Source organism: Glycine soja, chromosome 14, assembly GCF_004193775.1.
Source record: "Glycine soja cultivar W05 chromosome 14, ASM419377v2, whole genome shotgun sequence".
NCBI lineage: Eukaryota > Viridiplantae > Streptophyta > Magnoliopsida > Fabales > Fabaceae > Glycine > Glycine soja.
In genome coordinates this window covers 4,779,846-4,851,776 of record NC_041015.1, presented here as the reverse complement: position 1 = coordinate 4,851,776, position 71,931 = coordinate 4,779,846, and the positions used below count along the sequence as shown (strand labels likewise).

The window sequence follows — 71,931 nt, the reverse complement described above, 5'->3', positions numbered from 1 at the left end:
ATTGAAGAGGAGGTAAAATAATTTTTAAAACGTGATTTAAATATGAAAATTATAAAGATCTTAGGATTTTATGATTTTGTTGTAAAATCCTATTATTTGATTTACAATTTTATCTCGTTCCTCGTTTAAGATAAAATCTCAATTTTAACTACCTTGATTTTTTTTATCATTTCCAATTATTTACAAATGCAATCAATTAAGTTATTTAAGAAAAACATGTCAATATGATGTGTTATAATTGATAGATAACCTTATCTTTTAAGCATGTGATTATATGTTTAATTCATGGTGTGTATGAAAAAACATCTTTTAAAAAATGTCAACCACTTATATGAATCTCAATATCTAAGAGAATTAGTCCTTAACTTTTAACAAAAAATACCTCATAAGTATTATCAAAATAAGAAAGATTAAAGACCTCAAACAAAAAAAAATTCATTAAATCTCATGGTGGGTGTCACAATGTCCCAAATGATATATGGAGATCTTTAAATTAAGATCAACTCCAAAGACCTAAAGTGTCCCATTCATTTGAGCTTTTTAGCTTCGTTTCTTTCCTATGGTATATATGCATATATACAAGTACAGTATGAAGATTATATTTTGAAGTTTGTGGATACCCTTCAAGCTCCAAGTTCTCTTTCCGAGTACCTACTCTCATTTTCATACTACCAAGCCCCCTACTTCCCATAATTGCCAAGTCAACATAAGTTCGAGCTCTAAATCTGAGTATTTCATTGGCCACTGTACCCAGATTATATCCGGAGAATACACAACTGTTCAATCTTGAATCAAGCAAGGGAAAGGGCCTAAAATCCTCATCTACAATGGTCACCATGGTATCAAAGGATTGTGCCTGAACTTCATTATTAGATTTTATACTGGGTCATATCCAAGTATAGACATGAATATGCTTGTTCATAATCATACGAGCATTTTAAAAATAAAAATAAAAAATTAATATTTTTTCATTAAAATATTGGACATTACAATAAAATACATATACATTAAGACACTATGAATTTTTAAAATTTTATTTTTTAATTTTGTAATTAATAATTATTACTTCATGTTTTTTTAACTGGATTCCTTGATAAGAAAAAAAAAATCAAGTCTTACTTGATGTATTTATATAACATTGTTGATTAGGACAAGTATGCTATTATTTACAAGAGATATATGAATCACTTTCTAGAAAACGAAAACATAAGATAAGGCATGGTCATATTTCATGAAATGCGCCTTGACCAAAAGCGAAAGATTTGATAAAATGTCAATAATAAAATACTACAACTATGAAGGATCTTGTAGTTCAAAAACTTGTTTCGTATAGATGATTATTGTAAGAGAGAAGGAACCAGCATTTGAAAAATTTAGATGCCTTTCATATCTGCTAGGAGTTTTCCTTCCAGACCAAATGTTCATTTGATCAAATGATCCAATAAATTTATTAATTAAAAACCTTGCTTTAAGTTAATCACGCACACGGATATGCATGCACGTATATAAGAAGAGATAGGTATTTTTTTTATAAACATTAAATTTTATAGATCTAACTATTAATATGAAAAAATAGAACAAGTAAAGTATATAAAGTTTTTATATAATTTAGATTTATTTAATATTTAATTAATCAAGTTTATTTTTTTACTACCGACTAATTAAATTAATTAACATAAAATTATTTCAATTTAATTAAGAGTTTTAAACGAGTTCGAATTTTAAACATACATTTACATTAAATATTTATAAGAAGAATTTTATTGACATAATAATTATATGTGGTTCAAAGAAAGATTGCCTCATAAAAAATAATCGTGGTGCTAAAAAAAATAACTCCATTTTTTATATAAAAAAATCAAGTTTATTTTAACCATATTATATTTTCCAAAAATATAAATAAATAATTATAAGATAACATATCATTTTTATTTTATCTAAAATTTGACAGATAAAAATATATGATTTAATGATTCAACTTACAATTTTTTTTTTAATTTTATAAAAGAGTTATAAAGAAAAGTAAATTTTAATTACTTACTCCTCTTGAAATAAGAAATGAAAGGTTGCATAATTTTCTACAGAGCAAGTTTATTGGTCAGGGTCTTTCTATTAAGTAAAAAGAAGAAATAAGACAAATGCTAATAAAAAAGATAAATAAAAATAAGTGAGAATAAAGTAAAAATTAAATGTGTTTGATCGATAGAAACATAAAATAAAAAAGAAAAAAAAAATTAAAATAAGAAGAAATAGTGTGGAAATGAATAGTGAGACACACTTACTTTCTAATTCCCTCTTTTTTATTTTTCTCTCATATCAAACAAATCCAATTTTATCCATCTCACCCTTATTTTCACCCCCTCTCCTCTATTTCCAAGCAAACAAACAGCCCTTAAGTATGTTACAAAGGAGACGTTTAACCTTATTCAAAGTAAAAACTTCTATGTGATGGGACTATCTTTTTCATTGGAGAATAAGTCTCAATTTGAGATTCAATATTGAAAGAAATCAGGCATATATCACCTGAACCAACCACCGATTGTTACCTTCTGAAACGTTAACATCAATGCATAAAATTCAATACCATATGAAATTCCTTCAAAGTTCAAACACTTGGATTTGAAATTTCTTTCCAAACTAACTTCCAGTCTATTCATACTGATGGATGGCCAAGATTTAACAGAATCAAAATGGTGAATAACCTAATTAATGATTTTTTCAACTTTCTAATGAATGAATAGCAAAAGTGCAAAATTTCCATCGATCCCTGTTTTAAAATACACTATGTGAAGCACTACCTCAAAAATCCTCTCCCTAGGGGTTTGGAGGGGAAGAATTGAAGAAGAGAGTTGAGAGTTGAGATTGTAAAAGAAAGAGGGTGAATTTGAGCATAAATTCAATAGCTCTCTGGCAGAGTTTAGAGTCGTTGACATGAATCATATGTACCTGCTTCACCCAAAAAATAAATCAACTTGTTCCGATGGTACTTGGCACTCGCCCTCATTGCAACTTGAGCTGAAAGTTTCCCCCAGCAGGATCACAAATATCATTGTTATAATAACATTATGCCCTCATTTAATGTATTTAACTGATAAAATTATGTTAAAATATGGCTCAGTTATTGTTGTTGGTATTACCTTGTTGTGTTGGGAAGATAAAATTTCTTGTCCCTTAGATGTACACAAGAGTTTGTGTTGAATATGCGCAAGATGGGTTGAAAATGGAGCAAATTAATCTGATTATCGCATGAGATGCATTATATGATCTCAAATTCTCATAATTATCCAATGAAATTAAGTCGATCATAACAGTGGGAAATACAGAAAAAATTTAAAATGGTCATTTAGATGGAACATATTATAAGAAAAAGCTATCCATCATCCCGTTATAAAGATGAGAATCCGGTAAAGGCAGTGGAATATGAATAATGTTAGTATAGTGGAGTTTGACTATAGGATATATAACGCATAACCAACAGACCATATCAATTACAATTACAAACTATGGTAAACTATCCCCACAAAATACAGAAAAGCTCCATAAAAAGATGCTCAAACGTATAAATACAATTGAGTATATTTATAGGATACACATGTGGTCGTGTGTAGGAAAACATGTGCACAGTACTTAAAACCTCCTTGCCCTGAACCTGAACCTCCGAGTCTCTTTCTTTTCTCAAGTCAATGTTGTTGTGAAAGTTAGCCACTGGATCAGATGGTACACGCACGTTTAGTTTTAATTGAACAGCTTAAAAGTATTGGATAAGTGACTCTTAGACAAAGCAGTATAACTATATATGAATCCATGAAGAAAAAACTATTGATGTAAATCTAGCAGATACATAGTTAAGTTCTAAAATTCTAAATCAGTTTCATTTGATCTGTGCTAACTTGAGATTTTATTGGACAATCAATACATAAATAAGATGTATAACTATTTTGTGCTTTATATATCTATCCTCGTTTTGTTAGAGTTGCAAAATTCGTTCAGCAGAACGAGGTAACTTAAAATAGATTAATTTTGCAACTTGTTGGCTTGACTTATTTGTAATGCTTTATTAAATCACTGTTTAAAAAGTAATGGTCTTAAACTCTTAGACAGTATGAACATTTTTATTCTGTTTGTTAGGTGCTTTAATTAGCATAACTGTTGGAGCATACTTTTTTTTATTTATAAACCTAGGGTATTCTGGAAACTATTTCCAGATACTAAAATCCATATAAGAGATCAATTCTTCTCAACAGATGTTATTCTATACATTTGAACTAGAACATCAAACTCTTGATCAAATATTTAAGAGACAATTATTTATCAACCATAAGGTATCATGTTGGTTGGAACACATGTACGCTGAGCTCAGAAAAGGAGTAACTAGGAGAGGGAGAGAGGATCCTTGAAAGTTCTTGTTTTTCTCTCTGATTCTCAGTGCACATTATAAATGCATGCTTTGTTCCTTAATCTCCATATCTGAAACGCTTTAGTGGAACATAGTGAGAGGCAGAAAGGATGGGTTACAACATTGCAACATACAACAAATACAAAGTTTATTGTTCTTTATCAGAAATTGCAAGTTCACCAAGCTGCTTACACCTGTCACCGAGCTGCTTCCACCTCAGGACCTCATGGAGGCATATTCAAAGTTCACTGGAGGAGGGTCCTACATGTCCGCGAAGCAGCTCCACCGTTTCCTGGTGGAGCATCAGGGCGCGAAGGACCACACCTTAACGGATTTGGAAAAAGTTGTTGAGAAGGTTTTGCAAGTGAGAAAGACATGTCAAGAAATTATTAATGTTGATCAAAATAGAGAACAACAAATCACCCATGACGAGCTCTTCCATTTTTTGCTTCATGATGATTTCAATGGTCCCTTGATAGCTAAGGTAAGCTCTTTCCTTGCATGTTTGGTCACCATGGGGAAGAGAACCTTTGTTTCCAAATGAAGGGTTGTATGTATATCAAAACCACTTTTAGAATTTCACCTTCTAGAGTTTTATCTTTGCTACCTGCCCTTCTTTCTTGTGTTTTAGTTTTAGACTTATTTTGCTAAAAGCAAATAATAATTTGATTCCAGGTACATCATGATATGGGTGCTCCACTGTCACATTATTTCATATATACAGGCCATAACTCCTATTTGACAGGGAATCAACTCAGCAGTGACTGCAGTGAAGAGCCAATCATAAAGGCTTTGAAACGAGGTGTGCGTGTTATTGAACTTGATTTATGGCCAACTTTCAATAAGGATGATATCAAAGTAGATCATGGATGGTACATGAAGCTGATGATCAAATTCATTTTAGAGTTACTATTGACTATAGTGACCCCAAAAAGAAAGTTTGCTTTCTTTGCACGATCTTAACTAATGTAAAACAAAGAATACTTATTTGATTTTTCTTTTTCTCTCCTATGGAATGAATGCAGGACTGTTACCAACCCTGTCTCAGTTGTCAAATGTCTGAAGTCCATAAGTCTCAGTACCCAGTTATCATAACTATGGAAGACCATCTTACAAGAGATCTTCGAGCTAAAAACTTAAGATTCAAGTTTATGGATCATTTTCCTCACTTATATGATGTTCAATTTTTTCACTTCTATTCAATGTGGGACTTTACCTCACACTTGTACTCCAACAAAAACAAGTTTCAAGATTCATATAATTGCAATAAAATTAACATGATTAACTAGAATACATGTAAAGAATTTTTACTCTATGAATCAATCATCAATTTCATTGAAAAATGTTAAATTCTGTAATAATTATTTTAAAAGAAATATCTAGAATGATTTCTAATTTGGTTAGCAATATTACAATGGACAGCGTATCAAACTTAAACTCTAAAATCATAAGTTGTGTGCTTACGTTACGTCTTTTCATGTGTAGCTGAATGACAGTGATCGTGATGAGGGAAACGTAAGTGCATTTTAATGTGGCCGCAAATCATACCAGCATTATTCACCTGATTACAAACGCATTATTACTATTCGTAATAGGAAACTCTAGGGTTGTCTAAAGGATAAATTGAAAACAGACTGTGAACTTCGACGCCAAAGTTGGAGTGAGACAACCCATGAAAAGGCTTCAGAATCTCATGGAACAGATATTGTTAGGTACTTGCCAAGCTTAACTTGTGAATGGTGATAGTAGCTGCAAAAATGGCAACACTTTCATAGCTGACAATGTTCTATGCCAATATGTCATGACTTATCTTTATATCCCATTCCTCAGTCAAGTCATCACTCAACACTTACACTAGGCCTAGGTATTTATTCCATGACTTATCTGATTCAAGTTCTTACTCTTCCCAGGTTCACACAGAAAAATATCCTCAGGGTGTATCCAAGGGCAATGCGGGTCAAATCCTCAAATTTGAAGCCACATATTGGGTGGATGTATGGGGTTCAGATGGTTGCATTCAATATGCAGGTTAGGGAGCTATAACCAACACTAAGTTTTTCAAATAAATGGATTTTGTTTGATTTTTGGAATTTTTAGAGTCTGAGAGTAGTAAAATCAAATTCATTTTTGGAATTTTCTGGTGTTTCTTTTCTGTAGTGAACCAACCCAATTTGCATGTTGAAAATTCAATTGGGTTTATAATTATGTCTAATACAATACAACAGTGTCAATATTCAAAATGAACCAAATCTTGAATTCTTCTACTAGCAAGAGTTTTTATGATACTTTGTGCTATAAAATGTGTTGCCTTGGACTTGGAGACTATTTTAAAAGACAAGCCCATTAAGTTCACTTGTAACTATTTTAAAAGTTACTATGTCTTTACCAGGAATTCTAACCTTCTGCAGCTATACTTCTACCATTGTCTTCCTCAACAGGGGCATGGAAAATCGCTCTGGTTGATGCAGGGGATGTTCAGGGCAAATGGAGGATGTGGTTATGTAAAGAAGCCGCAAATTCTAATGCAGAAGCATCAATGTGGCAATGAGTTTGATCCTACATGGATACTGACAGTGAAGAAGACATTAAAGGTAAGCATATAACATTCAATAATACGATGTAAATTCATTTGTTTGTTGACATCTGAATGTTACGTTGTCGTGTCTTATAACAGGTAAAAGTATACACGGGGCATGGGTGGAGCTTAGATTTCAGTCTCAGTTCTACACACTTTGATAACTGCTCTCCGCCAGACTTCTACACTGAGGTCAGTTGGATAATTCTTGGTAAACATTAATTCTCAGTAAACTTAGGAGGACTAATCTTTTACCATAGAATTTGATGTTGGACACAGACTACACAGTTATTAGGCTTCATCATCGATTACAAATATTGTAAACTCTACATCTATAACTAATACCTTTGTCTTATTTCTCACTCCATTACATCTCTCTTTCATTTTTTTTTATATTAGTTGTTGGTATTGTTAGTTTTTGTTATTCTAGAGATTCGAATCCGCAACCTCTCCCTCCTTCACTTCTACCTTTATCATGAGACCAATCTTATATTTCCTACATCTCCGTTTCATGAGTCATGATCAATGCACATAAAATTCATTAGCTCTCATGTTCTGAACAAGGTTTTAAAAAATAGTTTATGACCACAATTGCAGCAGCAACATTAAGGTTTTTGGAGTATCTGCAAGACTGCAATCGCAATTGCGGCTTAAAACCTTGGTTCTAAACTTTTGATTTTATGTGCATCTAAGTTTGTGTATTATTGGAATGCCTGCTGATTTTGCAAAGAAGAAAACAAAGGTTATGATGAACGACTCGTTTCCTGTTTGGGATGAAGAATTTGAATTCTCTTTAACTGTTCCAGAGCTTGCATTGCTTCTGATACAAGTAAAGGACAAAGATCCTGGAAAGGATGATTTTTCTGGACAGACATGTTTGCCAGTGTCAGAGCTAAAACATGGATTTCGTTCAGTCCTTTTATATAACAAACAGGGAGAGAAATTTAAATCTGTAAAGCTGTTGATGCGGTTTCAGTTTGAATTAATTGTAGAGAATATAGATCATCCAGTACCTTCATATCTCTAAGCACATGATGCAGCAAGATTAAAACGATGTAGCAAATCGCAGCCACTGCAAGGAATTCCCATATAAATCACTATTCACAAGCTACCTTGTCTTGTCCAAAAGACACGTCTAAACTTTGCAACCTCGAAACTTTCTGATTTACGGTCAATTAGAATTTGTTTTTGCAACAGAATTTAAAAGAAGTAGAACCTGCAAATCAAAAGAAAGAGGGAAGTATTGATAGGGAAAAAGAAAAGAATGAAACAGAGAGGCGAAAAGGGAAGGAAAAGGAAGGATAGAGGGAAATTGTGAAGTCCTACATCTGATGGGAATGGGAGGCTTGAGTAATATATATGTAAAGAAAAAAACTCATAAATCTCAATCTTATGATTTTGAGTTAAAGTGTAGTATTAGATTTATGTATATGGTTGCTCATGGCCCATAGATGAAAATCTTTCTGGTGTTTATCTCCTCAATTGCATAATTTAGTATCAGAATCGATGGCTTGACGTTGTGACTGACTCAAATGAGTAAAATGATGGCGGTCGATCCATAGATAAAGAAATTTCTTGTATCGAAAAATCTTCTTGACGAGTGACTCTATGCACAGAAGTACTAGAAACATGTTGACAACAATGACTAGGTGGACCAGAGTAGCCATGGTTATGCTCTAAGAGCCATCATGAAATATCATGCATAAAAATGATTTTGGCTTAAGGGATAAACTATCGTGTGAGAGAGACCCATATTTGAGCGGAAAGTTGTTGGGAAGTGTGAGGTGAAATCCACATCAAATAAAAATGAAAAACTTGCACAACATATAAGTAAAGAAATTCCCATAAATTCAAACCTAAGGTTTTGGATTAAATGTGGTGTTAGATTCACTTATATGATTTTTCATGACCCAATAAAGTATACTATTTTCACTTATCTCTATCTTTTTTTCATCTCTTTTCTATTTTTCTTTAATTTTATTTTATTTTTCATCTACTTTTACTCATTTTTTATTTTCATCCATCATATTTCTCTCCTCTCTACCTATCATGACCTTAGGACTGAAACACATATTTTCTAGGTACAAAGACTAAAACATGGGGATAAAATCTTTTGGCTTGAAAAGAATTATGTAATAGTATAACTATATATAATGAGAATGGCTGTTAAACTCGCGATTTAAATCGTAAAATCGTACGATTTTACGATTCTACTAAGGGTTGGCGAGTTAAATCGGAAGCAAAATCAAAACCAGAGTAGACTCGTCTGATTTTGCATAAACTCGGACGAGTTTTGGTAGACTCGCGAGTCTGCTCCGAGTCCACGGGTTTACAAAAACCCAAAACAACGTCGTACAATAACCCCCGAAAATGACTCTCGCAACTCTATTTACTCACTCACTCTGCCTTGTTCAAGCTACTCACCCCCCGAAAATGACTCTCGCTGAGCTACTCGCGTCATGGTGGTCGTCGTCATCGTTGTCATGCTGTCGTGTTAGACTGCTGAGCTACTCGTGTCATGGTGGTCCTCGTCATCGTTTGAAACTTGAAAGCACTCACTTGTCGAAAGCCCTCATTTCATGACATAGCTCCAAGCTTTGCTCCACGACGCTAAGGTGTTTTCTTTCTCAAAGGTTCTCTGTTAATTCATCTCTGTTAATTGAAAGTTTGAAACAATGCTTATTAAGGGAGTATCTGTTAATTGAAATTCTAGCAAGGCTATTGTTAGCTTCATTGTAGTGTTGAGTTTTGGGTTCTGTTGTTAAATTAAGGGAGTATCTGTTAATTGAAAGTTTGAAACGATGCTTAGTATTGAATTTTGGCAACGCTAAACATGGACAAATTATCTGTTAACTGAAATTTTGGCTTCATCAAGGGTGGGTAGTGGGTTCTGTTGTTGCCTTTTGAGTAGTGGATTCTGTTGCTAGTACACTTTTACCCTTTGCAGCTTCATCAAGGGTGGGTAGTGGTGGGTTAACTTGGTTGTTATCATCAGAGTTTCAAATGCTAGAAAGGAATTCATCCATGTTCATGGATCGTAAGCTCTTTTCGTTCTCGTAGTAGAACTCATCAAGGGTGAGTGAGATTGATAGTTGCTGTGTGTGTAAATTGTGACTAATTAGTTATTGTTTACATGAATTTCTTTAACTATGATTTTCTTAGTATTGTTAGTTTGCATAGTGTTGCCTAAAGAAAGCGTGTGATTAGTTCTAATAGCTTTGCATTGGAAATCAAAATAAATGGGAGCTATGAGAAGAAAGCAGTTTGGGGTATATGATTAAGTTGTTGTGTAAGATTTTGAATGAGACTTTACCAATTTGTTAAGATACTTTGGATCATTGAGCATGATGTAGTATCTTTTATTTAAATGGTAGGATCTTAGTTAATTGTCGCTAACTTAAATTCTAAAATTTTCCAAAAATCCTACAATTTAATTGTTCTTACAAACTTGGAAAGTAGTCTTTAGAAAGGGAATGCATTAGGAGGATAAAAGCATGTTGCCCTGCTAATTTCCAAGAGGATGGGAGAAGAAAATTAGGAATTACTCTCTATCCCTCCGTAGATCAATTATTGAATGTGTTTGAATACTTGCCTGTGTGTAGGTACTGCATGCACCCTTTATATATTGTTAAGCTCCTCTTAGAGCAGAAGCAGATACCTAATGTTGATACATAATATGAGTGCTTATAGTTTGTTAAGCTTTGTGAGATCTTAGTTTAATGTTTACTATTTAGTGTTTGATTTTTACTGCTTTTAATTAGTTTTTGAGCAATAAAATAAGCTCTATCAATATCATTTTCCTTAACTTTATCAATCGGTAAAACGAAAATGTAAGATGCAGGAATATTATTAAAGTTTACTGTTTTTAATTGGTTTATTGAATTATTGTTAAAGTTTATTATTTTCATTTATTTTAGGGTTGAAATATTTATTTATGATTTCATATAAAAAATATTAATATATTTTTTTTATTTGAGTAAATTCTTACGAGTTTACGATTTGATCCTACGAGTCAAATTTTTACTGAGCCTCCACGATTTTACGTAGAATCGCAAGTTTAATAACCATGATAATGAGAATAAGATGTTTTGATGTACATTTTTTTTATCCTTATAACTATCTTTTTGAGTTTTTTTTATTCTTATAATTACTATTTTCAATCAACTCACCATTATTTAACTTTTATTATCTTTTTCATTATTTTTATTTTAAAAATTATAGAGAGACGATCTGCCTCTTTTCTCCTAGTGCTAATTACAAAAAACTACGTACCCAGAAAACGCAACAGCTTTGGCAATAATCTGGTCTATGGGAGCTTATTGATAGAAAAGTCCCTGGGGTGGATGACATCCGCGACTTGATCTTCAACTTGCTACAACACTTCCAACCATCATTGCTATCAAAAGTCTCAATTACTCTCTGGGCTATATGGAAGAACAAGAACGACAAAGTCTGGAATGGTCACGACGCTACTCCATCCATTTCAGTAGACCTCTCGAATCAGTACTTGGCTGAATGGCAGAGTGTTAGGCAAGTATCAAATGGCCAACTGCCTCTTACCTCGATTATCCAGGAACAACAGTGGCAAAAACCAGCAATATCCTTCCTAAAATGCAACTTGGACGTAGCTATTTTTGCCAGTGACAATTCTGGGATTTGTCTCTGCATTCGAGATGACCAAGCTACATTCATCAAAGAAAAAACTAGCACTTTTGGTGGTGTTCCAAAGCCAGCAGAGGCAGAAGCTTGGACTCTATATCAAACTCTTCAATGGACAACATGGCTTGGTTATCAAAATGTTTTTTTGAGAGTGATTGCAAATCAGTTATTCACAATGTAACAAGTGTCACAATCGGTCTTGTGAGAAGAGAAGCAAATTATGTCGTCCATACTCTTATAAAAGAATCATATGATTTAACGCTTGTAATCATTCTTTTTTATCATATTTCAACTTGTATTCAATTTTTGATGTGGAATAACTGTTGTTCCTTAAAAAAAAAAAAAAAAGAACTAAAACTCTTGTACAGTAATATTTAGAGAAAAAAATTTTAATTTTTACGAAGGGAGAATAAATTGTAAAGTGATGACATATCATCAAAATATCATTTTTAAACCAAGACTTATTAACTAAACGTTTAACTAAACTTCCAATCTACATACAATGGTTAGATTAATTTTGAAAAATAATTATTTTTTAATTATATATCTCAAGAAGAAAAAAATAAAGGATTGTTGTTTAAAAATAAGTTGAAGTAAACTGGAGAATCCAAATCGAATTTTGCAAAAATTGCAATGTTAAATGCCACACTTTCTTCACCCTAACGTTTTCCCTCTTAGGGGGTGTTCATTACCTCCTTTTATTCCACTGCCGAACCTCCGATGGACGGAGACTCCTCCCGCCGCTCTTCCACAACCGAAGACGACGGCCACCCTGCGGTGTGGGAAGCGTTCAACGAAAGCCTCAGTGAGGTGCCGTCGGTGTTGGACCGTAACCGACTCCTGATCGAGCAGGTCAACGAGAACCAACACTCCAGGCTCCGCGACAACATGGTAAAAAACGTGTCCCTCATCAGGAGCTCAGCGGCAACATCTCCAAGGTTGTCGCTCTCAACTCCAATTTCTCCGCCGCCTTGGAACAACAACAACACTCCAAGAACTCCGCCGCCAACGCCGCATGTGACGAATCATGACACGTCACGTGACTTTAATGGCTCTGCTTCCTCTGTGTCCATTCATGTAATTTTTTTCTGACATTGCCTTTAGGAATTGCTCAGTACATGTTTGAAAATTCGATGATTTTTTAAGCAATAGTTATTCAGCTAGAGGATCAGAATTTTTATTCTTGTTTTCTTTTGTTTTATCTGTTGGATCTGCTTTAGAATGTGTCAGAGTAATTTTAACCGCAACATGTACCTATAAATTCTGTTGCGTTTTTTGTTTGTTTTTGAAGAACATTTAAAGTTATTATGTGAGTGACTATAGTATATTAAATTTTCAAATCAATTGTCACGTTTATGATATGAATTGGTTAATGAGTACCCAGTTAAACAAAGCACTTGAGGTAACCTGCTCCACTTTGCTTCAACTTTTAAGTTGTCATCACCAAATCTAGCTCCAAATATTGATTCTTCACTCCATACATTACCTACTTTGGGCTATAAAGCTAGGCTAACCTATATGGAAACAAGGGGAGTTAAACTATCACAAATATAACTCTAATTATGTTATGATGCTAAATAAGGAAAAGGGAGCAGAAATTGCTAATCTACTCGGTCAAAGTGTTCGAATGCCATTTGCACAAAACTAACCATATACGGAATGATGTAAAGACAATGGATAACCGATTAAAGCGTAATCGGTGACTTCATAGTTCTTCATTAACCAAAATTTTTTTATTTCTCAATATGACCTTTCTAATTCTTCAAGTGTGGGAAGAAGAGAGACTATGTGTGTCGTCTCGATATATCTGAGACCATAATCTTTTTAAAGTGTATTAATCTAATAGGATTTTCACTATCCCCTAATGGGTCAACACTCTTTTTATCTAAGTTCATATTATCTGATTTAATTGAGACTCACTTAACTTGATCACATAAAATAAAATCCACTAATAATAAATAACTAATATAATTATCTTATAATATTAATTCACTTTGATTATTGGAATAGAGAATTTCAATATTCGCAGCAGCAAATCAGGTGGATGAAAATAGTGAATCAACTAATCAAGCCAAAGTCCTGGATTGAGCTATTTAATGAATTTTCAAACTTTCTAATGAATGAAATCAAACCTGCAAATTTCCAATTTCCATGGATCCCTATGTTAAAATACACTATTGGAACCACTCCCTCCAAAATCCTCTCCGTATGGTTTTTGCTTCAAGGGATCTGTAGGGAAGAAGAAGAGAGTTGAGATAGTAGAAGAAAGAGAGTAGAGTTTTAGCATAAATTGAATCGCAGTCTAGCATATATAGAATTGTTGGCATGAATCCTTAACTATAGTACCTGATGTTTGGCTATTATCAACTTTGTTCCAAGCTACTCGCCCTCACTGACAACTTGAGTTGAAAGAATGTTACTGTTGCCCCCAGCAGGATCACCAATTTCATTAGTGGTTATGCGTGATATGCCCACCTTTCAGAAGGGGGCTCATGATCATGGTTTAAAATTATTTTCACAAAAATACGTAACTTAGGTTTGTAAATAAGTGTAACATATAGGTATATACTATTTATTTTTCGTATAAAAGGTCTGTAAGTAATATATGATTTTTTAGTTTGTGTTTGTTTATAAATATAGCATATGTAGTAGTGTATGTTTTTTAGCTAACATTTAGTAGTGTATTTACTGATTAGAGAACAAATAGGCTCGTATTTGCTGGGGCTACTGGCTAGTTAATCTGTTTGCAACTTACAACAGAATGGATACTATATATGTAAAATTCATGAGCTAAATGACAGTAAGAAATGAATTGAGCCTTTAATTTCTTCTTTTCCTTAAGTTTACTGTTTCATATGAATTAATCTGATTAGTGCATGAGGTCCATTATGATCTCAGCTGTCACAATTATCCATGTTACGCAAGGAAATTCAGTCAGAAAAATTGGAAATAAAGACAAACTAAAAATGATCGTTAAGATGGAACATAAAATAAAATAACATAAAGTAATCCATCATCACATTAAAGATGAGAATCTGGTAAAGGCAGTGTGGAATATGAATAATGTTAGTGGAGTCCGACTATTGGGTATATAACGCATAAACAACAATACTCTACAAAAGATCAATCCATATCAATGACAAACTTAGCTAAACTATCCGCACAAAATACAGAAAAAGCTCCAAAAGAAGATGCTCAGTAGAAACCCTCCGTTACTTTTGGTTAAAAACAATATAAAAGAGCTAATAATGAAAGTAAAGCAAAGTGAACAAACGAAAGAGAAAATAATCGAAATTAAAAAATAAATCCGCTGCTACAATTGAATACATTTATACGATACGATACACATGTGGTCGTGTGTACAAATATATATATTGACTGAAAAGAGAAACATGTGCCTACAATACTTAAAACTTCCTTACCTTAAACCTCCGAGTCTCTTTCTTTTCTCAAGTCAATACTGTTGTGTTCTCTGCATAATATATTGTTAACTTCAACGTGAAAGTTAGTCATAGCACCAGATGCAACACGCACTAGCTAGGTTTATTTTAATTGAACAGTTTAACGTATATTGGATAATTATCTTTTCGATAAGTAACTCTTAGATAAAGAAGTACAAATATAAATACATTAAATTTTATATGAAACCGCGAAAAAAAAATATTGATGTAAGTCATTAAATTTTACATGAAACAGAAAATAAAATATTGATGTAAATTAATCTAGCATATGCATGGTTAACTTCTAAATCAGTTTCATTTTGACCTATGCTAAAGTGAGATTCTATTGGATAATATATCTAATAAAGCACAAATAAGATGCATAACTATTTTGTGCGGTATATATCTATTCTCAACTTGGCTGAACGCAGAACAAAGCAACTTAGATTATCAATTTTGCAAGTTGTGGCTTGACTTATTACTTACTAAAAAATAATGGTCTTAGACTCTTAAACAGGATGAACTTTTTTATTCTGTGAGTTACATACTTTGGAGGCAGAAAAGGAGCACTTAGCAGAGTAGAAGAGAGGATCCTTAGAAGGTTCTTGCTTTTTTCTCTCTGTCTGATTCTCAGTCCACATATTATAAATGCACGCATGCTTTGTTCCTTAATCTCCATGTCTGAAACACTTTAGAGGAGCACACTGAGAGGAAAAAAGGATGGGAAATAACATGGCAACATACAACAAATACAAAAGTTTCTTGTTCTTTATCAGAAAGTTCAAGGTCACCGAGCCAGTTTCACCTCAGGACCTTGAGGAGGCGTTTTCAAAGTTCACCGGAGGAGGTTCCCACATGTCTGCGGACGAGCTCCACCGTTTCCTGGTGGAGCACCAGGGTGAAGAAGACTACACGTTATTGGATTCGGAGAAAGTTGTTGAGAAGGTTCTGAAAGAGAGAAAGAGATGTCAAGAAAGTGTTAAGGTTGATCAAAATAGAGAACATGAGATCACCCTTGATGAGCTCTTCCGTTTTTTGCTTCATGATGATTCCAACGGTCCCTTGAAAGCCGAGGTAAGCTCACGCCATACAGGGTTTTAAATTGCGATCATGGTTACAATTTCATTGCCATCTTTGATATTACACAAAATTGCCGCCGAGATTGTGGGTCAAGTAACCCCAAAAACCTTGACTTGTATAGTATATCAAAAGTCAAAATCATTTGTAGAACTTCACCTTTAAGAGTTTCATTATTGGTTTTGGCCTTATTTTGATAAAAGCATACAATAATGTGATTCCAGGTACATCATGATATGGGTGCTCCATTGTCACATTATTTCATATATACAGGCCATAACTCCTATTTGACGGGGAATCAGCTCAGCAGTGACTGCAGTGAAGAACCAATCATAAAGGCTTTGAAAAGAGGCGTGCGTGTTATTGAACTTGATTTATGGCCAACATACAATAAGCATGATATTAAAGTAGATCATGGATGGTACATGAAGCTGATGATCAAGTCCATTTTATAGTTACTTTTGACTATAGTGACCCCAAAAAAGAAAGTTTGCTTTCTTTAATGGTCTTAATTGTAAGAAAAAGCTTACTAATTTGTTTTTTTTATTTTCTCTCACACGGAATCAATGCAGGACTCTCACAAACCCTGCTTCAGTTATCAAATGTCTAGAGTCCATAAAGGAATATGGTTTTGTTGCATCTCAATACCCGGTGATCATAACTATAGAAGACCATCTTACAACAGATCTTCGAGCTAAATTTGCAGAAGTAAGCACCCACTTTCACTCGTTCACTTCCTCTCGTGATTGCATTGATGAATGTTGATAGTTGATACTATTCTGTTTTACTTTTCCTTCTCTGATAATGATTTCATGTCTTGCAGATGGCAACTCAAATATTTGGGGAAATGCTTTTTTACCCTGGGACAGATTGCTCTTGCTTAACAGAATTCCCTTCCCCGGAATCACTAAAAAATCGAGTTATTATATCAACGAAACCTCCGAAAGAACGTTTTAAGTCCAACCGTATCAAGGACAATCCTATGCTGAATGAAAGTGATTCATCTGAAGAAGAAACATGGGGAAATGAATCTCCAGACTCTAACAAGAACGAAGTGGAGACTGAGGACACCGTGAGACTAAGATATATACTATATTATATGCATTCATATATTTGTAATAAAATTAAGAATGCATCTTCTTCTTCTTTTTTTAATTACTAGAATGTATGTTTTTTGCGTGCTTATGTTACTTCTTTTCATGTATTAGCAGAATGGAAGCGATCGTGATGAGGGAAATGTAAGTGCATGTGAATGTGACCATAAACCATATCAGGAGTGTTCACCTGATTACAAACACATAATTACTATCCATAATACGAAGCTCAAGGGATGCATGAAGGATAAATTGAAAACAGACGGTGAAGTTAGACGCCTAAGTTGGAGTGAGAAGACCCTTGAAAAGGCTTCAGAATCTCATGGAACAGATATTCTTAGGTACTTGTCAAGCTTAACTGCTGAATGGTGATTGTGGCTGCAAAAAATGTTCACACTTTCATAGTTGACAATGTCCAGTGTTAATATGCAATGAATTATCTTTATATTCCATTCCTAAGTCAAGTCATTAATTTAACACTTACACTAGCCCTAGGTAGTTATCCCGTGACTTATCTGATTCAAGTTCTTACTCTTCCCAGGTTCACACAGAAAAATATCCTCAGGGTTTACCCAAGTGCAATGCGTGTCAAATCCTCAAATTTCAAGCCACATATTGGGTGGATGTACGGGGCTCAAATGGTTGCATGCAATATGCAGGTTAGGGAACTATGACTAGAGAAATCTTAATGTGTGTTTGGTTTCATGTTGGGGAATTGATTCTGAGTTCAAAATTGATTATGGATACATTTTCACATGTTTGATTTCACATTGCAAAATAATTCATAATTGATTTTGGGCTAAACAACTTTGAGTAGTTTTTGTGTTGAATCCAAAATTTTATATTGAATTTTACTCTTAACTTGATTTTATAATAAAAACATCCAAACATAAATCACATAACTTCAAAATCAATTTTAACCAAAATCAATTCCATTAAAAATCAATTTTGTCAATGTCCATCCATTCAAATGAATCAAATCTTGAACCCTTCTACTAGCAAGAGTTTTGGTGATACTTTGCGCTATAAAATGAGCCTTGGAGACTATTTCAAAAGACGTGCGTTGAGTTCATTTGCAAGTTACTATGTCTTTGCCAGGAATTCTAATCTTCTACAATTTTACCATTTGTCTTCTTCAACAGGGGCTTGGCAAATCGCTCTGGTTGATGCAGGGTATGTTCAGGGCAAATGGAGGCTGTGGTTATGTAAAGAAGCCTCAATTTCTAATGGAGAAGCATCAATGTGACAATGAGTTTGATCCTACAAGGATACAGTCAGTGAAGAAGAAGACATTAAAGGTTAGCATGTATCATTCAATAATATAATGTAAATTCATTTGTTTGGTGGTGGCATTTGATTTGAATGTTATCTTGACGTATCGAATAACAGGTAAAAGTATACATGGGACACGGTTGGAGCTCAGATTTCAGTCCTACACACTTTGACAAATGCTCCCCGCCGGACTTTTACACTAAGGTCAGTTGGATAATTAAACAACTCTCAGTAAACTTAGGAGGACTAATCTTTTACCATAAAACTTGATTTAGGCTTCAGCATTGATCATAAATTTTGTAAACTCTACAACTACAACTGATATCTTTGGCCTATTTCTCACTCCATTACAACTCTCCTTCATAAGTGATGATTGATGCGCAATACAACAACTACAACAAAAGCCTTATCTCATTAGGTAAAGTCAACTACATGAACTACACAACGTCTTTCGTCTCGATTAAAGACCAAATCTTTAGAGAAATTATTTACTATGAGATCTCTCCTAAAAACTTCTCTCAATGTCCTTGTTGGTCTCCCTCCCCCTAATTTTGACAGGACTAAAAACCATGCAATCCACTTTCCTTGCCTGTACCTCTAGTGACCTTCTTTGCATGTGTCCAAATCATCTTAACCAATTTTCTGTCTTATTTCCTCAATCGGTACTACAGCAATATCTCCTCGTATATAATCACTTCTTATCCTGTCTTTTCTTGTGTAGCCACATATTTAACTTATCATTCTCATCTCTACTAGTTCCACCTTTTTTCTCTTAATGTTCCTTCAAATTCCAACATTTGCTACCATAAAAGTCAAATAACGCACATACTCTTATGTTCTGAACTTTTGTATCCTATTCACTCCTCTCAACCAGGAACTTTGAGTGGTTATTTTCACTAGATAAAAAGAAGGAACAGAAAATATTGTTCTGTTTGTATCCTAATTGATACTGAGTTTGCGCGACAGGTCCGTATTGTTGGAATGCCAGCTGATGTTGCAAAGAAGAAAACAAAGGTTATGATGGATGATTGGTTTCCTGTTTGGGATGAAGAATTTGAATTCTCTTTAATTGTTCCAGAGCTTGCATTGCTTCTGATACAAGTAAAGGACAAAGATCCTGGAAAGGATGACTTTGCTGGACAGACATGTTTGCCAGTGTCAGAGCTAAAACATGGATTTCGTTCAGTCCCTTTATATAACAAAAAGGGTGAGAAATTTAAATCTGTAAAGCTGTTGATGCGGTTTCAGTTTGAATGAATTGTAGCATGCTGTCTCCACATCTAGCTCTAACATTACATACATGGTTTGACCACATGACTGCTACAATTGTTTGTCATAAACTCATAATTAATCAGTGAACAATGTATACTGCATATTGCTAATTTAAATTGAATTCAGTACACTTAAAAATTTACACTAATTCTCTTTAATGAAGACAGAGAAGATCAAACCTATGTCTTCAAGCATTTACTCTAATCCCATCGCTAAGCTGACCTTAGTGGGTTTAATTCTCTCTAATGGTTTAAGTGTATTGAATGGTTATTGACAATTAGAGATTTTCTGAGGAATTCCTTATAGAAATAAGTAGAGAAAACACAAGTGTATGTATTTAATTTCGAGAGAGAAGAAAAAAAAAGTTAGGAAGAGTTAAAAAAAATTAATAAATATAGTGAGTAGGTGATAAAAAAATAGAGATAAAATAAATAAATATGATATATAAATACCTTAATAATTTAAAAATTATTAATGATATAATTAAAAACTACATCAATTATTTTCAAATGTCATAATTAAAATTCACATTAAAAAATGTTAGAACATATATTTTACATATAACATAGATTATAAAAAAAATAAAAGTCTTTGCCGAATGTAACAATATTTTGCATCTTATAATTTTCAAAAAAATCAATAACTGAGATTATGGGAAAACATTTACACATATATTATAGTCTATAAACTATATTTTCCAATAAACAATTATAACAGGCAGAATTATCATTCAAGTACACCTGAATATATATAACATCTGTCATTTGCAGACGTTGAGACAATGATACAAGAAGAGTGAAAACAAAGTAGACGCATGCGTGCACCAAGATTAATATCCAGCAAGTATTTGAATTAAATTTTATCAAGGGAAAAACCTTACACCGTATATTGATATTCTAATTCTAGTCATTCTTATCTTGTGGAGTAAATATTCCGCTGGACCTTAAAACTGGTCAACTGGGTATAGTCTTCTCATCTTCCCAATCCTTGGGAATGTGCTTATTAGGAAGCTAACTTGTAAAGCTGATAGTGATACCTAATATAAAGCACTTAAGTAAACCTTTTTCGTATAAAGATTGTCACAAACGTATGCCTGCCAGTGATGCCATGAAAATTGAAGAGAGGAGTTGATTGCTCATTATGTTGACAAAAAAAAAAAAAAAACATTGAGCTGGATAAAATCTGAATTGGAACCTAATGAGTTAATATGCCAAAATATTGAAATAATGACCTAGTAAGTTATCAAAGTATCACGGTTAAGTGATAATATAATAAGTTAATGTAGTGTTACGTCATTACTTAATAAACTTAGATTAATAACAAATAAAAAAATAAAAATTTGAAAATTTCAAATAGTAAAATAATAAAAAATATTATATAGATAGTAAACTAAAAATTAAATATATTATAGGTATGAAAAATATATTTAATACAGTTATTTTTAATATTTATAAAACACTCCTCTTCTCTCCCACCTTACTTTTTAAAATATAAAAAGAAGTTAATCAAAATGAAATACTCCAATGACTTCACTTTTACATTTTTATTAATAAAATACAAAAATCGTATTTCATATCTCCAATTTCACTTCTTTGTTTTTTTAAAAAAAAGTTATAATATCAATAACTTCACTTTTATATTTTTTTAATAGTAATAAAATACAAAATAGCATTTCATATCTCTAACTTCACTTCTTTATTTATTAAAAAATAGCCTTCTTCAGAAGTCGTAATTTTGAATATAAACTTCACTTTTTATCAATAGAGATAATAAGAGAAAGCTAAATCCTCGCGGGTATTATGCAACCCGGTTGTAATAGGTCATCAAGTATACTCATCCATGGCACTCTCTTGTTGTCCCTCACCCAAGGCGCATACTGCAAAAGCAAAAAACCAGAAAGTCATATAAATAATCAATGGAAACAATGGTTCAAACCAATAAGTCATATAAACAACCAACGGAAACAATGGTTCAACCTTCACTAGTGCTTATTTCAGATAAAGAGAAAAGTAGGGGAAAGAAAAATAGAGTGGGAAGAAGCAAGAGAAGCGAGAATGAATAAAAAGTGAATAGATTTTTAAGGTGTTGGGATTAAAAAGTAGGAAAGAAATATAAGAGAAAGGAAAGTTGAATTTTTTTTTTCTCTACTTATTTGATTGGATAGAAAGTGAAAAAAAAATCTTCTTAATATATTTTGATCTTATGAGGTAGAGAAGAAATAATAAGATTAAAATTATAATTTTTTTATATATGGATCTCACATTTTATTATCTCTCTTTCTTTTTTTCTCACTAGATATTATGCATGTTTATATTTAAATTTGCAAACATAAATTTGAACCAAAAGTATGTTGTAAATTTAAGTTCGATAAAAATAAATTTACAATAATATAATTTATTTTTGAATATTTTTTATTCCAAAGTATACTGATAAAATAAATTTTGTTTGGATAATACATATAAAAAATACTTTTACTTCATATTTCTATTACAAATATATAAATCAAAAGTACTTTTTATTTAAAGTAACATATTTGTTCCTTATTTAAATCCAAATTTGTCTCAGATGCCTTATACAGATAATTTTAAGAGAATCTAAGTGAATGTTTGATTCAAGTTTGCAAACTTAAATTTGCAAATTGAATTTACAAAATTATCTTAAATCACACTTCTCAAAAATTAAATTTTTGAATAAAATTTTACTCTTAAACATATCTCTATATCACTTCAGTGGAATTCAAACAAACCCATGATACAAAACTGAGTTTGAAGTTCTAAAAGTATGTTTGAGGTCCGCAGATGACTATACAAACATACTCATTATTATTTGAGTTCATCACTTCCATACTTCATTCACTTTCCTTAACCAAGTTACGTCAAAGTACTTTTTCTTTCCTACTTAGTCACTTCTCTCTTCTCAAATTTTATTAAACTAAAGATAACAGTAATTAAGGCATGTGGATCCTCTTCAACTATAAATTTTTAGTACGAGAGAGACATACAAATAATGATTATAATTTATTTTTGATTTAAATATAATTTGAGCCTTTCTATTTTGTTTATTTTTGTAATTTTTATTTTTTTATTTTAAAATTGAGACATTTAATCATGATATTTTAAAAAATTTATGATTTTAATAATTTTATTTTAAAATAAAGATATTTAATCTTTTTATTTTAAAAAAATTATAATTTTAAACAAATTCTCAATTTTATCTATTTTTTTTGTCTTGATCCAATTAAACCTTAAACTTAACATATTCATTTAAAGTACCACTAATAAATAATTTAATTAATAACAAAATAAGAAATAAAATATAAGTAAAATTAGATATTAAATCAAAATTGTAGTTTTTTAAAAATATGAAGACAAAAATTATGAATTCCCTATTATATAAGAATTATTTTGAAATAGGAAAATCAAAATTATAAATTTTTTAAAATAAAAGAATCAAGTGTGTTAATTTTAAAATAAAGGGATCAAAATTATCAATTAAATAAAATAAAAGGACCAAAATTACATTTAAATCTTTTTTTAAACCATTTTATTTGTTTGATTGCGTCTGTTTCCTATTTTTAATATTTCAAATAATAATACACACTCCTGATTAAAAGGATAAACATGAGAGTCTCAAATTAAACACTTAAAATCCTTTGTAAAATTATAATTTATTCAAGTTTAATTCATTTATATAAACAATCCTAATTAAAAGCTTCATCTCTACTTATTGACAAATAAAACTTGAAATTAACATATTTGAATTGTTTATAGTTTAATTACTTTTACATCTAGCTATAAAAAGACAAAATATGAATTATGAGAAATATAGTTAAAATTATAATTAATTTGAAACATATATTTCATTGAATTTAATGTCTATAAGCTTATAAGGTAAAATAGTGTAACATTATCATCTAATCACATTATACCTTTAAAAGTCTAACAAATTTATTATAAATATGTTAAATTTTTTTATATCAATGCATAATCATTTATTCTCAATTTCATTTGTTATAAATGTTGATAAAGGCTCTTGATATCACTTTTAATCATTTTAAATTTATAAAAAAAAATAAAGTTAACAAAAATATATATTTAGGAAAATAAGAGGAAATAGAACATTTTTTTTACGAAAAAGCAAAATTTACGTGTTAGTCAGTCTAAAGTGTAAACGACAATGGGTTCCGCTTAACTCGCATTCCATTTATGTTTACGGTGTTTCTCTCTGTCTCCCAAACTCCAAATTCAAAAGGTTTTCATTCACCATTTATTTCATACCCATCGCTTTCTCCTTCTTCTTCTTCTTCTTCTTCTTCTTCTTTTCTCCGTGTCCAACAATGGGCACCGTCACCTACAGCTACAAAATGTTCAAGTACTTCAATAGAAAATTCGCCGTCTCCGAGCAGGCCCCTCCGCCGGACGTCAAGGAGGCCTTCTCCGCCTTCTCCGACGCCGCTGCCGCATCCATGTCCGCCGACCAGCTCCTCCGCTTCCTGCACGATCACCAGCGCGAAACGGACTGCTCCGCTGAGGATTCCAACCGCATCCTCGACAGCATCATTCAATCGCGCAAACAAAACGACACCAATGCCGAATGCGACCACCACACCGACAACAACAACAATGGTCTCAGCCTCGACGAGTTCTTCCGTTTCTTGTTCCTCGTCGATTTCAACGATCCCCTCAAATCCCAGGTCTCTTTCTTTTGCTTTCTCCGATAAAGGTGCAACAAAAACAAAAACCGTTTTTGTTCACTACCTATTATTTTATGCAATGAAATATTACGTGTCATAAAGGTTCTAACTTCTAAGTTGGAAAAAATCCAAACTAGGATGTAGGATTTTTTTGTTACCTTATATAAGCATTTTGTCATCTTGTTAGTGTTTGTAAACGTTGTTACGGAGAAGGTCTTACTAAGATAACAAACCAATATCACCAAGCGCATCAATTAACTGGTGTAAGGTTATTCCGGCAAGGTGATTTCAAATTTGAGTCCTAGATAGAGTTTTGTGGCAAACAATGATTTTACTAGCAGAATTGACTCATGTGAAAGATGCATGAAGATTTTACCAAATAAAATCTAATAAAGTTGATAGATAGTTAGTCCTCAAAATTTAAATACGTTAACAATGTTTGATTTTGGACAACTATGTGTGTATTTGGTCAAGCGTTGGAAATTCACATTCAACAAAAAAAATACTGTTCCAAGACATAAAAGCTAAAACAATGTGATGGATATTTTTTTTCAGCACTTGCGTTCTGGTTCGCAAACACACCCTATGTATATGAAAATGGTAAAATCAATTTTGATGATATTTTGAAATGATTAATTTCTGGAGAAAAAAAAAACATAGACAAAGCATATTTGCGTGATCTGTATTCAATGGATTAACGTTGGGGAATACGTTAAAAAAGGGGTGGTTGCTGTCTCGAGGATATTTGTGCGTGTGTGTGTTTTGATGGATTATTCGCTGTTGTACTAATTTGCTTTATTGTTTAATTTCCACATGTTATGTTTCTTTATCTTCTTTTTACTGCACAAAAAGGAAAGCATAAAAAGGAGAAATGGAAAAGTTTATATAACAGGCAAGAAATGGCACCTGTCATAAATAGCTTTATAAAGGACATAGAATTTAGCTTCCTATCCATTACTTTGAGTCCTTTCAAGTGACAAAAATTGAAATTGAAGGTATGAACTGTTACATCACATTATGGAGCCAACATAGGGAAGTCTAACTTATTTACAACACTTGTCAGATGTTGTTAGATATCAAATAGATAAAGGATGAGATTAGATGAATTTTGGAAAATAAATTTTTTGAGGAAAACACAAATTAATTTTTAAAAATGTTTGATCTTTAGAATATTTTTGAAGATATCTTTTAACTGAATTTTTTTTTTACTTAAAAGTTCAAACAATCGAGACCTGAGAGCTTTTCTTTGAATGTATGTAATGTGTAGTGATATTTTCTTATGTGCCAGAATTGTGAGTCACGACCTCCAACTAAAAGGGGAAAGTTTGAATAAGGAGTGAAACTGACTTGGATTTATCTTCTGCAGTTACATGTAAAGTTTGTGAGTGACATTGGATTTATAATGATCAATAGTTATACTAGTGTAAGAGTGTCTAAAATTAAATCATCAATACACTTCATTTGTTAAAGCCAATTATCGGAGATTAAACTGGAAAAAATGAGTATATAGGTTGAGGACAATATCTAGTTTATGGTGTTATTTTTTTAAGGAATGTTTGTGTTTCTTCTTGACAATATGAATGATGTGTCATGCCAGGTACATCATGATATGAATGCTCCGTTGTCACATTATTTCATATATACAGGGCACAATTCCTACCTGACTGGGAATCAGCTGAGCAGCGATTGCAGTGATGTGCCAATCATAAAGGCTTTGCAACGAGGTGTGCGAGTAATTGAACTAGATTTATGGCCAAATTCAACTAAAGATGATATCGACGTAGTTCATGGAAGGTGCTGATCTTGAGTTCAATCTTGTGGAGCTAGATGACTATTTTGATGCTTTATAGTTTTCAGATATTCATGGTGCAATTTGTAAAACTCATTTGCTTTGTAACCTTTTTCTTAAATATTTCAGGACACTTACTGCTCCTGTCTCACTTATCCAATGTTTAAAGTCCATAAAAGAGTATGCTTTTGTTAAATCTGACTACCCAGTCATCATAACTTTAGAGGACCACCTTACACCATTCCTTCAAGCTAAAGTTGCAGAGGTAATGTTCCATTGTTACCACACACACAAAAAGAATCTACTTCAAGTCCCTATTTTTGTAGGCATTGAATGCAAATTTAATCTTATTTGCAGATGATAGCTCAAGTATTTGGAGACATGCTCTATTTTCCTCAGGCAGATTCTCTGACAGAATTCCCCACACCAGAATCGTTGAAAGGTCGAATTCTTATATCAACCAAACCACCAAAAGAATATCTTGAATCCAAGCAATTCAAGGATAGTGACAGTGAGAGGGAATCAACTGAAGAAGGATCATTATCCCCATGTGTTATCCCTGAATTGGAGGCTGTTGATGAGAAGGTGAGCATAAAGTCATATTTGTGTCTGATTCGATTTGCATTTATAAGCTCTGTGTGCTTATGTCATCCCCCCCCCCCCCCCCCCCCCAACTGGATAGTTAAATGGAAGTGATCTTGATGAGGAAGGCTTGAATGCTCGTGATAAAAAATCAGACCAACAGAGTGCACCTGAGTACAAACGTTTGATTACAATCCATGCTGGGAAGCCAAAGGGTCATGTAAAGCACCACTTGAACAATGTTGGGGGCGTGAAGCGCTTGAGCTTGAGCGAACAGGAACTTGAAAAGGCTTCTGCTACTTATGGATCAGATATTGTTAGGTATCCTACTCAGTACATAGTAGTGCTAACTGCAAATATTTTCAACACTTTTATAGTTGACAACCTCTCAAATAAGATAGATGCATTTTATGCTTCCAGATTTACACAGAAGAATATTATCAGGGTGTATCCAAAGGGAACACGTGTTACCTCCTCGAATTACAGGCCACATATAGGATGGATGTATGGAGCTCAGATGGTGGCATTTAACATGCAGGTGAGGGACTTATGACCAAGGTTGTTTCAAATAAAAGGTTCATCCTAGTGTTCTATATTTATAGTCCTGATGCACTCTATCACACATGATCCATGTTAAAATTTTATTATACAGTTGCAAACTTGGATGATCAGGAAACTAGTGAAGCATGCATAGTTACATCTTCGGGCTATTTTCTGTAGTGGAGCAATCTTAATGCATATTGAATTAATATTTCTTAAGTTGTGCCCACATATATTTAATTCTTTATTGTACACTATTTTAGTGTTACCAGTAGAACAATCACTGCTAGTGCTATATGGATTTTGTGAATTTCTTCTTATTAAGGTATTTTGTTGACAGGCATATGCTAGTAACTAGTATGATGTTATTTTTCTTTTGTTTAGTGCATCAGTGTGTGTTTTTCTTTATCAGGGGCATGGAAAATCACTCTGGTACATGCAAGGCATGTTTAGAGCAAATGGCGGGTGTGGTTATGTGAAAAAGCCTGCATTTCTAATAGAAAAAGGTCCACATAATGAGGTTTTTGATCCTAAAAGAGCATTGCCAGTGAAGAAAACATTGAAGGTAAGGTACTATTTGAAAAGGAAATCAATTGATTTGGTGACATCGTTTAAACTTCTCCCCATCAACATATAGGTGAAAGTATATATGGGAAATGGGTGGAGCTCAGATTTCAGCAAAACGCACTTTGATTCCTTCTCTCCACCGGACTTTTACACAAAGGTGAGTTCAATATTTTTACTAATATTGCAGATCAGGGGCAGTAATCCGTCAGTGGATTGACATAGTTGAACATCTCGTGAAGAGATGTTTTTGACAATTGAACTTGAAAATGTGGCCTAGTCTTCATGTTTGAATAATGATTGATACACCTCCAACTAGTTATGTGCTGAACTTTTCTTGGTATGAATGTTACAAACCCTTCAACTTTTTATAACCATCTCCTATATCTGCATTTCACAATTTGTATGGGATGTGCATATACCTTGGAGAGCAGACTACATAGTTTCAAGATCGTGTAAAAATTATTGTTGGAAATCCCTTGAAGTTAGTTGTTGATAATGGCTTGAATCTGAAGAACTAATTGTGTAATTGCAGTTATCATCAGGAAACAAGAGAGAGATACAAATACAATAATATATTATACTTAGCATTTGATTAATTTATATATCAGGTTTGCATTGTTGGAGTACCAGCTGATAAAGCCAATAAGAAGACCAAGGTAATTCAAGACAACTGGTTTCCCGTCTGGGACGAAGAGTTTGAATTTCCCTTGACTGTTCCAGAACTAGCTTTGCTCCGAATAGAAGTTCGAGAATATGATAAGCATGAAAAGGATGACTTTGGTGGGCAAACATGTTTGCCAATCTCTGAGTTAAGATCTGGTTTCCGTGCAGTCCCTCTATTTGATCAGAAGGGCGAGCAATTAAAATCTGTAAAGCTTTTAATGCGGTTTCAGTTCAAATGAACTACAAAGATTAGCCATTATTTAGGCATGTAACATGATATAATATTCCTAGGTGGTTTTCCTTTTGACTAGTGTGACTAGGGGCATCAAGAAGATTGTTTTAACTATATTATGGGCTTAAGAGGTTTATTTATCTAACTTATCTTCACCTTCAACACAACACAAACATATTAGCAACATCAATTTTTATTCCTGAGTGCTGTTAATTTTAAGGTGTATACTGATGCGAGACCTGAGACCAGAAAGGCATAATGTAGATGGGAGTTTGATGTCATACCCTTACAATGAAATTGCTGATAAATAAATAAGTTGGCAGATGTTTGTCAAAACAGCCACAAAAGGTGGCACATGCCACCTTGCTACTGACAAATATTCAAATATATATGTAACATGGTGAGGAAGATGCTGGATGGTGAATCTCTCTCCATGTTAGTGGAGGTGTCGCATCACTATTCAACCATTCATTCATTCATTCACCATTGCAACTATTTTGAAGGAGACCCTTGATTTGCCCTTTTATATTTGATAGTGAATACTCCAGGTCCAGTGTTGTGCCGGTCCTCTGATAACTTTTGTCGTATATTCTCGTAGATGCATAGGTCCTTACAGATAAAATGCATTCCCAGTGGCATTATTGTTTTGGAAATTAATGAGGGAAAAAGCTGGGGAAGTAAAGGTTCCCCCTCCTTTAGTTTTTAAAACCAAAAATTTCTTACCCATTAAGTTTTCCATTTTTGTTGTTGTTATTGTTGTTGCTGTACAATAGAAGTAACAAGTTTTAAATCGAAGACCTTAAGTAAACTACTGAAACCCTTTATTATTTGGCTGATGTTATAGGATTAAATTAAGAGTTTAACATAGGCAAAAATATGTTTTTCTTTTTTTAAAAAATAGTTATTAAATTACGTGCACACAGCGCATACATTCACATATCTACGTGTAGGCTTGCACGTTGCAGTATAAATTTATAATGACTGCATGTTTGGAAACGCAATTTTGAAAAATAGATCTGCATGTGTATAATTAACGCATGTTTAGATCTGTGATTTGGAAGAATGGATCCGCATCTGGTCAGTAGCTTCTGCATTTTTTTGGCATGATTTCAAAATTCTGAAAGTTAAGAATGCGTATCAAAACAGATACTTGGTTTTAATTTTCTTAATGCATGCCTACTTATTTTTAGAAGTATTTAAGTAAGTTACTTCTTATATAATTTATGAAAATCGATAATATAACTTCTTAAAATACTCTTGTTCAAAAGTAAGTAAGGGTATCTTAATAAATTATTTTCAGAAATATTTTAGAAAAATATAATTTTAGTGTATTTTAAACAAAATCGAAATTATAATTTGTTAACATAGTTAATGAGAATTTAAGATCATATCTGAATATATAATTTGTCTAACACAATCTATAATTTGTTAACATCAGCAAACAAAACAGGGGAGCGACGTGTGTTCTCATGGAAGCATAGTTAATGAGAAAATGATATCTATATTATTAAGGACATGGATGACAAGGTCAAAGTCTTTAAGATAATGTTTGTTTCAGACATTATCTTAAAATCTTTAAGATAACGACCGTAAGAGCTAGAAGATAGGGGAGCTACATGTGTTCTCATGTAATGTTTCGGACGGAACAAAGATGACCAATTACAAAGGACACACCACGAACAAGTTCGTAATTCTTTTAACAAACATCATACAGGGAAATTAGAAGACAACACTTGTTTCTTCAATTTGACCAGAGATTATTAGAAAGCAGGTCTTGACTTTCCAAACAAAATAAAATAAAAATGTAGGGTTGAGTGTAATGGTGTCATCAAAACCCATGTGACGGTACAAAGGGTAGGTGTGATTGTTATGACATGCCTAATGAGCATTAGCCAGCAACAAGCTAGAGAGTTCATTTGATTAGAGTGGCAAAAAGTAATTTTACCCAATATAATCAATGAACCATGGGTTACAAATGAGTGGGGTAGTAGCAAAGTTGGATTTCAAATGATACTTTTAATAAGAATAGGATTAATCTAGAAAGTTCTTGTTATGCAATGAGACAGACTTCTATACGGTAAATTAAAGAGAATTTAAATAGTGTAATTTTGTATTAATTCAAAAAGAGATGTATTGTGTATAAAGTAAAAGTTATCTACGTATAAGTGTTTTGAAACTTGGGTTGTTAAAATTAAGATTTGTAATTTTATCTTCAGCTTGAAAATAAAATTATGATTAATGATATTTGTACTGATTCGAAAGAATAATTGTAATTCTTCTTTCTTACGTCAACAATTATAATTCTTTTTTGTTACGTTAAACTGTATGTGAAAATAACTTTCCTTCAAGTGTCTAGAGAGAATATATATAAAGATACTTCAATGCTTAAGTCACTTAATATAATAATATAAGAATAATAATGAAGTCAAGTTGAATTTTACATAAAAAATCTCACCATATATATATATGGATCTCATATGTATGGTCCTTATGATAATATTGTTATTTTGATAAGATAATATTATTTTTATTATGATATTTTTAGATAAGTATAAAGACCCTGTTGCCCTAAAATGGTCGATCCATGGAGAGGTGACTAATTGAATGTGAAATAGAAAACATGTACAAGTATGCATATAATTTTTTCTTTCAGAGCAAAACGTGAACTGTTCCACTAAAACCACCAAAGTAGAAGACACAAAATGTTCGTTACAGCTTTCAAAATTATTTCCAGTTTTGACTCGGTCAATATTTCGAACAATTATATTACATGGGGCAAAGTGGAACCAAATTATTATTTCTATTTCTAACTATTAGAAAAAAAAATATATCCATGTAGGACATGTGAATATATACCACATATAAATTTCTTCTACTTTATTGTAGAAATAGATAGATAATGTTGCCATGTTGACAATTCTTTAGAGAAAAATGGTTGGATCTACTCCTTTACAGGATTGGAATTGAACGATCATCGTCTTGATCAATGATTATTTATTGAGAGCATGTGGACACGTGAAAACAGACAACGGCATAAAATTAATTCCATACCAAAGTGCGTGGGGCACCTCCTGGTTTTGACGATAATCATGTTTAGCTAACTTTTCCAGTTAACTCAACGGTACTTCAATAATGCAAATACCAAAATACATACAACAAAAATCAACGTTTTTAGAGAAATAATTATCTTTTTTAAAAATAAGTAATTAATTTTCTAAAATAATCTGTTATTGCTGAATACGATACGAGCATAATATATTGTTCCTTTGTCAGATCTATTCAACTTGGATTAGTCTGATATTTTTACTTATAGTGTCTTATATAACTTATTTCCACTTGTTATTATGAAAGATGGAGAGATTTCTATATGGTGTCAATCATGGTGTTAATTGATGTCATTGATTTTGTTCAATTTTAGTCTTTTAACATGTATGATTATATTTTTGAAAAAGAAATTGCCCAAAAGGCGCTCGATCAGTTTATATAAAAAAGAAAAGAGATCAAGTTACTTCCGTAAAAAAATAAATCAATATCTTAATATATATTAAATTTTATGAATTCAACTATTAAATTAAAAGTTCTTATTAAATATACAATTTTTTTTATTAAATTTTATAATTATTTAATAATTTATTAAATGAATCCATTTCAATATACTTTTAAAAATATTAATAAATGATGACTATAATATTATATAGTAACAAATGTCATTTTCTTTTTTACAGAACCATCAAACGTCTAATTTATTTAAGTTTTGGTATACATAACTTGTTAAGTTAATGTAAAAATATCCAATGATTCAATTAATAAAATTTAATATATACAAAAAATCAAGCGAATAATTTTAGTAAAATTTAGAGATAAATTAGGAAATTTCTTAATGCTAATTGTTATGAAATTTAAAACATGAGTAATTTTATTTCTTGATTTTGTGTAAGGAATTCATTTTTTGGAGATTTTTTTTTTCAAAATACTTAACAGGATAATAAAAACTCGAATTCAAGACTATTAAAATTTCACACCAAATGATTTGTGTGTTCAATAGTTGTATAAAAAATTATTTTAATTTCTTAAAGGTTAAACTCAAGTTTCTCCCATAATTTATTATAAAATCTTAAATCTTAATTATATTTCTTAATAGTTAAAGTGAACTTTCTCTCATCTTATAATAAAATCTAAAGTATTAATTATATTTCTTAATTTAATTCGTATGTATACTTGAAGTGAAACTGGACGAATCCAGTTTGACTTTTAATGCTTTGACTTAAAAATTTAAAAAATAATAATACTATCCAACTTCTTAATATATTTTTCATTGTATGTATAATGTTTATATATTAATTGTGTAAAATAATTTTATAGGTCATTTAACCATAAATTATTATTTAAAATAATTATTTTAAAAATTAATAAATTTATGAATTAAATATCTATATACTAACAATATATTATTATTTAATTATGAATTATTTTAAAACAATTATTTTAAAAATCAATAAATATAATGATTATGTTACACTGATGTATAATTTCTTTTAATTTATCATAAGTAATGATAAAATATTGTATAAACAGTAACTAATAAACTAATGCATATTTTTTTTCTCATCTTTTCACTGCTTTTTTTTTTTTACTTGTGATTTGTCCATGGCTTATGTATGTCACGTCACGTTTTATTCTCACTTCTCAGTTCACTTTTCATTCAAAGAGATACTACTACTATGCGTCGGTATAAATAATGCTACTCTTAAATGATACACGTATTTAACTGTACGATAATTAAAACCGGCGTCGGTTGAAGCGTCGATCCACTTCCACCCGTGTCTGTGTTGTGTGTAGTTAACACTTGACTCCACAGCAACAACAACGTTAAAGCAGAACCACACGGAATCCACACGCACACAACACACATATTCGTGTGTGTTTGAAGTGGAAGAAAGAGAACGCATAACACAGAACACAGTGCAGACAGCAAGTGATGACGTCGAAACAGACATACAGCGTGTGCTTCTGCTGGCGGCGGCGGTTCAAGCTGGCGCTGGCGGAGGCGCCGTCGGAAATCAAGACCCTATTCAATGAGTACTCCGAGAATGAGCTCATGACACCTTCGCATCTTAAGAGATTCCTGGTCGATGTGCAGAGGCAAGAGAAGGCCACTGAAGAAGACGCGCAAGCCATCATCGATAGCTTCAGGCATTTCCATCGCAGAGGCGCTGGCCTCAATCTCGAAACTTTCTTCAAGTACCTCTTCAGTGACGATAATCCTCCTCTTCTTCCTTCTCATGGGGTAAGCAAAAAAAAACACTCAGCTTTTTGTGTTTTCCTATTTGGGTTTTGTCAGAGACAGTTTGGGTCTACGAGATCTGGATTTGGCATTGTTTACTTTCCAATTGGGTGCTCTTCTTTTCTCCCTAGATTGGATTTTACTCGATTCATTCCCTTATTCTATTTTTTTACTGTATTTGCTTGCTGTACTTTTTCAATTGCGGTGTTTGGTTTTATTTTACTTCAGTTTTTGCAAAAGCTTGGTCTACTCATGCTAGTTCTCGTTTATTGTTATGCACAAAGGGTTAATCGTAACTGAATCTGTAGTGATTTAGCTTCTTCTTGGTTTTCTAGTTTGTACTTTTGGACTCACCCCCCAAAGAAAAGTCTGAGTTTTATTGCATTTTGGTTGACCGTGAAGATTTGTGACTCAAGTTCCTAATACAAAATGATAACACGATTGAGGATTAGCATTTTTCTCCCCTCAATTTTCAGAATGGATTCATCATTTATGCAGTTGAGCCTTTCTCTTATAAGTTGCTTCTTTTGGGAAGGACAGGGCATTGCAAGGCATATGAAGCCTTTTGATTTATATTCCATTCATGGAAATACCCTTTATTGTTGGATACACTATATAGTGTCACGGTGTCTTTGGGATATGGCATTGCTTTTTAGTTTTTACATTGGTTTTGATTGTGTTTTTGGGAATCAGTCATCATTTAGATTAGGATCTTCTTCTCTAGTGCCTTAATTTGGTAAAAATCAGGCCCCGAGATATTACACAGAGGGTTTCAGGGGCAAAACTTTGATTTACATATTGAATTTCATCCAAATTTTTGACAAGTCATTGTTACTTCCATCAATATTGATATTGTATCATGCTTAATTATATGCATTTGCTTATTCTGATCATTGTGTGTTGTATGATTATTTCTTCCATCTCAGGTGCACCATGATATGACTTTACCCTTGTCACATTATTTCATATATACTGGCCATAATTCCTATTTAACTGGGAATCAGCTGAGCAGCGACTGCAGTGACGTCCCCATCATAAATGCACTGAAGAAAGGTGTGCGGGTGATTGAATTAGACATATGGCCTAATGCATCAAAGGATAGTATAGATGTTCTTCATGGAAGGTAAGTTTAGTAGTTTACAGGTAGAATGATGCTGACTTTCATACATGAACTCATGCCAACTCTTTTTCCCTCATTTCTCCTTAGTGATCAAGCAGAAGTCAAAGAAATAAGTTTATCAGTTTTGAAAATTGTTATTTATTTTAGCTATCTTTCTCTGCTCTGACTTGCTGTCATGAGTTGAGTGTAGCCTTGAAGACAAAATTTTGTTAACTTTTGCAAACAATGTTAGTTCTCCAACAATTTGATAAAGATTTATCCTTCTATTCTTTTTTTTTTTTTTTTGGAGAATGATGTTGCCAGAGTCAATTGAAGTAAAAAGTTGATGAGTTGCAATGTGACCTCTGAAATCTCTATCTGGCATAATTGAAGCATAAGTTTGAAATTTTTGCCTATTAAAAATTCACTTGAAACCATGATTGTGGAACAGGTTATATATGAATGATATTATATCAATATATTGTTTAATATTGCCAGCTGAATCCAGAAATTATTGACTTGGAAATTTGATACATAATTGTTTATATGTCTAGGACATTGACTACTCCTGTAGAGCTTATCAGATGTTTGAGGTCTATTAAGGATCATGCCTTTGTGGCATCAGAATATCCAGTTGTAATAACCCTAGAAGACCACCTTACACCAGATCTTCAGGCTAAAGTGGCTGAGGTTAGTTACTTGGAGTTTAATTGGGATTCATAATGCTCACATTCTTAATAGTTGATAATCCTATCCAAATTTTTAGATGGTTACCCAAACATTTGGAGACATACTATTTACTCCTAACTCAGAAAGTGTGAAGGAATTCCCTTCTCCTGAATCACTTAAGAAGAGAATTATTATATCAACCAAACCACCTAAGGAGTACCTTGAGGCAAAAGAAAAGGAAAAAGGGGATGATTCACAGCACGAAAAGGAGAAAGGGGATGATTCAGAGCATGGAAAGGCATCAGGTGAAGATGAAGCTTGGGGGAAGGAAGTCCCAAGCTTGAAAGGTGGTACTATAGAGGATTACAAGGTTGGAAACTAAAACAATCGTGCATATTAACTACAACTGCATTTAATTTTATAAGGTAAATTTGTTAATTGACTTTATGCTTTGCCATCTTAGGACAACAACGTGGATGAAGATCTTAATGATGAGGAAGAATTTGATGAATCAGACAAGTCACATCATAATGAAGCTCCAGAATATAGACACCTAATTGCCATTCATGCTGGGAAGCCTAAAGGTGGATTAGTGGAATGCCTCAAAGTGGATCCTGAAAAAGTGAGACGTCTAAGTTTAAGTGAGCAACAGCTTGAAAAGGCTGCTATAAATTATGGACAACAAATTGTCAGGTATTATTAAATGTTTCTAGTAAGTCCTTTTAAGGTAGAATTGATTTGAATGTGGTTGAACCCCCTTTAAAAATGAATAAATAAACATCCTCTAACTCTTTATTGTCATGCAAAATGTTCTAAAAATTGACTGTTAAATATTGTGCTCCAATGATGGTGCACTGCATAAGTGTATGACTTGTTAATATTTAATAATGTTAATAGTTGGTTGATTTATCATCTTGTCTGATATGTGGAGGGTGTGTGATGCATCTGTGTTTATTTGAATTAATTTGTATTTCCTAATTGTTGGCCTGCTGTAGGTTTACTCAGCGGAATATACTGAGGGTGTATCCAAAAGGTACTCGCATTGACTCATCAAATTATAACCCATTAATTGGGTGGATGCATGGAGCTCAGATGGTTGCATTTAATATGCAGGTATCTGCCTCTTCCTTGTATATTTTATTTCATTCTCCCCTCCCCCCCGACCACACACACATTTTTGTTTTCCTTTTTTAATATTTTCTGTTTGGCAATTTTTGCTATTGCTTTGTATTTTGTTGGTTCGTTCTATCTTCTTCTTTGAGGAGGCAGGGGGAATAAGAAATTGGTAACCTTAAAGATACCAACAAAATTTAATAAGCATTTGACATCTAGTGATACAAATTTTACGATGAACATTTGATGTCTAACAATGTGCCTGTTGAAATATGGGGCAGTCCTTTTTTAGCTTGAGTTTTATAATTTATTGAATCCCTTGATGTGTTATTGCCTGCAAGATTCCACGAGTTAGGATGTACACACATCATGACATGAAGTATATTATTGAATACGATGAATATGATTCAGTTTTCATTGTGGTTGGTTTCATTACCAGGGGTATGGGAGATCTCTTTGGTTGATGCATGGAATGTTCAGAGCCAATGGAGGGTGCGGTTATGTTAAAAAACCAAATTTTCTATTGGAGACTGGTCCAGATGACGAGGTCTTCAATCCTAAAGCTAAGTTACCTGTGAAGACTACTTTGAAGGCAAGGGTTTTATGTCAATCAGCTGCCTCATTCAAGTATCTCTAGTTTAATGTTAACAATTTTCATACGCTTCTTATTCTTAGGTGACTGTATATATGGGGGAAGGATGGTACTATGATTTCAAGCATACACACTTTGATCAATATTCACCTCCAGACTTCTACACAAGAGTAAGTTAAGATCATATACTCTTAAAGCATGGGATTCTTGTCATAGCAATTCATTTTCAATTGATAAGGGTAGTTGTTCCTTGCTATTTATTGCATGCATATATGATACCTTCCCTTTTGTTTTCACCTATTTCATGGCAAAATTGTTGTGTGATTTGATAAACTTTTTATGCAGGTGGGGATTGCTGGAGTCCCTAATGATACTATAATGAAGAGAACTAAGGCAATAGAGGATAATTGGTTACCTACATGGAATGAGGCATTTGAGTTCCCTCTCACTGTTCCGGAGTTGGCCTTGCTTCGCGTAGAAGTTCACGAGTATGACATGTCTGAGAAAGATGACTTTGGTGGACAAACATGCCTACCTATCTGGGAGCTTAGAAGTGGCATTCGAGCAATTCCACTGCATAGCCAAAAGGGAGATAAATACAACACTGTAAAGCTTCTCATGCGCTTTGAGTTTATTAATAATTGATTCTGTGCAATGTGCATCCTTCTGCTCCCCATTATTATTATTATTATTATGTACAGTCATTAAGATGTGTTAGTAGCAAGAGTTTGTATGTAGTAGCTGGATGATATCGTGAATTATGTGCCCCGTTAAATGATGTAAGAAACAAAATGTGTTGTGTATTTTGTTTTCTTGAGGAGACTTGTTGGTCTTGTAAGGCTTGTCAATATATACTACTTATATATATATATATATATAAACATAAGGAAATTGTTCGTGTTTTGTATGAGAATACTTTTTAAGTCATCTGTACTCAAATGTTGGTTTTGATCTGTGATGTGTTCTCATTTTACAAATTTTATTTTAAAAGCATGAAGTTATTTTAGATTCTTTACTTTTTAAACAAAAGACAAAACAATGATTAAGTTTGAAAATTAGCATGAATGCGTAATAAGGAAGTTTGTTTAATACCATGACAGCAAAACGTGTTAAGATATCTTGGTCAAAGACAAAATAAAATATGTAATCGCTTCTCGAAGTAGATCATAGACTTGAAGGAAGAAATTGATGGTTAAAACCCTAACATAAATTGGGTTAACAAATGATTGATGTTCATGACAGCCTGACAGGCAAACATAAAAGAGCTAAGGCGTGGTGCTGCTTATTGTTTTTTCTGACCCATCTATTTAGTGGTATTTCTCTTATATTATTAATTAAAAGTTATGCCTAAATTATTTAATATAATTCAAAGTATTTAATATTATTAAATATACCTAATCAAAATTGAAAGTAAAGTTTGTTAAAAACTGATTGAGTTCTCTCTGACTGTCTCCCAATTTCTCTATCTATATTACTTTGATCTAAATTTTAGTTACTAGATATTGAGTTTAGTTTCTTTTAGAAAAAACTGAATTTAATTAGAATATACTAATAGTGTATATATGATTGTCATATTTTATATGATAAATTTATTTATTCTTATAATAATTATTTTAAAAGTTATACTTAGAATTAGTTTTTTATTAGTTGGCAACTTTAAAAAATTTATACTGACCGTAGATAAAAATGAAACCTAGTTATATATTTGTTTCTAAATATAATTGGTCTCACCATTTTTTTTCGCCATGTTAATCTGTAAGTTTCCAAGTAACCACTAAACCACGTACTTAAGTGGGATCTGTTTCATATTTTGGCTGCCTGAGGAAAATATTAATAAGATAGCATCCAAATATCATGTTAATGAATCATTCAAAAGAAAAATGTGTTATCTTAATACATACTAGTACTTTCTTAGTTTATATACGCCAAAAAAAAAAACAGTGATTGCACTAGCACTCATCCCAAATATAGAGCCTTCCTGAGTTGGGGCTCACAGTTTAGATGCATATATATCTGTAAAGTTAGCCTTGGGTTGGGTATTGCCTTGACCTATAAGCATTCATATCATAGCAAACATAAATGGATAAAAATTTAATGGGTATAACTCAGTTGATAACCCATATTGAATTTGTGGGAAAGAACATAAATTCTACTCTTGTAGATTATACTCTTGAAAAAAAAATAAGAACTCTCAAGTGATTAAACTCTGAACCGAATGATTACTGTTGTTAATAAAAAAACATAAATGGGCAAAAGTAAGTTGGGTCACCGGGTATTAATTACAAAGGACACATTCATCATCACCATCAGACCCCAATCATATTGACACTTCACTAACCCATTAGGCCTATGGTCCAGTACCCTAAGCCCAGCATGTGCAGAATTTGCAAGTGACATTAATTTTGAGCCATTGAAGTACCGTTCCATATTTGACCAGTCTAAAGAAAATTTCAGTAGAATAATTTCTTTCACGAGGAAGAGCAAAATTGCTTCAGACGGAGTCCTATAAAATGTGTAGTACTCAAAGCCTGTGTTGGTCATTATCATTAACTCTTGACCCCATCACCTAGCTGACGTGTGACTAGAAAGGAGCAATAGGCTACAAGTCATTAACCAATCCACTTCTTTAATTGGTTCCTTTTCTCTAGTCAGACTCTTCCACCCATCATAGAAGTCAGCAAAGTCTTTCTAAGTAATTAAATAAATGTGTAGACCAATCTATTTTTTGATGGGGTCCATGTTTGGAAAGGTGATAAAGAACAAAAGGGTTAATTATAGTGCTTCTTCCCAGGGCCCAATAGCAACCTAGAATGAGAGGATACACTAGCATTGTATTTTCAAGCTCAAGCTCAAGCCAACCCTTGTTAACACTCTTTCACACGCTTACCAAATTTGCATTAGACTTGGTAAACTACAAGTAGCTTCCCTGTCAACGCGTGTGACCAAATAAGTAGTTCATGACGGTGCCTTCTCCTCCGACCAAAATATAAATGTAAACAAACTAATGCGCAATAGTTAATATGTTCATGGAGGTAAGTGTTCTAAATTTACACGTTACATCAAGTACAATGCCTTAAACGTATTAGCCTAAACCTTAACATAGAGGTTGCACTTGCATCAAGTACATTGCTTTAACCTGTAGCATAAACGACAAGAAGAGAGGCTACAAAAATTTTAGTGTACTTGCACACAATGTCACATGCATTAGGCACAAATTATACTTTACCTGTATCACTGTATGTGCGAGGCATACAAGAATTGCAGGTTGCAAATTCTTATCCGAAACAAACAATACTTATCACACAACGCTATAGACATGGTTAAAAACCAAAATTTCAAGAATATTTTTATTTACCATGAAAAAGAAAAACAAAATTCTGATATGAAAAAGAAAAAGAAGATTTATAATTGATCAATTTTACTGGCTGTTAGTGTTTAACAAAATTCTGCACTACAGCTTCATGTTAGGTGACATTCCTAGTCTTTACACCCCAAGAGTATACCCATGTAATTAATCAGAAAGAATCAATAAGAATAAGGGAACATTTTCTATTTTGCTTCCCCTTTACCAGGGTTTGAATGTCAGTCGGATACAATGGAGATTGTACCACTGGAAATGCTGCCATGACTACTATCACAGAGAGCCAAAGCACGCTCCAAATTTGCTACAATATCAGCCATTGTTGGTCTGTCCTTCCCCTCCAAATTTACACAATGCATAGCAGTATATCCCACTAGCTCCACTGCTTCTGTTTCATTCATCTCTGGTGGTTTAACCCTGGGGTCCAAAATTTTCGCCAATTCTCCCGTCATAATTACCGGCACTGCGAAGTCTACAACACTCACTGGGGTGCCTCCATTTTCATCATTTTTGAATATAGCCCTCTTTCCTGTTAATAGTTCTAGCAGCACCACTCCAAGCCCATAGACATCACTCTTTGCTGTCAATACATTCAGACCATAATATTCAGGATCAATGTATCCAACTGTTCCCGCTGCCTTCATCGGCTGGTAATCATGGTCAGATTCTGGACTCATCAATGACAATCCAAAATCCGATACTCTCGCCGTCCAAGTCGCATCAATGAGAATGTTGGAAGACTTGATATCTCTGTGAATTATAGATGGAACTGCATAATTATGGAGATACTCAATTCCTCGTGAAGCATCCAGCGCTACTTTGATCCTCATTCTCCAAGAATTCAAGACACTACTACTCTTGTCCACATTGTTCTTGTCATGCAAATGATCATACAATGCCCCATTCTTCATGTACTCGTACACCAAGAGCCTCTCATCTTTCTCTTCACAGAACCCCACCAACCTGACCAAGTGCTTGTGGTGTAACCGGGACAAGAAGGCCAATTCTGACTCAAATGCAGTCTCTTTCTCTTGAAACTTCTTCATCTTGGTACTAGTTTCACCCCTTTTGATTGCCACCTCGCGACCATCGGCGAGTTTGCCTTTATAAACAACACCATAGCTTCCAGCACCAATCTTATTCTCAAGGGAAAAATTGTCGGTGGCTGCAACAAGTTCAGCCAAAGTGAACTCCTCAGCCCTCTCAGGATGCTTTGTGGATGATGTTCCACTCCTTTGACGCCTCATTATCCGCGACCCTTGACGCCTTATGGTGGATGATCTAGAAGGAGGACTAATACTGTTATTAGAACCGCCCACACCATTTACACTGCCACCTCTAGTGATTGTTGGCTGCACAGAATTGTGAACTTTCTTCTTCCCAAAACAAACCCCAGTCCACAAACAATAAATCGCAGTGCATATCCCAGCAACACCTCCCACACATCCAACAATGGCAAATGCCAATAACCCCTTAGTCAAGGCCTTCGACCGAGAAGCCGGAGGAGGACTCGGTGGTGTTGCCGGCATCACCACAGGTGGCGCTGGCACCAGCATTTCAGGTAAACAAGGCTTTGGCTTACAAATGTTTCCATAGCCTGAACACAGAGACGCAGATTGAGGATATATCCCACATTCACTACAAGGAGATTGAACACAAGGCCCTGGAAGAATAGGAGGCAAGGGAATCTCATAACCTGAACCATTATCCCAACCAGGACCCCAACAAATGACTGAAAAATTGTTAGTAGTCAATCCACAAGTAAAATTGGACCCAGAAACAATAACCTCAAAAGAAACACCTTTTGTAACATTATCCTCAAACAACCCTCTCCCACCCCAACAAACGACAGAACCATTGGATCTCCGAATAGCACAAGTGTGCTCAACCCCAAGCGCCAAACCAGAAAACTCCAAAGCACCTCCTTCAGGAACATCAATTTGACCAAAGTTGTTACTTCCTCTGCAAACCAAATACCCACTTGAATTCAACCCACAAACATGTGACTCCCCAGCCACAAGACTCACCATAGACATGTTCCTAAATTCACTCTCCATTTTTCTCGCTATAGACCCAACACCCCAACACCGAACCCGATCACTACCCTTCAAAACTCCGCAAGAGAAGCCCGACCCAGATGAAATGGAATCAAACCGGTCCGAGCCAGATGGCGATTCGAACGCGGCGTTCGTTCTCCAGCACGACGCCTTTCCGGCGCCGACCACGGTGGCGCAAACCTGGGAGTCTCCGAGGGCGAGATTCTCGAATAGAACAGTGCCATTGTTGTAAAGCCTCTTGCTTTGGAAGGCGGAGAGGGTGTCCCAGCAGAGGAGGCTGTAGTTGCCGCAGCGGAGACCGCAGAAGTAGCTCCGGCCGCCGGAGATGGTCGAGAAGGAGACGTTGGGGGCGACGGCGACGACTTCGCCGTGGCGGTAGCACGCAATGCGCCGCGTCGGCTCCGATGCCACCACGCCGCAGACGGCGGAGGAGGTGACGGCGAGGGTGGCGGCGGAACCGAGGGCATGCGATGGTGATAGTGAAGAGAGGATTAAGAGGGTGGCGATGAAGAGAGTGAAGGTGGCGGCGGAGAAGGGTGATTTATTCTTCTTCATTGTGCGAAAGAATGGATTTTTTTGGGTTTGGGGGTTGCGATTGTTTCTGCGACATTGGCAGAGAAAAAGAGTTGAAGGGTACGGTGAAAGTGAAACCTTTTCAGGGTGTTTGTTGCAGACTCTGTTGACATCAGATAACGAGGTTTTTTGAACGTGTTTTGGGGATCGCCTTTTCCTTTTCTTTAGGCCATGTTAGGCTCATGAATATTTATCTTTTATCTTTCACATGAAATTTTTTGAATTTATATAACCACACGCACACGTGACACGTGGAGTAGTTTTTTTTAATTTTTTTTACCAAATAAAATTATTTTTATGTTATAAATAAAAATAAAAAATAATTGAGGAATGAAATTAGATATTATTTTTCTTTTTAGTTTATAATTAGTCCAAAAAAAATCAACTATCTCAAATTATTTTATTTATATAAATGATTTTCTTAACCAACTATTTATTTCAATCTATCATGATTATCTTTATCTTTAAATAAGAATTAAAAAAAAATTAACGCTAAACTGAACTTCGATAATTATTTAAAATAAATTTTAATAATTAAAATATTTTTTTAATAATTTAAATTGTTCATTGTAAATCTAAAATATAATTTTTATATGTGAATTTCATTCAAATTTTTTTAGTCTCATCTATTTGATTTGTATTAAATAAAAAATTATTCTTTGGATTTATATATTTAAAAATATTTATTTTTTATAAATTTTAATTACAATAGAATTTATATATTTAAAATATTTATGTTAGTATAAATTTTAATTGAGTAAAAAAATATTTATCACGTGCAATACATAAGTTAAAATAATAGTTTTTTTTCAAAATTATTATCTCTTTTAGTTTTTAAAAAACAAACTATCTCTAAATTGCTTTTGTTTTCTACTTTTCACTTTTCTATTATTCATGTTAGGGATGAAATGTGATGAGAGTGTTTTCTTAACTCAAGCTTTGGTGATGAGGGAGTTGAATATTACAATCCATGGATGTGTCATAAGAAAGGTTTGCCAAAGTGTGTGTGGAGATTGACTTGTGCCATTCAGTAACGGGGCAGGTTTGATTTTGCAATTACATAGGTTGACGACATCACCTACTTTTGTAAATTACAGGTGTTTTTATTTTTATTTCATTGAGATATTGTCAGCATTAGTCAAAGCTAAGGAAAAGAATTTTTACACTGGCTAAAGTTGACATGGTTGAAAGGATGTTTAATCAATGTGATATAATTTATAATTTTATATATTGGTAACAATTTCTTTAATGTGTTTGTGTGCGCCCTTCTAAGGTGATGTACAGTGGTGAAAATTTTATAATATGTAGCATTACTTTTATATACTTATATTCATTTATACATGTGAAAGGTGAATTTTTTAAGTTGATACCATCATTTTAATATATATATATATATATATATATATATATATTTCATTTATTTTTAATCATGACTTTTAAAAGGAGACAATATTTTATAGGTGTTTAGTAGTTGTATATCTAAAAATTTAAAAATAATACAATCACTTATCAATATATACATTCAAACATCAATAATTTATTAAACTTTAAGCACTTATAACATAAGTTGTTTCTTATATAATAAAAATTGTTGAATAAAATATCGATTAAGTTTTTTTTTCAAACCGATCTTAATGTAGATATATTATATTTATTAAATCACGCATAAACACATGTTAGAAAATTAATAAAAGTGTTTTCACCAAAAAAAAAATAATAAAAGTGTCCGTATATATTTTATTTAATATATATATAGGTATTACTTAAGTCCTATCATAATTACTTTTACTTAAACTATAGTGTGTTTTATATATAGATCTATTCAAAAAGTCAAACTTTCCATAAATATCTATTATATTTAATAGATATAATATTTAATAAATACCAAAATAAATCATATATAAATATATCTATTTGTTTATATAAATATTATATTAATAATATTAAATGTTATATTAATGTTTGTGTTTAACTATTTCATATTATTTTTTAATTTGTATATTTAAAATATGTTTAATGTATAATAATAATTTAAAATAAGATAACTTTTCAATTCATAGTACTTTATTTAAAATAATATTTAGAGAATTGATATATGTACAATAACTAGTATGTTTACACGGGAATGATATTTTTTTTATCATTATGATATAAATGTAAAATATTTATTAATTTTATTAATGATTAATTTTGACAGAAATTATATTTTTAATAGAATTTCTTTTTTCAATCACATTTTTTTACTTAAAATCATTTTTTTAGACTTCATTAATCTTTTTTTCGTAATAATTATTTTTATTTATTATCTTTTCACTTTAGTGAGGATTTTCTTTTATTAGCGAAAAATTAAATTTTCTCTTATACGTTGATATCTCTGTGTAAATATTTTAATATAGAAATTATATGACATATAAAATAGAACTTTTATGAAAATCCTGGCTTGATGTATTATTTATTATAGAATTTAGTAGTATTTTACAAATTTGGACCAAAAGGTAAAAGCTTTTCAATTAAGTATTCAAAGTTGTTTTCACATTTTTAAGAATATTTTTATTACAATATTATATCTTTTAACCTAGTAAAAAAACATATTTTTTCCTCAAAGTTACTAATCCAATTTTAGAATTTCTAACAATTTAATTTCTCAAAATTTAATTGTAATAGTTATTTTATACGTTTACAACAAATATAAGTAAATATCATCCCGTGCACCAATATCATCGAATCTTTTTTATTTCCAAAATTTAATAATTAACGATTGAAACTGTCAATTTTAAAAACTCTCAAATCTTTTTTATTTCAAAATTAAACAATGAAATGCAAAGAAATGAATTACAGCAGAAAAAACCACTTGTCGAAAGAAGAATGAGACAAATGACAAAAAAAAATGGAAGTCTTCCAATATTAACTCACAAATGTATAATATACATTGATGGATTTCTTTTTTTTAATGATTGAGGAAAAAAGAACAAACAAAAAGTAGCAAAAAAAGCAACAGACTATCTCAGTCTTAGAGAAATTACTCCCAACAAATAAGCTAGAAGTAAACTTTGCACATCACAATTCAGATGGATCGGACATTGTGTCCAAATTTGAAGAACAATATTCATTAATTCGAGCTCCTTTCTTGGCGAGAAGATTCGTGCAAAAATACATATATGTTGACATCCCGAGCTGTGAAAGATCTAATCCTTGATATTAGCGAGTACAAAGGGTGATACTCACTAGTCCCATTGTTGTTATGATTAAACAACAACCTTAGAATCTGATTCACACATGAACATGATATTAGTGTATCTAGCAGACAAAGCAAGCTTTATCCCATAATAGATAAGTTGCAATTCAGCATTCAAGATAGTAGTGACCTCACAATAGCCTGAAAAACCCATACACCAGTTACCAAGTGAGTTTCTGATGATGCCTCCGGATTGCCAGATTGAGAATTTGATTTCGAATGTACCAATCATCACGGACCACGCCTTGAAAGATTAAATCATTCCCAGATTTCCAGATGAACCAGCAACCAGCAATAGCAAAAAGACTCCCATGATCAGCCAGAGAGTTCCCACAAATCCACTGAGAAGCAGAAGCCTTCAAATTTATTTTGTTGTATAAGTACAATTTCTCTAATATTTAAGGCTAGAAATCACAAGATGGATTATTTTGAGAAAATAGTTTGTAGTCAAATTATGCAATAACTCATTAATTAAGAAAATGTTTAAATCATTTATTAGTGAAAACAATTATTAGTCAGATTTTAGTTACCTTGTGGTCTAATTTTAGATTAGGTAGTGTCTCTTACCTCTGGTAAATCAAAAGGTTAAGAAAAAAAAAGTTATCATTACAAATTTTTTGTTCTTATTTAAAAAAATCAAACTTAAATTTTAAACTAAACTTATTTAAATGTATAATTAAATTTAAATAATTTTTTCAGGAGTCAATTCAAACTTATTACTCGTTTTTTACCTGACTAAATAATATATGCATTGGGTGGGATAAAAATTCTGCGTTCTTATGTTTTTTTCTTTTGAACAGAAATCACAGTTTATCTCGGAACTACAGGACCATAATTGGATTCTAAAACAAAGAGCAAGCCAAACAAATCCAAATTTGGAGGAAGAGAATGGAAAGGAAGCTCACGACATGACACGACATACGTAACGTAAGTAATTGCAGCTTCCCAGTGTTCCAAATGAAAACATAGGATGCCAATGTTTTTTTTTAACTTACATATAGAATTCAACAGGCATGCATCTATTATATTAGGGTAATCTTATTATACTTTTAACTAATCCAAAAATACTTTTGGTATATTTTTAATGTATTTATTATCATAAAAGTAAAAAAAAAACTTATTATTTGAAACAATTTGTTACTGAATAAAAGTGTAAAATATTTTTACACAGTCAATTTATATATTATTTATACATATTTTTTATAATATTTTTTTATATTTTATGAATAAATAATATATGCACTGGGTACGATTATTATTTTAACACTATCATTGGATCATAAATTATTTATAATAAATTTATTTATTTCCTTAAAAATTATACTAAGATAATTTTTTATTGGTTGATTGAGTAAAAAAAAATTACACTTTTTTTGCTACTCTCTCAATACATGTTTACTAAACTTTTTTTTTATATTTTTATGGGACACCCTTTTTTGTATTTTTTTTTCTATCACATTGTTTATTTATTTCATATTTTTATGCATTTAAATTAAAATATATATTAAAATATATTGAACGCGTCACTCAATTATATATTGTCACGAATAATAATTTTTATTTTATTTTATGATATAGGCATCTCCAATTACATTCATTTAAGAATTTCTCTTTGAGTTTTTAAGCGAGTCCGAAATAAATGTTATTATGCCACGCCCCTTTTAAGCAATTTACTCACATTGTACTTGAATAGTACAATCCTTTAATAAGCAATCGACATTTTTATTTAATTTTTTTATCATTAAACTATTCGCATTTAATTGACCTTTACAAAATCAATTTTTTGTAAGGATTTAAAAGATCTAGTTAAAAATTATACTTATTATAATTTCTTATTAATTAATAGTGTAAATTTTTTATACTATAATGAAAAATAAAATATCTTGTTAATTAAAAGTTAAATCTGCCAGTCAGATTCCATTTTCAATTTGTGTAGTGGCGCAAAATAATTAATGAGTTTTCAGTTTCGCACTGTTACAGAATTAGAATTTACTCGGTTTGTAATGTTGTAGCTTCCCGTGACTAGCTGTTTATTCATGATATTTCCTCCGTCGTAAAATAAATATTACATAAAAAAATCTGTTACAAAATAGGTATTATATTTTACTTTTCAATATAATATTAAATATTCTTTTTCACCAACATTTTAATAAATATTACTATAATTTTTAAATCTTTCATTTATTTGATAAGATTAATTATATAAAATTATTAATATTTTTTATTTATTTAACAGTTTTTTTAGTCTCCATAAAATAACCTAAAATAATATAACTTATTTTGAGATGAAGGTAATATTAATTTATTAATTTATAATAATAAATGTTTTTAAAAGATGTGATAGTTTTTGCGATCTTTGAGTTGGAGCTTTGAAATTGAAATCTGAGATGGACACGAGGAATCATATATTCAAATTAAATATCATAATTTTACAAAAGAAGAAAAAGCACGAAAGGGACAAGAAATGAGAAAAATGATAGTAGGAGATTAGGAGTACTTCCGCACTTTGCTGGCTATGGAGACTGTAGAAATTATTTAAGAGATACATATACTCATTTTTTCTTATACATCATGTCTGGTTTAAAAAGAAAGAAATAGAAAAGATGAAATAAAAGAGAGATAAATATTGTAATAGTGTATCAATCATTAAAAAAATTTCAAATTATAATAATTAGTCACAATCTATTATAAATAAAAAATAAATATATCACATATTTCACTTCTTTGAATCTGAGTTATTTTATTAACGGTAACGGACGAAAGTTAATAGTTGGATATATTTATCACACTTTTTTCACTTTTTTGAGGACTAAATTTTGTATTTTCATCTCTCAGGGACGTATTTGTCAACAAATTACACATTCAGGAATAAAAAGTGAATATTTACCCTATTCTTATTCCAGGGAAGACGAAAAGTCAATAAAATATTATATGGCAAATATGTCCCTATGTTGACAATTAGAGATGGTCATATTGACAATTATTTCAGTGACAAATTCGTCCCTCTGTGTCAAGTATGTTATTTTATTAACGGTGATGAACGTAAGTTAACGGTTGAATATATTTGTCGCACTTTTTACACTTTTAGGGACTAAATTTTATATTTTCATATTTCAGAGACATATTTGTCAGCAAATTACACATTCAAGAACAAAAACAATTAATTAATTAATAAATAGAGACAACATTCTAAGCTCTTAAGAGGCTAAATCCTCCATTGTTGAGAGCTTAGCAACCAAACACTCATGATGTAATTTTTTTTCATTATCTATTTAATGTTATTTTAATTTTTATTGTCTCTTTCATGTATCTGTCTTAGGATTTAGGCATTGAGAAATGTTTATCTTTTAAGAACTGAGAAAAGACATCTAAATGATTCATGTCTAGGAATAGAATGATATTGTTTAGTATGTTTTATGCATCTCTACTTCTAATGCAATTTACTTAGTTTATTCTTCAAAGGGATTAGGATAAATATTAGATAAATTAGACTATTTTACTTGAGTGATCGTGATTAGAGTATATGAGTAGATATAGGTAAAAATTGGAATAATATTAAATAAAAAAATCATTAACATTACATCGAGAGTAGTTTTGGTAGGCTAAATCCCAACATATTATTTGCATATTTTTGTATCATAACCCCCAAAATGTTTGTTTTTTTTGCTCTTGCCTGTTTTAGATAGTAGTTTAATTTTTTTGTCAATTTATTTTTTAATTTTTCATCTCTCAAATTCAATTTATTATTTGCTTGAAAATTAAGAATACACCAATTTAAATACAAATAAAGTCATTATAGACTCAACACTTGGACTTTCGTTTTACTTTACTACTTGTGATAATTTGATGCACTTGCTGCATTTAAATTAGGAAATTAAAAAAGTAAAACGAATTCTCTTTTACAAAAAGCAAACTAATCATTTCCTTAAGACAAAAAGCAGCTTGTTTAAGTTTCAAGCAATATTTTATTGGACATGAAATTGTGCACTGCCTGTGACCCATTCTTCTAATCAAGAGCCCAGATTGTATATTTGGAATTCCATGTATCAAATAATTACAATTACAGTGCAAAAATGAAACCTGCCCATTTAATATCACCAATTGTTAACTATGATATACCAACCACAAGAATAGGATAATTAGCATGGATTTTCTTTTTCTTTTTTTAAGCCAAAGGAGACATTTACAAAACGCAACTGAATTAGTGTTTAAGAATAAATGAAGGGTATGGAAGTAGACAAGCAGAAGAGAAGAGAAGCAGAGAGACAAAGTGTCACCCTAAGAATGAATTTGAAAAGAGGTTCTTTAAGGTCCAGCTCCTTTTTGTCAAGGTATTCAGGAATACTGGATAGAACTTTAAGGACAGGTTAAGCTGGCAAGCTGGAAAGAATTGCTTTTCTTTTTTTAATTTTTATTTCTTACAATCTAAATACCTAACATGATGTTGGGCTTCCAATTCCATCCAACCATTACTTAATTCTTATTTCTTTAAGAGCATAAGGCATATGACCATACTTGGGTTGCCTTGCCAGTTGCTACCCATCTTTTGGAGGGAGACTTTAAGACAAATAGATAACCATTTAATAAATGTTGGAGTTTATATAAAAATATATATATAATATTAGGGGATTGCTATTGAACACACGAGCGTCTGAACGCTCAAAACATTAGATTGAAAAGTATCATAATCTGTGTAACTGTGTAAGATTTTGAGTTAATATTAGTAAAAGAAAGAGAGAAAACAAAAACTGTGTGCATTCAGCTCTAGCATATAAATGCTCGAGCTCTTTCTAGCACCCTTAAAAGTATGAACTAAAGAGGATGGTGCATGTTGGGTTAATTTAATGCATATTACTGGGCTAAGCTATAACTAACAATATGAACCATTTATTACATCAAACCTTTACCAGACATAACCTATAGTTACAATAGGATTTAGTTATCTAAAACAAAGGGATATACTTCAAAAAAAGAAAAACAATTATAATCATTGATCGAAAAACAAGTGATTAAAATTTTAATAACTTCACGATTTGCTATATATGTAAATATATTTTTATCACAATTTCAATTGTTAAATTTTTAATTAATAGTTCTAATTATACCTTATCTTTCAAGGTAATAATACCTCAACTTTAAAAGAAACTTTTTTTTTTTAATTTGTGGAGTGGAACCAGTCAACCTGATCCTTCCCTAAGATGTTCGACTCCATCAAATTTCTCACATATTATTCATACCTTTTTTTATCTAATTTTAAATTAAATCTTAAATTAGTCTTAATTAAATAGTTTTTTTTCTTTTCCAAAACCTCGGTATGCGGATACCATATCGAACAGTTAATTAATCTACTTCGAGTTGGGGGCAAGACTACTTTTAATGGCTAAGCTCTTTCGACTGAGTTAATAAAATAATTTTGATTATTTTATACAGGTTCAATTCCCAGAAGGGCTAAATAGTAAGTTCACTGTGAAAAAAATACATGATTATCTTTATACAGTTGAACGCAACTTCATACTACCTACTCAAGGTAAAATACGACTGCCTCTGTTGTCAAATATATATATATAAAAAAAACATCTTTTAAGTTAAATTTAAATATAAATAAATCTAACTAATTCCATTTTAATTGATAATATCTTTCTAAAAATCCATTCATTTAATTATAATTTAATTTTCAAACTCTTTTATATTCATAATATTAAGTTTCAATGAAAACACATTATAGAAATAATCTTATTTTTTACGAATAAAATTAAATGAGATTAATTAACTTTCTTAATATAAAATTAATTAATTTTATTTATATATGAATTCATAGAAAATAGAAATTTTCACACAAGTCAAAAGAAAAAATCCTGCAACTCCAGGCTAGCACACAATAAGGAGGAGGAATAACAAATTTTTTTCTTTTTCCAGAGGCCAATCATACCTACCTAACACCAAAATAATTCTCCCAACTCACCCAAGAAAAAAAAAAAAGCTACACTAGCCAATATGCCATAGACTTTTGACTTTGTGAGCAGCACAATAACGTCAATCTGAGTTATTAAGGATACTACTAGCTCCAAACGTTAGATTTCTCATAAATTACATAAATTATGCTAACGACCAAGACTATAAAGTACAGATAATCACAGATCACTTCAAGCTTTCTTGAACTCATTAAAGCAATTGACCCTGACTAAAGAAAATAAAAAAGCGAATCATTTATGCAGTTAGTTAGCTTTAATTTATTTTACATGCTTCACTAGCTGGTCATAACAAACTTTGCAACGTAATGAATGTTTAAACTGTTAATTATTGATAATTGATAATTTTACAATGGACTAACGAGATACTTTCCAACAGACTGCAAGCCTATAAACAAGAATCAGAATTCTGGCAATCTACATACACAAGTGGTGAACTGATTTGACATCCAAGAAGCAGAGCATTTGAAACCCTTAGGCAATCCAAAAACAAATTGATGCTATACAAAAAATCTATTTCAACCAATCAGCAGCTGCCCTTCCAGCAAAACAACTAAGAATTTCACCAAAAAGAAAACAGAGAGCTTAATGGCAAACTAGTTTAATCCTACAAAGTCCAACTGGAAGCTGGAATCCCTTGTTTCTGGAACCAATCAGGCATGTGGAACTTTTCATAGAGGAAAGGTCTTACATCATTCTGCTCAGAAAGTTGCTTGAGAAGTGGAAGAATGACATCTAGAAGCTGTTACACATCAAAATACAGGAGATGATGGTGAGCAATTCATCAAAGTATCAGACGAGTGATTTATTTTATTTTAAGCATTGGTGGTCTTAAATTTCAATAGCACAGATCTTTGCACACCTGGGTGTCATGTGGTTGCCCAGCAGAAAATGGAATGCACGGAATTCCATTCACCGGTTGCAATACAAAGCTGAAAGGATTATTGTCTACAATAACAATGCGACAAAGATCCTTTGAGATGCAGGTAAGATCCTTGACATGCTCCCGATATTCCCTGCAAGCAAACAGCATTTATAAGAATGCTTGTACAAATTCATCCAGCAGAATCCATTCTGAACTTCAAACTCAAGCACATACACCCCAAAATAACTTTAAAATTCCAGAAATGATGCAGATTATTTAATAACATTTAAAAAACTACAAAGAAAATCCTCGCAGACTGAAAATACTGTGAACAGAAACAATTAAATTTTAAGTTTGTAATATCAATGGTACATACAAACCAGTCTGGTGTGAACAACAGTCGGTTGTTATGGTTTGTTAGCATGATTTCAGCTGTTGAATTTATATTGAGCCCAAAAAGAAAAAGTAAATCCAAATTCAATTGTGACCTTGATTATGCAGAACATAGTTCAGAACTGAGAGAAATGCAAAAGCGTAGAAATTTAATCCCATGCATTACTCAAGTGGTTATGATGGGTAGGGATTTGGGTAGAGCTCTAGAGTTTGGGTGCGGTAACAACTCCAATTATATCAAAAATGAAATCATAGACAAAACATCCAAAAGTCAGTTAGGATAAACTTCTCGACAAATATTTATAGGAAAAGAAAATATAATGAACCAAACATCTCGCGTAAGCTAAAATCATTATATGCACTTCAATTAATGAAGTTTGATGAAAGAGTTATTGAAAAATTTGAGGTGCATAAGTTGATTTTTAACATGAGAAGTTAGATCATTCTACCTCCTTGATTCATTTTATTTTCTTTAGAAGTGCTTAATGAGAAAATTTTCCAAACTGGCTCTATACAGTTTTGTCCCTCTCAAAAAGATTCTGGTAAAACCAACAAAAGAATCAAGACATTTAGCCAGAAAATCCAAAGCATGTAATCCCTCAGGACTTTGAAGATATTACAAAAGCCAGCCAAATGTTTTTTTTTCTGCGGAAAGCATAACAATAAAAATGACCACAAGATGTACCATTCTTTGAGACTTGTATACACTCTACTAATTTAAGTAAGATCACTCGCACACACACACACACACACACATATCTAGTATAAATGATAGAATAATATCATAAACATAAATATATAGCTGGAAAAGAAAAAAAGAAAATTTTAGAAACAATTAAAGAGAATAATTGCTGCACAGTTCTTCTATAACAGCACAAAACTTTCGTCCATTTAGCTATGCAGCACACTGCAGTCAAATTTAGCAGATGCTCATAAGCTCATTCGGTCCAAAAGTGTCCAGCATTATTATATGAATGCAACAAATTTGCACCAAATATCAATTTTTGTGGGTGGTTTATCAGTTTTGTAAAGATTCAATGACCGACCCTCCAACTTATAGAGAAGACAGGCATAGACCATGAAAGCATGGGCTGGTACCAGAAAAACAAGGAATAAAGAACCATAACTAAAAATAAAATGAACTATAATATTAATTCACATATAGTTGGCTGGCTACCAACCATGATGTAAACAGAAAGATTAATTACATAAAACAGAATACTGGATTTGAAACAAGGTAGATGCACTTACGTGCTAATTGTTGAGGGCCGATAAAGTCGTAGACTGAATCGATTTTCCACATCTATTCTGTCAACAAGGGGTCTAGCATAGCCTGTGAGAATTTACAGGCATATGTCATTCAGAAATGTTGAACATAATTCCCGAAAGATGAATATGCACAAGTGCAGCAGCTTAGTATTTTGGGACAAACCTTCAAGACCAGCTGTAAACAGCACCATGTCAGCAAATTCACTGAGTTGCTTTAAAAATTCCTTCAACCCAGGGCGTTCAAATACTGTAACATAATTGATTTTTTTGCCTTCTCCTTCCTTGAAAATCCAACATGATCAAGTGAGGATATAATATTATAGTTGTCGACAAGCAATCAGATGCAAATTACAAAGTAACTTACCTTGTCTATCGATACACATTCCAGCTCAAACCAATTCAAACCACCTTCGATTGCTTGAGTCCGTAGAGCAGCTGGCAAACTTGATGTCTCATATGCACATACCAGTGTTTCATCTAAGTCCAGCACAACCTACAAGTGCACATATAAGATCAAAATCTACATTAGCAACAGGAAAAGAGGAAGCAACAAAAGAAAATTACTAAAGAATGATATCATTAACATTCTTCTAACAGCTCATCAATAGAATACACCTTATACCACTTTTTCATTCTTCTTTTCTGACTAACAAAATAAATTCAAACCGGTATATTTTGCATACCAAATTTGGGCATTTGCAAGTGTGTGCCAAGGGTAAATGTAAAGACATGAAAATTAAAACAAAATAACAACTCAACGAGAGAAGCTACATGCAAATAGCATGGTTGAAACATGTGTACATGAATAAAACGGAGTCAGATTGTGATAAAAACGCAGAAACTACTGTGAGTAGCTTCTGCTTGGACACACGTAAAGCTTGGAATCCAAACATGTGGTAAATATAAATGAGGAAGTTTTCGAAACACATCACCGTATATTACAATTTACAAGCAAACTAAGGAATCAGTACAGCAGACAGCAATATAACAACAAATCATAAATCCCTCCATCATAAAAATCCAAAACACAAGGGGCTTTAAGCTGAACTGCATATGTTGCAACAAGAGTGACTCAACTCTCTAAGGCAAGCAACAGAAATCAGTACACAACCAAACCCAGAGGACAAGCTTCTACAGTCTCATTCCAAATGTCCCCAAACATGAGAAAGACATTTCTAATGTTTTGTCTTCTGCCTTAGATGCTTCCAAAAACCCTTTGAGTTCATGAAAGCCAACCATTTTCCACTTTGAGCAAGTCAACAAGACCATCCCAATAAACTTTATAAATATGCATGTTCAAGTAAAACCAAAACCAAACATGTGGTAAATATAAATGAGGAAGTTTTCGAAACACATCACCGTATATTACAATTTACAAGCAAACTAAGGAATCAGTACAGCAGACAGCAATATAACAACAAATCATAAATCCCTCCATCATAAAAATCCAAAACACAAGGGGCTTTAAGCTGAACTGCATATGTTGCAACAAGAGTGACTCAACTCTCTAAGGCAAGCAACAGAAATCAGTACACAACCAAACCCAGAGGACAAGCTTCTACAGTCTCATTCCAAATGTCCCCAAACATGAGAAAGACATTTCTAATGTTTTGTCTTCTGCCTTAGATGCTTCCAAAAACCCTTTGAGTTCATGAAAGCCAACCATTTTCCACTTTGAGCAAGTCAACAAGACCATCCCAATAAACTTTATAAATATGCATGTTCAAGTAAAACCAAAACCAAAACGAAACCAGAACATCCAGCTAATGTTCAAGTTTAAGCAAAATCCAAACACAAAAACAAGAAACAAGGAAACTAAAAAAAAAAAGGGTACAAAAACAATAAGACAACAACGAAGTTTGAAGTATAAACAAAAGACAAAACAAATCATCCTCATCCCCGAAACACAGATTCACCCGTATAACAGGCACAGTGATCTTTATCAACTACAAACAAGTCTTCCCATTCACCTCCTTAGATATGCAAATTTCAGCATCCTTCTCAAACCCTACTCAGATCAGAGCCAAAGTCAAAAGTTTTTATTTTTTTAAAAAAAAGACACTAAAATCCTGAAATGAAAAACTGAAGCACTAGTTATATTATATTCAACACAAAAGGAATTAACCAATTAATCCTCGAATAAAACACTTTTTTTTTCTTCTCACTAAACACAAAAACAGAGAAAACAATTAAAAAAGAAAAGAAGTGGTTGGTTGCTACGGTACCGTGAGTTTTGGGACGGGATGATCGGCGGGGGAATAATCAAGTGGTGAGATTTCGAGGGCGGAGGGAGGAGGCGAATCGTGTTCAGCAATCTCAACGGAGGGAAGAGGTTTGAAGGAAGAGGAAGAGGAAGAAGCGTTTGAAGAAGAAGAAGAATTAGAAGAGAAAGAGAGTAGAGGGTAGTGACCTAAGGCTCTTATAATCTGGAAGAAGATCTGAAAGAAGAAGGCCAACCAACTCAACAGTGCCCTCCACACTTGCTGAGTCCGAGGCGAGTACACCTCCGCCTGAGTCAACTCGCCCATATTCCCCCAAAACAAAAACCTAACCAACGATCGATCGATCGATGCAAATTGATTATTAATCTCTTGCGTTGCGATTGTGCCGTGCTGCTTACGGGGTGTTTCGATTCTCTCTCTCTTTTGCGTGTGAGTGATTTTCAGAGAGATGTTGTGGTCATGGTGGTGCTTCGACGAGGTCTAGAGAGAGAGAGGGAAAGGAAAAGGGCTACGGAGATTGACGCACGCGCTGCGGTTGCGCGTGAGGTCTTTGGTGGCGCGTTAGTCAGAGATGGCCTTCTAGCTTTTTCTGTATTTTGGATGTTTTTGCTTTTTCTGCGGTCATGGGAGATTCATTGACTACGATTAATAGGGTCGAAAATGGAAATGGCCTTCTTATTAGTATTGAATTTTATTTGTTATCAATAACAATTTTAGTCCTTAATTCGAGAACTTAAACGTAAAATTAGGGATTCTCTAAAAAAAAAATTAACATGAATTTTGGAATTAAATTGATTATTTACTAAAAATTAAAATAAATTGATTTCATAATGAAAACCCTACAAACATTTAAGTTTTAAAGAATTATTTTAATTTATTTTAGGTTTTGTTTGGTAAAATTAGGTGAAAAATGAAAAATAAAAAATAAAAAATTATATGAAAGTTTAAAACTAAAAAGTTAACTTATTAAATTATACTACCAATTATCTATATACAAGCAACATAGTATAAATTATTAAAATTAAGAAAAGTGATGGTTATATTTAATATTATCATAAATTTAAATTTTATCCTGAAAGTATTCTTAACTTTAAATGTGTAGTGATGGGTAATCTCATTTAATATTAAAAATTATAGTGTAAAGTGTAGTAAATAGAGTTAGTAATAAATTAAGGATATAAAAATCATTTAATTATGAATAAGTTTGAAAATTAATCATTGTTATTTGTTGTTAGGATAAAAAAAATACTATTTATTGCTTATATATAAAATGGGAGGTATTAATATTTAGTAAAACTAGCTACGGAAATAAATGGAAATATAAAGTACAAAAATAGAATTTATTTTTAAAAAATGATTAAAAAGTTTGATAAAATATATTAAGGATAAAAAAACTATAAACTAAAAATTAATATTTAAAAAAAATACTATTTTAAGTAACATATTTTAAAATGTTAAAAATTACAAAAAATATTTATTTAGCAAATAGTTAAATATATTTTTCAACTAATAAAAAATTAAAATACCTTGTTTAACATCATCTTATTTTCAAGACTAATATTCCATCAAGATGCAAATTAGGGAGTAATAAACAGCAACATATTATTTTTTATATATATAAAAAAAAAACAACATATGCGGGTAATGTATTTAATTAAATAATGCAGCGCAGGGATGAGGGGACACAAAGGGTGGTAATGATTGATAATTGAGGCAATGTCCGAAAAGGCGCGTGAGGGGGGAGGATGAACGAAAGAAGTAACAAATGATAAATAAAGAATAGGAAGCTATGGCCTATGGGGATAATGAATAAACCCAATAAGAAAAGACAATCTTTGAGTCTTTAAAGAGTCTGTCCTTCTTCTTCAAATTATTAAATTAGAATTTCAGAATGGACTCACAGACACAACACGAGTCAGGATCTCAAAACTCAAAAGATTGTTGCAGCAATTGGTTCTGATCAAATTAGAAACTAAATTAATTTTTTCAACGTTTTAATAACATTTAACTGTGTGCAAAAAGCTTTAGAAGTATGTCATCACATTCAAAATAAATAATGTTGTGACAAGTTAAACTAGTCTTCTTTTTGTTTTTAAAGAAGAAATTTGATATAAATTTACTCTTTATTCATAAACAAATAGATATGAAACAACCTTGGTGTTTTGTATTTTTATATTTGGAAATTAAAAATGATATTAAAAAATTATAATAATTGACGCATGTTATTCAACTAATTAATTTAAATTCCTTTAACACAACTTTAGTGTTTAATTACGGTGAATATGATCTTTAGTTATTCAATAGTTATGGAGAAATTTTCTTTAAACTTTGAAGTAAAATTATCATTAACTAACAAACAATATTCATAGTTTTTCTTATAGTCTTTTTTTTATGAAATTCAAAGTCTGTGTTGGAAAATTGTTAGGTTATGCTTTTCCCCTTTAAATAGTAAAATCCACAATAAAGATATGGTACAATTAGCCTAACATGTACATGATACTAGTTGAATAAGAATAAGTGCCTCATATTTTAGATATCTACAAATTACAAATACTCCAGGTTTTTTTTTTCGTCTTTCTCTTCCTATTGCATTAGTACTAATAAATTCAATCACTTATTTCTTCTTTTTTTTTTTATCTCTCTCAAGATGTAGACACTTAAGGGGTGACTATGAGAAGAATTTGAGTTGCCTTTGGTGAAAAAAGAGAATCATTATTTATTCTTTTGAATACACTTTTTATTATTGACCAAAAATTATTGAAAATTATAAACTTTAAGGGATCTTACTTTTTGAATCTCTTATTTTGTATTTTTAATAAATTTTAATTAATAGTAAGTAAGTGTGTGTTAAAAATAATATTTTAAAAGTTTATTGTTGACACTTCTCCTTAATTTTGACAACAAATTATAATGACTTTTGTATTTCTTATGTTGAAACTTAAAATTTAAAATATACTTATTAAATAAAAATTAATTTCAAAAGTTTATAGTGTTAACTTTTTTTTTTTTACCGTCGTATCTAGTTTAAGTTTTAGGGGTCACCAGGTAGAGCGAAATAAAGTATAAAAAAAATGAATGAAATGAGCAATAAAAATTTGTACAATCCACACTTTTACTTTTTACTTAATTGAAAACTTTCATCTATTTTCATTTCACATTCAAAAAGATAATTTTGTTATTTATAATAATATTCAAAATAATATTTTTTATTGATAAATAAATATTCAATTTTTAAATATCATTTTCTATATACAAGACTAGAAAATTATGTAATCAAATAATTTCATATTTTCAAGCAGAATTGACAATAACAAAGTCTATAAATAGTTGGGCTTCTAGTCTTCAGTAAAGAAAAAAAGATAAAAATATTCATTTATTTTTCAACTCATTAAAAAAGACAAATGATATATTATTTCTTTATCAAATCATAAATTTTATAATATTTATATTTTTTTCTTTTTTTCTCTCTAAGTATTTTATGGCATAATAGATGTTCATAAAATATTTTTCATTCAAAAATTCTCCAAAACGTCACGTGTGTATTACTCCCTCTATACTTATATTTAAATAAAAATAACTAATTTTATAATGATAGTGAGTTGATATTATTTAATTTTATTAATATCAAATAAAAAATAAATTTATTTTTAAAATATTCTTTATTGGAATGTATTATTGTGAATTAAAAAAGTTATTAAAAATAAAATTATAATTAAATGAAAAATATTTTTAAAATAATATCATTAAATAAAAATAAAATTTATTTATATTTAAGATGAACATAATTTTTATTTATTTATTTATATGCAAATGTAAGAATAACTCATAAGTGAAGTAAGTGTTTTCTGTTCCGTCAGTGGTCAACGTTGTTGGTAATTGGATCAGACTTGAATGCAGTGGACAGTGGTGCCATCAAGATCTTTATAGTATGGTCGTTGAAAATCATTAAAATGGTAGATATGCCACTATTTATGACTCAAAACTGAAAACATCATCTTCCTTTTTCGATTAGTACAGCTTCCTTTCTCAATTAGTACTAGTACATTCTTTCTTTTCTCGTGTAGCCTTGAATTCACGTTGCATCTCTTTATATTTTAAATTAATATTTTTTAAAATTTTAATTTATAGTACTCCTTTTGTTATCTTACTTAATATTTGTGTATAAATGACAAAATCACAATTTAGTAATAATTTTTTTATTACTTGTTTATTTTCAAATTTTATAAAATTAAAGAACTAAAACATATATTTTATATTTAATTTTTTTTATTGCTAATAAAAAAAATCTTTCTACTTTTGATATAATATTCTCTTTTATATATATATAATAAAAAATATTTCATTTGTTAGAAAAACACTTATCTCATCAACTCATGATGGATCATTTTATTGAGTTAGGTTATTAATTTTCACGGTATTATTTAACTCATTTAATAAGCAAGTCAAGTTGAATTGACTCATTTTTTTTAAAAAATATTTGACAAATTAATTCATTTCTTGTTTTTTTATAGTGAAAAATGACTAAAATGAGTGAAATGAATAATAAGATGAGATAGGATTCATACTTTTACACTTTATTTTAAGGTGAATTTTAGGGTGAGCCACTTGATAAGTGGTCAATAATGAATCATAATTCTTAATCATTAGATCAATGTTATTACCATAGGTCTATTCACACTAAATCCCCCAAACCCTTGCAACAACTACCTTGACCACCTTTGTCGTGATCGGCGACAACGTTTTTTTCCTTCCTTACCTCCACCTTGTCTCTTTTTTCTCCGACGATCTCTTTAGCTTTTTTTTTCCCTTTCCCTTGCCATGAGGGGTCAATGCGTGGATAGATCCACACCGAAACCAATGCCTCGAAAATCTTACATTTCTATTTTCTTTTAGAGGTTAAAGCGTTTTCACCACAAAGAGGAGCATGGAGAGAAATTTGGAGCTACTAATGTCACTTTGAGATTCATGCATGAACAGATGAAACCGTCAAAGTCTTGCCCATAAATGTTTCCCATTGCGATAATTATTACTCTTGTTCTTAACCCAAGACCTAGATTCATACCTAGATATGTTTGTGAGTGATAGAGAAATGAGCATCAGAGAAGCATAGACAAATAGATGACACTGAAAGGGGGACATGTAGTGGTGACGTCGTCGCCGTCTCGTTCCTCTTCACGGACTTGGCATCTACGTTGGGATTGTATCTAAGAGGTCTAGTCGAGCCCATCTTTTTTTCAACTGTATAGAAGCGGAACAAGAAATTAAGGAAGGGGAGGGAACAAACTAGTGCTCCTTTGGGTTGATAAATGCGACTTTATTAGCTAATGTGGATGTGAATGCGATGGTGACATATGAGGGGCCGTTAGAGAATGGGAGGGGGAGGTGGTAGTTGTTGTTGTAGACGAAGGAGTCTTCATGGAGAATAGAGAGGAGGTGGGAGGGGTCTGAGGTGGGGGTCATGGGTTTTGAAATGCCTTCGACGATAGAGAACAATGATAAAAAAAAATTTGTCAAGAGGAGGTTAAAAGATTCGGTATAAGCTAATTTATGATAATAGATCAATCTAACAACTGACAATTATTGTCCATAATGGATTGTCTTGATAGGTGGTCCAGCGAAATAATGATCATACTTTAAATCAAAATTCTATCTCAATTTATTTTCATTTTATTCCACCGAACACTATTGGGTAAGTAAGGTTGACTTACTTTGATATCACAATTTAGAACATGTTATCATTCTTACGAGGCCATGTCTCTAAGTTGTTGGATTTTATGGGCCAGGCCCAAGCCTCGTTCGAATGTTTACTTGCCAAAAATTGGTCTAGTGGTTCGGTCACTAACACCCCCCTTAATGCATGGGACCAAATGTGGCATCTCATTAAAATTTAGGCAGTTGCTTTGGACACCCAGAATTTTTGTTGGGACACCCAACAACACAGGTGAAAGGACCCTTTCACCTTTTCTTTAAATACGGATTGACGATCCGTATGATTCATATGAATTAATGATCCGTATGTTTTCATATGATTCATACGGATCAACAACCCGTATGAGTTTTTTATAAAAAAATTTGTTAAAAAAATTTAAAATTTTAAAATCCATATTTATAAAATTGCTAAAAATATTGAAAAAATTACACTACAAAACAAATTAAAACAATATTTACAATTTTATTTTTTTAAAAAAAATCTACGGATCAGCAATCCGTATGAAACATACGGATTAACAATTCATAAGGCCATACAGATCAGCAATCCGTATGAACCACACGGATTGCCAATCCATATGTTTTTTTTAAATTATGCACTTCTTTTTCTTCGACGATGAAAAACCACCCAATTTCATTGTATATTCATAAATAACACACGTACACCGCCAGAGACAACAAACGGCCGAAATAGGAGGCTAATGGAAGAATTACACTAAGAGTACGTTTGGATAGAAAATTTTAACTGAAGAGAGTAATTTATCAGAGAAATTGAATTTCTGTAATTTAGAATTCATTGTTTGGATGTTTTTTTGTGAAAAATTTAAAATTTTAGAATTTTAAAACAGAATTTTAAACAACTAAAAATCTAGAATTTTAATTTCCTTCTAAAAGATGAGAAATTGAAATTTTTTTCTTACAGTCTTCTTCAAGAAACACCGTATGAACTCGTGAAACATCGATTAGGTGTGAGCGTAGAGGAACATGTATAACTAGCACACTAACCATATCTTATATTTTTTTTTCATTCATTTTTTTTCACCCTCATAATTTTAATTTTTTTTTATCCAAATTCAAAATTTTGAAAATAAAAGAATTTGAATTGAAATATTTGAAAGTCATAGAATTTAAAATTTCTCAGAATTTTAAATTTCCTCATCTAAACACACTCTAAGGGAGTTAGGTTTTATGGAAAAAATGGCACTATAAAAATGAAAAATGAAACATGCTATTTATAATAAAAAATACACATAAGGATGTTTTCAGCATTTTGAAAATCTACTGGGTGTCCCAGCAAAAACGCTGGGTGCCCCAAGCAAATGCCTAAAATTTAAAAGCCACAAAGGAAGGAGAAAAAAGTCCAAGACATAAGCCCGTTTATCCAGAACCTCAATTATCCCTCAGTCCATTTCTCCTCATCTCATCTCGATGATCCCTCCTCATATTATGATCAAACTTTTATTTTAAATTCTTTGAATGCATATAATAATGAAATTATTTGTGAGTAAAAAAAACTCTCATATCATGAATAATAATAATAATGATAATAAGAATAAATTTTATAATAGACAAATGATACAAATCATTACTTGGATTAATGGGTGGGTAATAAAATGACTCAAAATAAAATATATCATTTAGAACATTAAGTTTAAAAGAAGATTACAGAAGCAGCCTCAATTTAAGTGGGAAAAATGTCTTTATACTAACTTTTTTTTATATTATATAAAGATACATGTATTAATTTTCATTTATTTTAAATGATCCTTTTCTTTACATTTTATAAAATTATAATTATACTTATTTTCATTTATCTTGTTTTTAAAAAAAATTGTTGACAGAATTTTAAAAATACTTATACTAATATATTTGTAAAATCTATTTTAAATTTTATATTATTAATGCTTATCCACAGAATGAAAATTTTAAAAATAATTTAAATAAAATAAACAAGTAAAATAAAAATTTATTTAAATTTTAAAAAAATGAATAAATTTAAAAAATGAAGAAAATTAATGACTGAAATTTAAGATGAAAGAGATAATTTTAATGAAGAAAAATCAAAAGTAAATTAATCTATGATTTGAGTGAAAAAATTGAATATAAAAGAAAATATAAAAATGATTAATAATTAAATTTTAAAAATATATAGGAAAACAAGTGATAAATAACAATAAATTCATTTTATAAGAAAGAAAAAGAAATAATAGAGGATCTTCACGTTTAAGTGAGATTTTTTTTAATAATTATAGAAATAAGGTTTAAATATCTAAATTGATGTCAATCAAATTACTTGAGCCTCTCACCAGTAGACCAATCTAAGAGAACTTACATTTATAAAATAATAAAGTCTGGCATTTGAATTGGCAGCACCGATCACTGAGAAAGTTCCATTGTTTTTGTAATGAAACTATATTAATCCAAAGCCAGTGAATTCATAGAACCCCTGTATTATGTGACATGATGTTAGGACTTAGAACCAAATGGGGTGACATTAAAATGTTATTATGATAACCTCCCAATTCATGGAAGGCAAAAAAATAATGGGAAGAAATTCTGTACAAAGAACAAACTGTAAATCAACAGGCAAAAAAATTATACAGCATGAGACAGTGAATTCACTTGGTGTAGTTTATAAACAAACCAAAATTGTGATTGCAAGCTTTGCTATATGGGGAAAATAAGCTTTAGAGATCACGATTGATGAGGATAACTCCAATAGAATTACTGAACTCTCCACCAGAGAAAGAACTAGTAAACATAGGAAAGCCATGGATGCCTCAGTGCTTGTCTTGCAGTAGGCCTTCTTTTGGGGTTGATGCTAAGTAAGTATCTGACAAAGTCGATAAACGTAGTATCAGTGACCTGTAGGTGCTGCTCCAATGATGACTCTTCTGGAATTATGTACTCCAGTTGATCAGTCTCCTGTGCAATGTGTACAATGTTAAAGATTAGATGGAAAGAACTAAAATGAAATTTAGAAGGAGGATTCAAATTCAAATTATGCTGATGCATGAAAGGCCTTTATTTTTCTTCCCTTTATTGTGCATAACTAGTACGTGTGTATATTCCCCTTTCATTTACTCTACTTTCTCACTCAAAATAGACATACTAATCCATCTGAGCTTTTCCTCACATCAACTTTACCCTTCTCGTTCATATATTCTGAAAAAGGTGTGGATTTTCATTGGCTGCCTTTTGCAAATTTGAAATTGGCCACAATGTGGTTTAATAAGAATATAAGATTCTTTTGGTGAGAGTATAAGATTTAATCAGTGCTCATAAAGAAATTAAGAAAATGAAGAAAGATGTACTGCATTCTTGTGTTAATTAGATCATAGCATGCTCATACTTCTAGAAACAAGAAGAGAACTTTTTCCTGTTTTTACTTTCAAATAAATGAGTCAATATGATCTGTATTCAGAAGCGAGAAGAAAATGTTTTTTCACCTATGATTTCATAAAAAAAAAACAATAAATCTTATAAAAAAAAGGAACAGCTATGAAGAGAAAAAATAGGGGGAACAAACCTCATTTACGTAATAAATATCATATTCTTTGGTGAAGTACTTGTGCGTTTCTTGCCCTTTTACCAACATCTCCATATCAATAGAACCAAACATTCCAATCATGCGTGCTAGAATCATCACAACTGCATCATTTGGAAATAGCACCTGCAGAAGACATAAGAATTCAGGATGAGTAAATATAAAAAAATTCTTTGAAATTATGTTTATTCCTCAATTATATTAGCTTACCAAAACGAAAACCTGATTAAACTATATGAAAAAAAAAATTCCATGCTCATGTTAAAGCCATAGAAAAATATATTTAATGAATATCATAAAAAAGGCAAATTAGAACATACTTCACCAGAGCATAACTCTGCCAAGATACAGCCGAGAGACCATATATCAATCTTTTCATCATATTGAAGGCCTAACATCACTTCAGGAGCTCTATAAGATCGGGATTGTACATATAGACACAAATTGTCTGTTTGGAAGCAACTGCTTCCTAGATCAATAACCTTTATCTCACATCTTCTGTAACTTTTGATTAGAATGTTCTCTGGCTTCAGGTCACAGTGAACAATTCCCAAGCTATGCAAGTATTGCAATGCTTCCAAACATTGGCGAGTAATGAGCTGAATGAAAAGAAGGATAACAACAACCCTGATCATTTAGACAACTCTATATCTGACATGAAGCAATTCTACACAAATAGCTGAATTAACTATCTAACAATGGAAAGGCAATGTATTAATAGAAGCCACATATTGCTGAGGATCATAGGTCTGAAGGATCAAGGGTGCTTTAGACAGCTAAGTTTAGCAATATAAAGACTGAATAAGTAATCATGTGCAAGAGTACAAAAATTATTGTTCTGTTTGAACAAACCTGCAATCTCTTCAACGTAAAATATTCTTCCCCTCCAGATTCTTGCTTGAACTTCTGAAATTCGTACAAGTTTGCTTGCAGAAGTTCAGTTACAATGAATAAATGCTCCTGTGAAGTTTTAATTCAAGGTGAATTCAGACTAAATGGGATGGGAGAAGATATAGTAAGAAATGTTAATAATAAATTTCCACTAGATCATTCTGAAAGCTATATAAAAAGGATTTATTTGTGCTCTTGCTTAGTCCAAAGTTTCCCTGCTAAGCACGTATTATTTCACAAATATTTTGGATATAGCTTGACCTAGACATTTTGATCACTTAATGAAATCAATTCAGCAGCATATGACATACCTGATGGTAGAAATAATCATAAAGGCGCAAAAAGTGGTGTAGATCTGCTGGGTCATGCTTATTGACAAGTTTCAGAAGCTTGATTTCATCTAAGCTTTGATCAAAAAAGTCTTTGTCGTTTTTAATGATCTTCAAGCAAACATCTATTCCTGTCTGAAGATCATGTGCCTGAACAACCCTACTGAAGGCAGCTGAACCAAGATATTCTGTTACATAATACCTTCCAGCCAAGACTGTATTTAGCACAATGGGCAGTTCCTTGTTTTCTTCAAATCCAGTCCTGTATGTGCAATAATGGATGAGAGCAAATTATACTCAAATACAATGCAAGTCTATTTAAAATACCTAAAGAGCCAGAGTGAAAAGCCAAAATTCAAATTCCACAATAAATAAATACTGAGTCAAAATCACCATGCAATTAGTTAAAGCCAACAAAGAAAAAGTTGACGGCTCAACAAGTAAAAGCCAACAAAGTTGCATTTAATTTCAAAATTTACTAATTCCTGATCTCCTACACATTCAAAATCAACTCATTCACCAGCATTAACAGGAATATTTGGCAGAAATGAAAGTTCAGGATACAAGATCATCTTTCAAGCAAACCTATTCTTTCTATGTATAATTCTCAGATCAAATACTTCGTATTCTTCCTCTTGAGTATACTTTAAGAGCTCATCATCAGTAGTATCCTCTCCATCTGCAGTAATCTCAGGATCTTGGCACTCTTCAGCTAATTCTCCACCATCTCGAGCTTTATAGGTGTCAAGTCCATTTGGTAGATCTTTTTGATTAACTTTGATAGTTAAGTCATATGGACCGTTGTACTCCTTACTGCTGTCATTTTTAGTGTAGTAGTCAAAACTTTGATTCACAGTTAGCTCTGAAGTAGAGCCAAAAGAGTTAATGTCCCCAACAACCTTCAAATGAAAACCATTCAGATGGATTTCCTTCAAATTAGGGTATCCGAAGTTTGTAGGATCCAAACTGCAAGAACCACCTGGACTGCTTTTGCAAAATGGAACTTCACAACTACAGGCAACAGTGTGTTTCTCAGCCTTGCCCTCTAATTCCCCTTCAAATAAGTTGTTGTTATCAACATGACAATACTCTTTTGAATAAGTAACATTTCCATCCCTTACAGAGGAATGATTATAAAGGCATGCCTTGTCCATGTAACCACCATTACCATTTCCCTTTAATAGAAATTCTTCAGAGTTGTAAACAAGGTCCAGAGAATTGTCATGCTGATTTTCCGTTTCTGCTGTCATGACAAACTTATCTTCACTTTGACACGCAAAGAAATCCGGCCCTTCAAAACTAGGAGTCATGAAATAGTCATCATCTTTTTCATTATACCAATATGGTTCATTCTGCATTTCAAAATCATGATAATCACGTGCAGTGCCAAACTGAGATAATCTTTCAGACGAAGATGCGGAGTCATTCTGAGTCTGAGACGAGGAACGAATTCCATACGGATTTATGAATTCTGCAAAAACAACTAGGTTTTAGGATGCTCTATTCTCTGCCATAGGTGAATGACACCACTAAACCAAACTGATGTTTTTCTGGAATTACTAAATATATTTCTAACAAAAGTTGAATATTAGCATTTTTGTGTGTGTACGAAACCCAGTATTTTACTAGAGACAATCCTATTCACCCCGGATAGGACCACTGTGTTGAATCCCCTAAGTTCAGATCATAATAACTAGAATTCCTGGATACAGCATATAGCATGCAATCGAGTTGTGATCAACAAAACCAAACACACGAATTCAAATTTGGATGATAAATTTATATGATCCAAATATACAAATTAAAAACATTAAAAGAAAGCATCCGATTCAAGAATAGTAGCTAAACAACACAGTAACTAACTGTTACCGTCTCCGTTACTTCGAACAGAGAGTGATCACCAATCACTGATCAACACATGCAATTGAACATTAGCACTAAACAATTTGATTTGAATTTGAATAGTAGCTTACAACTTTGGAGTACCTGAAGAAGAAACACGAGAAGTGGGAGAACCGATGCTGACGAACTCATCGGAGCTGGATTTGGAGCAGTTGCCGTCGGCGGAGAGCTCGGATAGCCGGGAGAAGGATCGGACTCTGACCGGCGGCGGCGGTGGGACCATGGGGAAGAAGAACTTCTCGTAGTCGAAGTTTCCGAGGTCGTTGTTCTCGATGATGTCTTGTCGGAGAGCGGACTCAGCTTCCGACAAGCCATTCTTGCGCAGAAACTCTAACACTGCTTCGACGCCGTTGGACACAGCCATGGATACGACAAGACCAACTCAGAAACGTTGTTGTTGCTGATTAAGGAGGGCAGTGACATGTGAATTAAGAAACACGGAAGGGACAAAAGCGTAATAAAACGCATGGTTTATGATGTGCATGCTCTGGTAATGGTTGCAGGAGAGAGAATGAAGGTGAGATTCTGCGTGTCTCTCTTTCTCTCTCTTTGTTTTTTTGTGTAAAACATAAGCCAAACGAGGGGTGCCAATGTCTTACCAACTTTGAAATGATGAATAGAGAGAGAAAAAAAGTTTGTGAGAGGTTGCTGTTTGGTGGGTCCAGAGACGTCTTGCATTGTTCGATTTGACACGTGTAGTCATGATGGATGTCCACGTCATGTGACTGTTTTTATGTTCTGTTTTTTTTTTCCTTCTTTTATGGTGAGAAGTCAACATGGCATGGGACCATCGCGTTTTGCTTTTCTTTTTCTTTTTTTCCCTTTAGCGATTTTTATTGCTTTTCATTTCTAGAACGCGTTTTTTGGGTTACCTTCGTAGCTTTTTCTCCCTTTTTTTTCGTTGGGGAGTTCATTCTTTTTCATGAAAATATTAAATGAAAGCGTCAATAAAATTACTTGTTAGAATAATTCTGACATTTTTTTTTATCTTCTAGACGTGGATTATCACTGTAAAATTTTTATATTATAAACTAATTAGAAATTATTCATCGCTAGAAAATTAAAGTTAATGGTGAAATAATTTGTTTATAATTTTTAAATATTTCTAATTAAAAAAATTCTATGACTCCTAAATTAGTGATAAAAAAATAGTTTGTCATTTGATCATTTATTTTTTATTGTGATTTTAAGATAACAGTTATAAAAGAAAATAAATTTCACGGTTTGTAAAGGAATGTTACAATATTAGTGGATGTATTACTTTTTTTGGTTAGACCAAATGAAGATATAGATAGCTATTATTGGATTATGTTCAGCCGCCTTAAAAATCTTCCTTATGTTTTGAATATTCTTCTTTGAGATTTTATGGTTATTTGATTGTAAAACATTTGAAATGAGCAGCATTCAGAATAACTAGACCATATAAAAGTCCAAAATGAATTAATAGAATCAAATCGGTTGCCGATATGGACAAAATGCTTTCGTAAGCAACATGGCTGGAGGCTGTGGCGCAAAGAAACTTCAAGAAGTGGCCATATAGAGATTAGAGAGTAGTATTTTTCTTTCCCGTTTTGCATATATGGATAACTCACCACCCGATTTTAGAATGGATGTGTTTTGGAGAATATGTTATGATATAATTGTGATTGTGATTATTATAAATTAAAAGAGAGAGAGAGAATTCAGAAAGAAGCAAAGATTAATAAAATTAGTAGGACCACATGCACATGTTCAATATTGAACTTTTTTACTAGTGTAACCTACTTTTGATTAGAGGGTCGATAATCAATAGCTTAGATCCACCATTTACCACAAGGTTGTTTCACAATTCTGATAATTACTAAATAAGAATTGTTTTTAACAATAAAAATAGAGTTAAAATATCTTTAAAAATAATTATTTAGTAGTTATTCATGTTTAATTATTAAGAATTGATGTTTTTTTTATGACTTGCAGATATAAAAAAATAAAGAATTAAAAGCAAAAAAATGTAAAAAAATA

General features: G+C 32.0%; 7 protein-coding genes and 1 pseudogene across 8 annotated transcripts; 5 read left to right on the top strand and 3 right to left on the bottom strand.

Annotated features, from left to right (window-relative positions):
- The first annotated feature begins 4,178 nt into the window (after positions 1-4,178).
- LOC114385264 lies at positions 4,179-8,906 on the top strand (annotated as a pseudogene).
- A 3,327-nt stretch (positions 8,907-12,233) lies between these two features.
- LOC114384300 (protein EARLY FLOWERING 4-like) lies at positions 12,234-12,991 on the top strand. The gene has a single exon (XM_028343961.1). The coding sequence runs from the start codon at positions 12,351-12,353 to the stop codon at positions 12,720-12,722; it is 372 nt and encodes a 123-aa protein (XP_028199762.1). The 5' UTR covers positions 12,234-12,350; the 3' UTR covers positions 12,723-12,991.
- A 2,517-nt stretch (positions 12,992-15,508) lies between these two features.
- Positions 15,509-19,927, top strand: LOC114383504 (phosphoinositide phospholipase C 6-like). 2 transcript variants are annotated; one of them, XM_028343184.1, is made up of 9 exons: positions 15,509-16,144; positions 16,372-16,568; positions 16,720-16,855; positions 16,971-17,219; positions 17,356-17,582; positions 17,783-17,900; positions 18,384-18,539; positions 18,631-18,717; positions 19,480-19,927. In XM_028343184.1, exons 1-9 carry the CDS (start codon positions 15,791-15,793, stop codon positions 19,768-19,770), a joined length of 1,815 nt encoding a protein of 604 aa, XP_028198985.1. In that variant the 5' UTR covers positions 15,509-15,790; the 3' UTR covers positions 19,771-19,927. The 2 variants fall into 2 exon arrangements, with proteins under 2 accessions (XP_028198985.1, XP_028198987.1); XM_028343186.1 differs by having other exon boundaries at positions 15,511-16,144; positions 17,359-17,582.
- Positions 19,928-23,952: 4,025 nt separating this feature from the next.
- LOC114383514 (phosphoinositide phospholipase C 6-like) lies at positions 23,953-29,134 on the top strand. The gene is made up of 9 exons (XM_028343197.1): positions 23,953-24,478; positions 26,076-26,272; positions 26,397-26,532; positions 26,625-26,852; positions 26,950-27,170; positions 27,270-27,387; positions 27,802-27,954; positions 28,027-28,113; positions 28,565-29,134. Exons 1-9 carry the CDS (start codon positions 24,122-24,124, stop codon positions 28,856-28,858), a joined length of 1,791 nt encoding a protein of 596 aa, XP_028198998.1. The 5' UTR covers positions 23,953-24,121; the 3' UTR covers positions 28,859-29,134.
- A 4,471-nt stretch (positions 29,135-33,605) lies between these two features.
- Positions 33,606-38,521, top strand: LOC114384613 (phosphoinositide phospholipase C 2-like). The gene is made up of 9 exons (XM_028344317.1): positions 33,606-34,138; positions 35,062-35,258; positions 35,789-35,924; positions 36,001-36,273; positions 36,367-36,596; positions 36,899-37,016; positions 37,456-37,608; positions 37,692-37,778; positions 37,954-38,521. Exons 1-9 carry the CDS (start codon positions 33,830-33,832, stop codon positions 38,251-38,253), a joined length of 1,803 nt encoding a protein of 600 aa, XP_028200118.1. The 5' UTR covers positions 33,606-33,829; the 3' UTR covers positions 38,254-38,521.
- Positions 38,522-40,991: 2,470 nt separating this feature from the next.
- On the bottom strand, positions 40,992-43,789 carry LOC114384323 (putative serine/threonine-protein kinase-like protein CCR3). The gene has a single exon (XM_028343987.1). The coding sequence runs from the start codon at positions 43,579-43,581 to the stop codon at positions 41,191-41,193; it is 2,391 nt and encodes a 796-aa protein (XP_028199788.1). The 5' UTR covers positions 43,582-43,789; the 3' UTR covers positions 40,992-41,190.
- A 9,303-nt stretch (positions 43,790-53,092) lies between these two features.
- Positions 53,093-58,190, bottom strand: LOC114385009 (CTD nuclear envelope phosphatase 1 homolog). The gene is made up of 6 exons (XM_028344928.1): positions 57,556-58,190; positions 55,695-55,823; positions 55,494-55,611; positions 55,313-55,394; positions 53,666-53,819; positions 53,093-53,545 (listed from the first exon to the last, which is right to left on the bottom strand). The coding sequence occupies exons 1-6, from the start codon at positions 57,856-57,858 to the stop codon at positions 53,411-53,413; spliced, it is 921 nt and encodes a 306-aa protein (XP_028200729.1). The 5' UTR covers positions 57,859-58,190; the 3' UTR covers positions 53,093-53,410.
- A 7,537-nt stretch (positions 58,191-65,727) lies between these two features.
- On the bottom strand, positions 65,728-70,297 carry LOC114384872 (dual specificity tyrosine-phosphorylation-regulated kinase 4-like). The gene is made up of 7 exons (XM_028344691.1): positions 70,015-70,297; positions 68,614-69,499; positions 68,011-68,290; positions 67,661-67,768; positions 67,129-67,407; positions 66,791-66,934; positions 65,728-66,186 (listed from the first exon to the last, which is right to left on the bottom strand). Exons 1-7 carry the CDS (start codon positions 70,292-70,294, stop codon positions 66,013-66,015), a joined length of 2,151 nt encoding a protein of 716 aa, XP_028200492.1. The 5' UTR covers positions 70,295-70,297; the 3' UTR covers positions 65,728-66,012.
- Positions 70,298-71,931: the final 1,634 nt, after the last annotated feature.

Coding starts and splice junctions, on each gene's coding strand:
- LOC114383504 (XM_028343184.1), top strand. CDS start 15,791: ATGGGAAATAACATGGCAACATACAACAAATACAAAAGTTTCTTGTTC. Junction 17,901..18,383: donor TGGTTGCATGCAATATGCAG/GTTAGGGAACTA, acceptor CTTCTTCAACAG/GGGCTTGGCAAATCGCTCTG. Junction 18,718..19,479: donor CGCCGGACTTTTACACTAAG/GTCAGTTGGATA, acceptor TTTGCGCGACAG/GTCCGTATTGTTGGAATGCC.
- LOC114384300 (XM_028343961.1), top strand. CDS start 12,351: ATGGACGGAGACTCCTCCCGCCGCTCTTCCACAACCGAAGACGACGGC.
- LOC114384872 (XM_028344691.1), bottom strand. CDS start 70,294: ATGGCTGTGTCCAACGGCGTCGAAGCAGTGTTAGAGTTTCTGCGCAAG. Junction 69,500..70,014: donor TTCTCGTGTTTCTTCTTCAG/GTACTCCAAAGT, acceptor TTGTTTTTGCAG/AATTCATAAATCCGTATGGA. Junction 66,935..67,128: donor CAGAGTTATGCTCTGGTGAA/GTATGTTCTAAT, acceptor TGTCTTCTGCAG/GTGCTATTTCCAAATGATGC.
- LOC114383514 (XM_028343197.1), top strand. CDS start 24,122: ATGGGCACCGTCACCTACAGCTACAAAATGTTCAAGTACTTCAATAGA. Junction 27,388..27,801: donor TGGTGGCATTTAACATGCAG/GTGAGGGACTTA, acceptor TTTCTTTATCAG/GGGCATGGAAAATCACTCTG. Junction 28,114..28,564: donor CACCGGACTTTTACACAAAG/GTGAGTTCAATA, acceptor TTTATATATCAG/GTTTGCATTGTTGGAGTACC.
- LOC114384613 (XM_028344317.1), top strand. CDS start 33,830: ATGACGTCGAAACAGACATACAGCGTGTGCTTCTGCTGGCGGCGGCGG. Junction 35,259..35,788: donor ATAGATGTTCTTCATGGAAG/GTAAGTTTAGTA, acceptor TTATATGTCTAG/GACATTGACTACTCCTGTAG. Junction 36,274..36,366: donor GTACTATAGAGGATTACAAG/GTTGGAAACTAA, acceptor TTGCCATCTTAG/GACAACAACGTGGATGAAGA.
- LOC114384323 (XM_028343987.1), bottom strand. CDS start 43,581: ATGAAGAAGAATAAATCACCCTTCTCCGCCGCCACCTTCACTCTCTTC.
- LOC114385009 (XM_028344928.1), bottom strand. CDS start 57,858: ATGGGCGAGTTGACTCAGGCGGAGGTGTACTCGCCTCGGACTCAGCAA. Junction 53,820..55,312: donor CGGCCCTCAACAATTAGCAC/GTAAGTGCATCT, acceptor GTTTGCTTGCAG/GGAATATCGGGAGCATGTCA. Junction 53,546..53,665: donor GGCAACCACATGACACCCAG/GTGTGCAAAGAT, acceptor GATGTGTAACAG/CTTCTAGATGTCATTCTTCC.